The 72,089-nt window shown below is 36.3% G+C and overlaps 2 protein-coding genes across 6 annotated transcripts in view; one reads left to right on the top strand and one right to left on the bottom strand.

Annotated features, from left to right (window-relative positions):
- Window positions 1–25,335: 25,335 nt before the first annotated feature.
- On the top strand, window positions 25,336–58,233 carry IGFBP3 (insulin like growth factor binding protein 3). 5 transcript variants are annotated; one of them, XR_015745915.1, is made up of 5 exons: window positions 25,336–27,705; window positions 37,212–37,432; window positions 42,684–42,803; window positions 48,127–48,208; window positions 57,269–58,233. XR_015745915.1 is itself a non-coding variant. In XM_087946896.1 (5 exons), exons 1-5 carry the CDS (start codon window positions 27,294–27,296, stop codon window positions 57,316–57,318), a joined length of 867 nt encoding a protein of 288 aa, XP_087803022.1. In that variant the 5' UTR covers window positions 25,336–27,293; the 3' UTR covers window positions 57,319–58,233. The 5 variants fall into 5 exon arrangements, 2 of the variants coding, with proteins under 2 accessions (XP_087803022.1, XP_026537047.1); XR_015745914.1 differs by having other exon boundaries at window positions 48,120–48,208; XR_015745913.1 differs by having other exon boundaries at window positions 48,063–48,208.
- A 13,004-nt stretch (window positions 58,234–71,237) lies between these two features.
- Window positions 71,238–72,089, bottom strand: part of IGFBP1 (insulin like growth factor binding protein 1) — an 11,979-nt gene continuing 11,127 nt past the window's right edge. Inside the window, exon 4 of the mRNA XM_026681273.2 lies at window positions 71,238–72,089. This exon is cut by the window's right edge and continues 411 nt beyond it. The gene's annotated coding sequence lies outside the window, so the exon portion shown is untranslated.

The raw sequence follows: 72,089 nt of genomic DNA, 5'->3' as shown, positions 1-72,089 counted from the left end.
TCAAGGTTTTCTAGTTCTAGAATTTCAAGTCTGGTGGCATAAGGTATTCTACAACGAGTAGAGGAGTGGAGAACTCTTCTTGTGAAATATTTCTGGACTTTCTCAATTGTGCTAATATCAGATACGTAATGTGGGTTCCAGACTGATGAACTGTATTCGAGTATTGGTCTAGCAAATGTTTTGTATGCTCTGGTTAGTAGTGTGATATTACCAGAGAAAAAGCTACGTAGTATTAGGTTAACAACTCTTAATGCCTTTTTGGCTATGTAGTTGCAGTGGGCTCTAGCACTTAGATCATTAGAGGTGAGTATTCCAAGGTCCTTTACAGAGCTTGGGTCATCAACAAGATCTTGACTATTCAGCTTGTATTTTATTTTCTGACTTTTTTTTGCCAATATGTAAGACAGAGCATTTATTTGTTGAGATTTGAAGTTGCCATTTGTTTGACCATTCTGATACATAGTCAAGATCTTTTTGTAGGGTAGCAGTATTGTCTGTAGTATTGAACAGCTTTACATCATCAGCTTAAAAGAACGCAATTGCTCTTAATATGATCACAGAGGTCATTTATGTAGAGTATGAAGAGAGTTGGTCCTAGAACACTGCCTTGGGGGACACCACTATTGACAGGTACAGAATTTGATAGGACGCTCCCAATTTTGACCATTTGTTGTCTGTTTGCCAGGAATGCTTCTATCCAGTTATTCAGTTGTCCAGAGATACCATAGGATTTTATTTTTAGGAGTAGTTTGTCGTGTACCACTGAATCAAAGGCTTTACAGAAGTCTATGTAGATTGCGTCTATTGCTTTGCCCTGGTCGAGTTGTGTCGTCCATATGTTTTTGCAGTGTAAGAGTTGCAGATTACAGGATAGTTTTTTCTGAAACCAAATTGTTTATTGGAGAGTAGGTTGTTTGTCTCTAAGTGGAGGATGATGGATTGGTTAATAATTGATTCCATGATTTTAAAGGTGACGCAGCATAAGGAGATTGGTCTGTAATTTTCAACTAGGCTTGGGTCTTCCTTTTTGAAGATGGGGATGACTGTGGCTTGTGATCATAGGTTAGGCAAGGAGCTGGTCCTGAAAGATTTTTCAAAGATTATGCTTAGAGGTTTGGCTATGGCAGTGGATAGCTTTTTAAGAAGTAGGCACATATTCCATCCGGTCCAATAGATAGAGATGGTTTTAGATTGCGTAGTGCTTTTTCAACATTGTCTTCTGTAAAATCGATATGTATTAGATCATTGTTGTTATCTGTGGTACGGCTAGGAAATACTGGGCATGATCCATTGCTGTTTACAAATACTGAGCCGAAGAATGTGTTAAAGATGTTGGCTTTAATGGTGTCGTCGTTGCAGTTTTTACCATCAGGTCCGATCAAGGGTGGGATAGAACTTGAGTCTTTTAGTTTGTTGTTTACAAAATTGTAAAAAGCACGGGTGGAATTGGTGCTTAGAAGGTTTTCCTCTTGTTTAATGTGATAATTGATGCATTCGGTCTTTATCTGGTGGCATAAATTTTTGTATCGGCTTTTGAAATTGGCAACGTGACCAGATTTGTTTTTCCGCCAGAGTGATCTCTTTTTGAATTGAAGTTTCCTTATTGTTATGGGTAATCTGCTTTTTTGTTTTGTTTTGGGAGTTGTTGTTGGTACATATAGTTTGATGACTCTTTTGACTTCAAGTAAAAATATGTTGTAATGGTCTTCAACAGTATTGCATCCAGTGAATAGAGATTGCCAATCAAGGGATGAGAGATCGTTGTCTATAAGATCATAGTTGCCTTTTTTGAAGTTACAGTTGGGGATTACATCATTATGATGATTTTTGTGTGGGCGTATGTTGAGACAAAAGTCAATCATATTGTGGTCACTGCTGGAAAAGGGTTCTTTAGTTTGTATTCCGTAAATTAAATTCAAACTATTGCAGAAGATGAGATCGAGGCAGTTGTTTAGTCTAGTGTTGTTGGTTACTAGTTGTTCCAGTCCCAGATTTGTAATAGCATTGTAGAAGGTTGTGTGTATGATTTCAGTTGTACAATCATTTAGGGTCCAGTCAATATGAGGTAGATTGAAATCACCAAGAAAGATAAAAGGGTATGGGCAGGATGCAGCCCATGTTAGTAATGTATTTAGCTTGTTTACATGTTCGATGTCATAATCAGGTGCTCTGTAACATAGTAAGAATCGAATTGTGATATTTAAGGATAGTTCACAGATGATGGTCTCAGGAAGAGCAAGCTCCTGGGTAACTTGGATATTTTTTAGATGTAAGGACTTTTTATAGAAGATAGCAACACCACCTCCTCTACGAATTTCATGATCTGATCGGTAAACATGATAGTCTCTTACTGTGGTAATGGAGTCAGGGAGAGATGCATTGAGCCATGTTTCACAGACAAATATAATGTCGAATTTAGCCATATTTAGTAGGAGGAAAAATTCAGGTATTTTATTCACGAGGCTTCTTGCATTGAGTAGTTTGCATTTAAGGCCAGCAGTAGTTGGAATTGAGGTAGTTAGGGGCGTACATGCCTAGTCTTGGGTGATGGTGGATCGGTTGAGGTAGGGTTGTGGTTGAGGGTTAAAGCTGAGTTGCGGGTAGTGTGGCTTACTTTTGATACAGTCAGCATGGTAGTCAATGTACAGGTCCTTCTCTCCATTGTCTAGACGTTTTTGAGTTCAGTGCGGGAGTACACGGGAGCGGGCACGTTGCTGTATGGTTAGGTCAGGCGACAACGGAGGTTCTTATGGTTGGTGTTGGTTTTGGCGAGTGAATTTATAGTGTAAATGAATTTACGCTTGCTTGATTCATTTTTGCAAATGACCCTGCACAAGCATGGGGCCACAGAGCCGTCTCTGTTTTTGAGCTCTCGGCCAATGCGGGAAATGTCAAGTATTTCATCAGCGGAGATGGTTGATGCTTGATAATCACTGATGATGTTTCGACAGTTGTGATGTCATCATTGTCATTGATGTCCTCTAGACCAAATAAGATGGCGTTTGGACGTTTCCGTTCACGCTCAACAGCTTCTCTGATGAGGATTGGGATATCAATATTTGTCTGGGTTGTGTTTATTTGTGGATTGGGTTTGGATTGGGTTGTGGTTGTTGGGTAGAGATGTGGTTTGTAGCTATTGGATGTTCAGGTTTTTGCGTTGTGTCTTTTTTTTTCAAGGTTGGATATTCTTTCTTTTACGGCGTCCAGGATGCTACTATGGTGTTAAGGGATGTTTCAATGGTTTCAATGGTATCAACTCTTTCCAACAGATCCAGTTTGGGTTTGCATGATTTGCAGAGATATGGAAACTCATTGGATGATTCCAGGTATTGAATAAATTGCTTGGTTAATCCCAAGCAGTCATGATAAGCGTATTTTTTACACAGAGAACATTTGATGGAGTTTTCATTATCCTTTAGATTTTTGTAGCATTTAAGGCATGTGCAGGAGTCTTGTGGTTCATTGGTGGGGATTATCTTCTCTTTAGGTTTTGTGGTTTGGCATTGGATTTTCTTTTTGGCATGGTAGGTTTGTTAAGATAGTTAAGATAGCTTGTTCAGATAGATTTTCAGTGAATCCTATTATTTTCTCACTCTATATGATGCCATCTTTGAATTTGATTTTAATTTATGGCAACTCAAGTGAATATGATACATCATTGAGAGTAATGTTCTTTTAAGCCTAGAAATTTAAAATAAGTTTATTGTAAAGAATTTCTAAACATCCAGATTGCTGGGAAGTACATGAATCAAAGAAGACAACCTTTTGACTCTAAACTGGAAGTTTTCACAGTTTTCCTGATATTTTAATTCCACACATATTTCTTTGAAAAACAATCTGAATGGCCCTCTTCAAACGTGCCAGTAATATAAATGAAAATTCCATGACAATCAAAATTACTCTTTATATAAATCACAAATGGGCTTTACAAGTCCAGATAACCACTAGATTATCAGAAAGACAAAAAACAGAAATACAAAAAACTTCTAACAGTCTCCTTTCCAATTAGAGGCCTTGGGATTTTTATAACTCAGATATGGAACACTTACTTTCCCTTTCAACTCCATCTTCATCATTTTTAGTAACTTTATGGGAATTAATGTATTATTAAAAGATCCCATACATTCTTTACTTGAGTGGGGTATTTCCTCTTATTTGCTTCAGACTTTAGATAAAAATGAATATTGTTCACACATTACATTTAATTCTGGTTATTCATGAATAACCTATTATTCCATAATTTTATTTTTGACATTTTATTATCTGTGAAACTGGACATATTTGGGGAAAGGGTTGTCAATGGAATATTTTATCTTTGTGTTTAATGATATCTTCTGGCATCAGGCAAACATTTGATCTATTTTTAAAAAAATACCTCAATTTTCCAAGGTTATTATATAGAATATTTTGTAGTCATTTCAGTTCTAGGCCCTAGCCACATATTTGCAGCAAATATTTATAAGCCGCCCATAATCATCTTATCAATGAGACAGGCAGCATACAAATTCAATAAAGAAACATGCATACTCAATTTTGTTCTGTTCCAGAATCATAACTTATAATTAATAGGACCTTGATTTTACTAAATTTCAACTGTAGGATGTAGAAGAGGGATGAAAAACCTGACAAAATAAGGTTTGTACCATAATTTCTCTCCAATTAACAAGCTCGAGAGATGTAACATAGAGATTTTTACAGAAAAGGATTTCTTTTTACCAAGGCTTAAACATTATTTGGCTAAGACATGTGCAATGATCTGTCAGCACCTTATTTTTCATTATTATAATTATGATTAATATTCAATTCAATTCAGTCTTGGACTGATAAAAATTTAACACTTGAAGTCATAACCAAGGACCTAACAGCTGTTAAGGTAGTGTCTGAGCATATAGGCAGTTCCGAATAAGGTGGTTGTTTTTTTTTGCAAAGCCTGGATATTCCGGTCTAATAAGTTCAGAATTTCCATGCATCTAGGCAGCTCTTTGGATATTACTCCAAGAGCTCCTATTACTATTAGTACAACCATAGATTTCTTTCTCCACAATCACCCAATTTCAGTTTACAAATCATGATATTTCGTTATTTTCTCTAGCTGTTTATCTTCAATTCATGCATCACTTGGTATTACAATATCAATGAAGCAGACTCTTTTTCTTTTCCATAATAGTGATGTCAGACGTATTTTGAGCCAGATGTCTGTCTGTTTGAATCTGAAAGTTTCAGAGGATTTTGATCTGTTCATTTTCAAGAATTTTGTCAATTTGGTATTAGTAGTAATTTTTACTACTTTCAAACTCAAATTTCTGGCAAAGCTTCTAATGTATGATTTTGGCAACTTGATCATAACATTGTAGATAACCAGTCTGTGGAATTTTGCTGCAGACACTGATTAGGTGATTCACTTCTGATTGCATAAGTGCCATTTGCTGTTGTTACTGACATGTTGACTTTTTGTTTTCATGAAATTGTTCTTGGGCAGTCAAAATGAAGTCTTCATTTTCTTCCTTCAGCACCCCTGATCTCAACCAACTGCATGTTAGTTTTGTATCTGCCTTTTCTTCAATGTCCTTCAGGTATTGGCTGCACATAGGCTTTCTTTTCCAGTTAGAAACTCAATGCTCAATTGTTGCCTTTCAATATTCTGTTTTCAGTCTTGTTGTTTTCAAGAGGTTTCCCTTATTCACTTCCTTCAAGTGAGGCTCTTTTGCTTTTTTATGTAGTCCTTTAAACCGTGTTTTCCTCTTCCATAGTTTGTTTCACCTGTAAGAGTGCTCTGCCACCCTCAAATCTGGACAAGTACAATAGATTGATATCATTTTTTGCATAGCATGATGCATTGTCAGTTTTCTGTCTTTTGATCCAAGTTATCGAATTCTAGCTGAGTCCAATTAATTATTCCAGCTGAGTACCATATTATAGGCATGGCCAGGTGTTAATTGCCTTTATGATATTTTCTCCACTCAGTTTTGATCTCAAGATTTTCTGGACTTGTTTTATATATTGTGTTTAACTAATTTTCTTGACTTGGCTGTGCAACAAATCAGAAGCTTCCAAAACTCCTAAGTACTTCTACCCTTCTTCTGGTATTACTACTTTTATCACCTCTTCATTTTCAAGGTCCAATCCATCATCTTCAATATTTTTTCCTGCCTTAATAGCAATTGTTGCATATTTGTCAATGCCAAATTGCATTTTAATGTCTCTGCTAAATTCCTCAGTACTTTTTAGCAGTGAGCTCAATTCAGCTTTTGTTTTTCCAAACAATTTTAAATCATACAAGTAGAGCAAATTCATAGCCATAATTTGTTTAAAATGCCATCAATAATACAAATCACAGAGGTGACAATGAATCACCTTGGAAGATTCCTCATTTGATTTCAATTTCACCAAGTTCTTCTCTACAAGCCATCAACTTACGCTTGCCATAGCTTCATGGAAATCTTCAGGAATTTCTGGATGTTGTTGCTATTTCCAAAAATGTTGAAGCATTTCTTAATCCAGCTATGTGGAACAGAATCAAATACTTTCTTATGATCAATCCAGGCCATGAACAAATTAGTTCATCTTTTCTTTGAATTCTTAAAAACCAATTTATCAATCATCAGTTGGTTTTTAGTTCTTCTTGAATTTTTCCAGCACCATTTCTGTTGTCAGCATTCCAACCAAACTCTCCATCTCAATTCAGCACTCAGAGACAAAGTCCATCCAAGTAAGAATTTATTAGAGAAGTCATATTGGCATGTCTGGGAAAACCCGAATCTGAAATTCTGTGTTTTCCCCTGCTAAATTAAACTCCTATCCAACCCCCTTACTGATGAACCTCAAGTCACACTTTCCAGTCCTCCATTCTGAACTCCTGCCAAGTCCAGTCACTCTCCCCTAAATTCCAGCAACTCAACTTTGAGCTATAGTGAAAGAATGTTGTTGTGGCTATCCTCCCTTCTCATTTTACTTTCATTCCCAAAGTTACCCATCCTCCCTTGTGGCAGCCCCAAATCTGATTCAAGATGGATGGGGGTTGACATCTGTTCTACATACAACAAATCCTTGTTTTCTACAAATACATAAATTTGGTTTGCATTAATGACTGTAAGTAATTTGTATGTTGTTAGCAAGCAAGTGATTGGCCTGTAAATTTCAGGCTTATTTCCCTTTTCTTTATCTTTCTGAATCAAAGAAAGTTCTTCCAGTTGTTAGCCAATTTTTCACTTTCTGTTGTTTTCTGCATTTGATTCATCTACTTTGCTAAACTTGCATGCAAACGTGTTAATGATTTCAACCAGAATTCATGCAGCTCATTCTAAACCTGGGACACACTTGTTCTTGACCTTATTTCCTTTTTTTTTTTTTTTTTTTGCACCATTTCTTTTGTTATGTGAACATCTTCCATTCTAGTCACTTTTACTGTGGTTTCAACCTGCTTGATGCACTTTGCATTCTCATTGTGCTTCTTGTTTTCCCACAAATTCTTCCAAAATTTAAGGGTATTTTCTTTCTTAGATTTGTCCACTTTTAAGGATCTTTACAGAAATGATGCTGGTTTGTTCAAAATTATGAATGTCATTGAAACTGCATTATTTGGTTATCATATTGCTTTATTTTCTCTGCAACAGCTACAATTCTTTGTTTTACTTCTTCAATCATCATTGTTACTATCTTCTTCTTTTTCTTCTTCTTCTTCAATTCAAGTCAAATCAGGGAGCATACTTTGAAGTAATTTCAGTTTTTACTGGCCCACATCCACTTCATTATGGTATTATAAGCATTGACTTGGTGCTTCTACTGCTCCATTTAAGTTTGATAAACAGGGGAAAAGAGTTGGGTGTCACCTATATTCATAATGATACACACCCTAAATCCTTGGATGGCAATTATTCAACTATTAAGACAATTATGCAACTATAGATCATTGGTTGTTGTCATTGTGGTAAAAATCCAGAAATAGAAATAAATATAAACTATTTTATCCCTTCCTTTGCCAACAAGATGTCTGAAAATGAAGGGGAAAGGCAAGGACATTGACAGGATACAAAGGCCAGTTTGTGGGGCCCAGCCTGCTACATAACTTTAGCAATATGCGTTTCAAGAAATGTTTGTGAAATTAGTATAGGATCAGCCATACTAGACTTAATTCCTACTAAGGATGAAATGGTTGAGGGAATAAAAGTCATAGGAAATTTGGGCAGGGTTATGTCATACTGGAATTCATCAAAATGCAACTATAGATAACTGAACGTATTCAAACTAGTGTTTTAGACTTTTTGATTTCAGCAAACTAAATGAAAGACTAGGAAGGATTCCATGTATAGAAATCTTAAAAGAAAAGCAGTTCAAAACATTTGAGAAATCCTGGAAAATGAGATAGTAAAGGGCTAAACAAAAATGAAGAAACACAGAATGCTCCAGATTAAATTCAAGGAAATAGTTGGACCTCTAATGACAGAAGATGGCGAGAATGTGATGGGCAGTAGGGAGACAGCAGAACTGCTTAATTCTTTTACCTTTATGTATCTATGTTTATGCAAAAAGAAAAAAAACCAACGTATCAAAACCTTAGCACCATGGGATACAGAGTAGGAATGCAAGTCAAAATAATCAAGGAATTAGTAAGAAAACACCTATGTACTTTGGACTAACTGAAATCTTTGGGACCAGATGGTTTACATCCCAAGATCCTGAAAGAGTTGGCAAATCTCAGAACCACTGAATGAAACCTTTCAGAGCTGCTGGAGCACAGGGGACCTGTCAGAGGGCTGGAAAAGAGGTGATCCAGGAAACTACAGACCAATCAGCTTGACATTAATACCTGAGAAAATCCTAGAAAAGATAATCAAGGAGCAGATTTGTAATCATCTAGAAATGAACAAGGTCATTACTAGAAATACCTATACTGGTTTTCAAAGAAAGTCTGTGCTTTATATTGAGTTCTGATACTGAAAATTACATAGTTTACATAATAATTTACATATTAATACATGTTTTAAAAAGAATACATAACACTGGGACAATAGATTAGTTTAGGGTTAGGGAAAACATAGGAAAATTACTATATATGCATCTTAGTTTTTTAATTGAAGTCTATGAAAATGTAAGACTCTCCAGCAATACAAAAATATTTTTCAAATACAGACAATAGATTTTATTTAATAGTTAATAAAATAAGATATATGGATAGAAAATGTTGAGAACAGTGAAGTCTAACAATACTTGACAAAATAAAGATATATATTCTGTTTTCTTGCAATCAAATGACAATAACAATTCAAAAGATGAGATAACAAATCAAAAGGGAATCTGGAACATCTTTTCCAACTAAAGGAAGCATTTGGTAAATTCACCATATACTGACATTCCTAAATTGATGAAGTAATCTTTTTAAAAGAACATCTCCCATATAATCTCATTAACATAGCAATGTAACTGGTGAAACCTAGATTATAATTTTATCTTTCCAGCAAGAATTTTTTACAAATTATAGTGTTAGATACCGTGTTTTGTTGGCTAGCATTTGTTCTATTAATTTGAACATGATAAATAAGTATGAAAAGGATTTGGAAATATCTGTAAAGTATAGAAAAGGCTGCCAAACTAGAACACAGTGTAGAGATTTTGGAGATATATCACAGATATCTGTGGCATCTATATTTTACAAAAAATAAAATGAACATGTTGTGCAGCTTACAATTCTATTCTGATATTTATTTTTGCTATCCTTCTGTTCCATTTTTTTTCATATTTTCAGTTGTTATTTTGAAGACAAAACTGTAGAAAATAGATGAAACCTTGACATCATATTTTATTTCAGTTTTGAGGTTTTGCTAATAATATATTACTATTCTATTAGCTTGGAACAAGCTAAAAATTTAAATTCACCGATATTCTAGTTAATAGAATGGCCTAGAAAGAACAATTCTATTTCAAATATTTTTCATTAACTGCTTACTCTTCCTAGTTTCCTTTCTCATTCTTACCCTGTGTATATTATAAGAAATTAGGATCAGGGTATTTATAAACTTCTATCAATACAAGGTCCTTAGGAATATGGTTTTTAATTTTTCTTGAATTACATTAAGTTTCATGGTTTTCAGAATCAGTATGCAGTGAGTACATATTACAAAGAAAAAAAAGGAGCAGAAAGGAGATCATCATTTTTATTTTATTCCTTATACTTCTTGGATAATCACAGCCTATCAAGATAATAGAAGAGCTGTAAAGGAATGGAATGTCCTCTCATACCCCACCTCCCCAGTGAGAGTTTTCGAAGTATTCCAGAAGTCTAAAAAGTGAAAAAGGTGTATCTCTTTAATATGAATAGCATAATTCGAATGATAATGTTAACTATGCAATGACTGAGAAATATGATATGACTTTTAAATTTGTAAAATAGATTTATAAGAAAGTACTTTGAGGACTCAAAAGAAAGTTTTTTTTTAATACACATGATTAAAATTTCAATGTTCTATTAAATCTTGGAGAACAAGGTCATGCTCAAAGGAACTTTCAGTGGTACATTGCAAATGAGGTATTTTCTGGTCTTGTTTCTATAGCTGAATAGTGAAATATTAACCTTTAATAAGAAAGATTTACAAAATAAGAGGGTGGAACTGGCGTTGCGACGATACGGCATGCGATCTCAGAGGTCTGAGATCGCTGCCGATATCTTTGCTCCTGGATGGAACTAAACTGACCCGAAGAGATGGTGAATGTAAAGAGCACATCCTGTCGATCCCAGGGATATCGCAAAGTCCCTGGTAGATCCCCCTCCTTACTAGTTTACCTCTTGTAATAGCTATTTGGATTTTTGGCCTTTTTGGAACTTGTTTTTGTCTTTCTTTTTGTTTTTGAAGTCTAATTTTTACATTTGCATTTTATTTTAAAGGAAAAGTTTTAGTATTAATGTTTTCCTTCTTTCTTTTCTATTAAGGGAATAGTCTCTCTTTTTTTTCTCTCTCCCTCCCCTGTTTTTTTTTAAAATTTACCTTCCATATTGGTTTTTTTTTTCTCTTTGTGGCTTCCTTTTTTTTTGTGGACATCTTTTTATACCTGAGACTTTTTAATTGGATTAAGGTGTTGAAGAACCTGAAGAACTTCTTTTTTCTTCTTTAGTTTTTTATTTTCTATTTTTCCGCCTCCTTCAGGATTTAACAATTTTTTCTGTTTATGGTCTTTTCTTCCATTTTTGAGTTTTTACTGCTATCTAACCAATCGATTGGATTAAGATATACAAGAACCTGAAGAAACTTTTTTTTTAAATCATTACTATTATTTGGCTTCTTTTTTGCCCAATATTTTTACTTGGAATTACAATTGGTTATTTCACCAGTGGATTAAGGTCTAGAAGAACCTGAAGATTTTGAATTGTCTGAAATGAGTAGGAAACTAACAGTGGCTGGCCCTTCAACTTCTACTTCTTCCTCTTCGCCATCTGGAGGACAACACTCAATACAGATGATGTTACAGCAAGAAAAAGAACAGGAAAAGGTGACGCTGCAGATGATTATGCAAGGAATTCAAAATATACAAATAAGAAAAGAGAATATTGAAAATAGAACAGAGAACATTGAACAAGAACAGGAAAAACTGATGAAAAGGTGGAGAACATTCAACAAATGATGATGAAGTATGATGAGAGATTCCAAAAAAAATGAAGAAGATAAACAAAGAGATAAGAAGATTGGAAATATTGATAGCAGATTAACTGTGGTTGAACAAGATAAAAGTGGGATGCTGAGATGGGAGATGGACATATCAGAATTTTATCTCAGATTCCAAAACATAGAGGAAGAAAAGGGACAAAACCTAGCTGAGATAATGATAGAAATTTTGGCTGAAGCTTTGGAAATAACCAAAGAGAAGATGATGTAACAGATGAGGTTTACCGAGTCTTCACAAGATATGCAATGAGAAATAGCTTACCAAGAGAAGTTCACATCAGATTTATAAAGAAAGCCATTAAAATGCAAATATTGCAAGTGGCAAGAGAGAAAACGTTGAAATATAAAGACAAGGAGATTATGGTCCTGAAACAAGTACCCAGAAGAGTGAGAGAGATGAGAAGAGAATACCAATTTCTGACTAAAATTCTACTTAAAAAAGAGGTGAATTATAGATGGCTGATTTCAGAAGGTTTAATGTTCACATGGCAAGAACAGAGACATAGAATTAATTCAATTGAGAAAGCTGAATTATTTTATACAGAATATTTTGGAGGGAAAGAGGAGGAGACAGAAAAAGAAATGTCACTAATTGAATTCCAAGAGGACTGCCAAATAGTGACTGAAAAAGAAGAAGGTGCAATAGGTGGAAAGGTGGAAGTTAAAGAACAACGTGAACCAAGATCTACGAGAGCTGCTAAACCTACCTATAAAATATAATCATGGAAGAGAAAAAACTGATTACAATTAACATAAACGGACTTAACTCAGCTGTTAAAAGAAGGAAAACTTTCCATAAATTAGAGAAATTAAAATTTGACATAATCTGCCTACAAGAAGTACATATTAAAAAGCAACATGAACAACTGTTGATACAGCCAAAATTAGGGAAAATATTTACTTCTTTGACACAATGCAAGAAAAGAGGCATGGTTTTATATATTAAAGATATTATCCCAGCGAAATTGATTTATACCAATGACGATGGAAGATTATTAATGGTGGAAATAATGGACAATAATATGAAAACACTCCTGATTGCAATCTATGCCCTGAATGACAATCAAGAAGAATTTTATAGCAAATTACATATGAAAATAATCGAACTGGACTATGCTAATATAGTTATGATGGGAGACTTTAATGGAATTGTAGATAATAAATTGGACTATACAGCAGTGGTCCCCAACCTTTTTGTACCAGGGACCAGTTTCAAGCACAAACACTTTTTCAAGGACCGGGGACGGGGGGGAATCCGAGTTTGGTGGTTTTGCTTGCAGACGTTTCATTACCTGACTAGGTAACATCTGATGTTGTTACCTAGTCGGGTAATAAACGTCTGCCAAAACTCACCAAGTTCAAGGAGCGCCTCGGCCCTGCCTCCCTCAGCCCCATCCCTCAGGTGTCTCCCTCCCTCCCTCAGGTGTCTACCTCCCTCCCTCAGGTGTCTGCCTCGTTCCTCTCTCAGTCGCTCTCTCGCTGCTCCACCAGCCCAGGAAGAAACTGCTTCAAAGAAGCTGGGGGTGGCTTTTCCTGTCGCCGCAGCTCCTCCGAGCGCCCGTTTACCCCCCACCCCGCCCGCCCGCGTGTGGTTCAATCCACAGTGCTCCGTTCTGCCTGCCTGCCTGCCTTCTTCGTTTCGGAGCAGCTTGACGCTTATAAAAAGAGGCGAATAGTTATTATTCTCAGCCGAAGCTGCTCCGAAACGAAGAAGGCAGGCAGGCAGGCAGAACGGGGCACTGAATTGAACCACGTGTGGGCGGGCAGGGTGGGGGTAAACGGGCACTTCGGAGGAGCTGCAGCAACAGGAAAAGCCACACACACACACACACCCGGCTTCTTTGAAGCAGTTTCTTCCTGGGCTGGTGGAGCAGCGAGAGAGCGACTGAGAGAGGAACGAGGCGGGAGGAAACCGAAGCCGCTGAGCCAGAGAGCAGGACAGGCTTCAGTTGCTTCCTCCCTCCCCTTCTTTCATTTGTGTCCTTGATCCCCGATCCCAGCAGCATTCACCGAAGGCGAAAAAAGCCGCCATTTTTTTTTCTTTGCGGCCCGGTACAGAGTGCTCCACAGACCGGTACCGGTCCGTGGCCCGGTGGTTGAGGACCCCTGCTATACAGCACAGAAAAAAACAAAGCAAAACAGAAAAACTCTCCCTAAATCTTTTTTTAAAATGATAGATGAAATCAATTTAAAACATACATGGAGAGAAAGAAATGCTAAGACTAAACAATACACCCTCTATTCAAACAGACATTTATCATGGTCCAGAATAGACATAATATGGATGTCAACAGAATTGTTAGCTAATATCCAAGAAATAAATATTGAAACAAGTACTTGGGCAGATCACAATCCAATGACGATTAAATGGAAAGGACAAAGAAGAAGATCTAGATGGACATTAAATAACACTATACTAAAAGAAAAAGACTTCATACAGAGGATGGAGAAAGAACTGGCTTTTTTCTTTAGAGAAAATAAAAAAGGAGACACATCAATGCAGAATGTATGGGATACAATGAAGGCATATGCCAGAGGCTTGATAATAGATTATACAAGGAAAAGAAATACCACGAAAAGACTAGCCTCTAAGACATTAGAGGATAAGTATAAAGGACTTGAAAAAGAGTTACAGAAAATGCCACAGAAAAAGGACATTAAGTTAAAATGGATATAATTAAACATAAAATGGGACTAATGGAAAAAGAAGAACTAGCACAGAAAATCAGAGGTGCAAAACAGAACTATGTTGAAGATGCAAACAAATCAGGTAGATGGTTGGCATATAAACTGAGAAAGGAGAAGAATCAAGGAAAATATTGCAATTAATAAATAATCAAGGCCAAGTTTGTTATGGAAGTAAAGAAAAAAGGAAATTATACGAGACTACTATGGGAAACTATACACACAAGAGAATATTGATGAGGAAAGTGTTAAACAGTACTTACAGAATGCTAACCTACCCCAGATACCTAAAGAGATTGAAATAATGTTAGAAAGTAACGATGATGGAGTTAACTGAAGCACTTAAGAAGCCAAACAATGGAAAGGCACCAAGCCCAGATGGACTTCCGGCAGAATTCTACAAAACACTACAAGAATCGTTGAACTTTCCATTGCTAGAAGTTATGAATGAAGTTATGTTAAAGAAGAAGATTCCTAAATCATGGGTAGAAGCTTATATTACACTTGTCCCAAAAGAGGAGGCCGACCCATTACAAATCAAGAACTATAGACCTATTTCCTTACTAAACGCAGATTACAAAATTTTTGCTTCAATATTGGCAGAAAGACTTAAAAAATACCTAAATAATTTTATCCACCCTGATCAAAATGGATTTCTGACAAAGAGACAAATCAAAGACAATATGAGAGTAATCTTGGACACTTTGGAATACTATGAGGCACACCCTGAAAAACAAATGGCTTTGATATTTTTAGATGCACAGAAGGCATTTGATAATGTGAATTGGTGATTCATGTTATTACAGATGGGCTTTGGTAAAAAAATTATCCAAGTAATACAAGCTATATATCATAACCAAACGGCAAAGGTAATGATAGAGGGAGAACTGACAGACTCTATTGATATAAGAAAAGGAACAAGACAAGGGTGCCCACTATCACCTTTGTTGTTTGCGTTAACCTTGGAAGTGTTAAACAGAAATATTAGAGAAGAAAAGGATATAAAAGGGATGAAAATTAAAAAGGAAGAATTTAAGTTGCAAGCATTCGCAGATGATCTGGTTTTCATTTTAGAAGACCCACTAGAAACAGCATTAAAATTGATAGAAAATAGATCCCAAATTTTATAAAATTGTTTATCATCTTGTTCTCTGATTTCAAATGTCAATCTACTCATTTCAGCACATTCCAATATTTTCTTAAAAATTTCCTCCTGCGATGGTATTTTCTAATTTTTCCAGTTTTTGGCAAATACAATCCTAGCTGCTGTTAATACATTTACAATCAGATATTTCAATTCTTTACTATATATTTCAGGTAACATTCCCAATAAAAATGGTTTCAAGTCTATATGCTTTTTTGTCATTTTTTCCAACCATATGTGGATTTTAGTCCAATATTTTTTGGCATTGGCACAAGTCCACCACATATGGTAATATGAGCCAGGTACATTTCCAACATTTTTCAGATTTGTTCTTGAACATTCTTGCTACTCTTGTTGGGGGAAAATGCCACCTGTAAAACATCTTATACAAATTTTCTTTATAAGCTGTTGACATTGTCATTTTATAATTTTGAGACCACAATTTTTGCCATTTCTCTAGATCAATCCCATATCCAAAATTCTTCTCCCAAGGAATCATTGTTTCTTTAACTTGTTCTTCTTCTAGTTTAATTTCTAATAAATATCCATACAATTTTTTAATCACCTTTTCATCAGTACCTGTCAAAATCTTATCTAAATCAGTCAGTTTATCATAGAAACCTTCTGTTTTAGAATCTTTATCATACCTTGAATGTATTTGCGCATATGAAAACCAATTCATCTTTATACCTTGTTCCTCTAATTTTTGCATAGATTTAAGTTTACCCTTTTCATTCAATATTTCACCATATCTAACTGTTTGTTCCTTTTTATATATTATAGGATAGGAAAATGCTTCAATAGTCTATAGCCAGACTGGGATTTTCAAATAGCATTGCCTTTTAGTCTTCTCCCAGTTTAACCACAGAGACTCCCGTATATAATGTCTTCTAAAATATCCCTGTGTTTTAGTTCCTTTATACCATAAAAAAGCATGCCACCCCAACAACAGATCATGTCCTTCTAATGTCAACCATCTAGCATTTCTTAATGTTATCCATTCCTTAACCCACATCAAATTTGTAGCTTGGTAATACAACTCCCAATCAGGCAAACCAAATCCTCCTCTTATTCTAGCATCTTGCAAAAGTTTTAATTTTATTCTCGCTTTCTTACTTTGCCATATATATTTCAACACAATTTTATTTAAATCTTCAAAATAATCTTTTCCAAGCCTAACTGGAATTGTTTGGAACAAATATAAAATTCTGGGTAATATATTCATCTTGATTGTTGATATTCTCCCTATTAATGACAGTTGTAAATTTTCCCATTTTGCCAAATCTAGCGCTATCTGCTGCTTAAGTTTAATATAGATATTCCCTTTTAGTGTACTACATCTTGCTGTCAAATGTATCCCCAAGTACTTGATCTTATTCGTGACCTGGATTTTCAATACATCCGCCAGTTCTTCCTTTTGTCTTAATAACATGTTCTTTGTCAAAATCTTTGTTTTGTCTTTATTTATTTTCAAACCAAGCACCTTCCCATATACCTCTATCTTCTATCAATGGTTAGACAATAAAACATAGTAATGAAATATGTAGATTTTTAGAAAATAATGGATATATAAAGATGTATTTTTTATTATATTTATAAAATGATTGTAGGATAGATTTGAGATGATAATATGAACTGTCATAAAACAAATTAAGTAAAATATGGATTATCTCATAAAACATGAATGAATAATAGTATAGTCAAGTGATTAACAATGATATTAATGTACTTAATATTTGATTGACAATATGAGAATATATACAATGTAATTGTAATTGAAGACTACAAAGTGGAAGCACAAAACAATTTGTAAACCAACCGACACACTGCATGTATATATATGGAAGATGGCTTGATCTTTTTATGTTTTGTTTGTCTATGTTTGTCTTAAAAAACAATAAAATTTACATATATAAAAAAAGAAAGATTTACAAAATACTTCTGTAAAAATGCAACTGTTCCTTCTAAAGGGGGCAGGTGACGTAACAAGCTTATATAAAATTGTTTTAATTTGGGTTAGTTTCTTTAATTTTTCAGAACTAAGAATCTGGTATGATTTCTCTAGCCTCTAACTATAATAATAAATAAATAAATGATCTGCAAAAACTGTAACTTAATGTGACAAGAATATAAATGAAAGACCAAACTAATTGATAATACCAATAATTAATTTAATTATTGCAATATGCAATATGAGACTGTCCTTGAAAAGTATCTAGAAACTTCAGTCAGATTCAAAATGCAGCAGCCCACATGATTCTGTGCAGCTCCAGAGTTGGCCATGTGTCACCTCTCTTGCAGAAACTGCATTGGCTGCGCATTTGCTTTCAAATTGAGATGATGGTTGCCATATTTAAAACTCTCTATCCAATCTAGGTTGGTCACCAGAACCAGAAGTTTTGTCTTCTGAGCTTTTGGACTTGGCTAGAGAGAAGTTCCCTGAAGACTCCAGCATGAGTCCAAAAGCTCAGAAGACAAAATCTCTAGTCCCGATGACTGATCCAGACTGGATCCTGTAACATTATTCTGGGACACGTTATCTTTGTCTTCCTCTTCCTATACTCAATTCAGTGGTCTCCCACATCCCAGCATATTGCAATAATTAAATTAATTATTGGTATTATCAATTAGTTTGGTCTTTCATTTATATTCTTGTCACATTAAGTTACAGTTTTTGCAGATCATTTAGGCAGATCTGTGGGCATGGCTTGGTAGGCGTGACAGGGGAAGGATATTATAAAATCTCCAGTCAGAGTGGTATTTGCTGGTTTTCTGAACTACTCAAAATTTCCACTACTGGTTCTCTAGAAATGGTCAGAACCTGCTGAATACCATCTCTGATCAAATTGTGTCCGAATGTCTATCAAGAGCTTACACCGGCCCAATGTCTGATTTTTTTCAACATTGACCACCCTGTCTTTGAATGGCTGGGTGGACTGGACATTAACATTTGAAGTACTATAAGTTCATGTATTTGCCGATAGATAGATAGATAGATAGATAGATAGATAGATAGATAGATGATAGATAGATAGATGATAGATAGATAGATAGATAGATAGATAGATAGATAGATAGATAGTCCTCAAAACAACTGAAAGTTGCTCAAATAAAATAACTCTACCAGACAAACTTAAATCCACACACAAGAGAATTCACGAAGCAAGAAAAGTCCAGAGTCTCCAAGGTACAAATCAATTCCAAACACGGTGTCAATCCAGAGTGAAGCACAAAATACCACAACCAAAAATACACAGCTGGAAAACAAACACATTCCCAGCAACACCTCCATCTGTCTGCTGTGTTATATTGCCAGCTTTCCAGTGCAACTTCCTCTTTTCGAGGCTGACCTCCACTGCTCCTGCCCTATATGTTCTCAGACTAGGTGCAGAAGGCAGTTCCTCCACTTCTTTGTTGGCCAGCTGCCACTGCAAATTTTCCCCAGCTGAAGCCTCCTCCAAGGAGGCAGCCATTCAGAGCCATCAATCAACTGAGTTCCTGATGTGCCAGGAATGGACTCATCATCTCCTGAGCTGACATCTGAAGAGGAATCTGGGGAATCATCCAAGGGAATCATCACAGGGGGTACAGTCTTGGCTCCCTCAGGCTTCTCCACACTGAAAGCTTTTGCACATGGGTGGAAGGTCTGAAGCAGTGCAAGATCACTGCCCATCTGTTTGCAAAAGCTTTCAGCACAGAGAAGATAAGACTTTGGGAGCCCGGTTTCAGCTCCTTCAGATTCACCAAGACTGCCCAGCACTCCAAAAGCAGATTGTCAGTAAAGCTGAGCAGGTTGCGCTCATCCTCCTCTGCCTCTGCACTCACTGCTCTGCTTTTGAACCACCAGGAGCAAGCAAAGAAACTGCACTGCCATGCAAACCCCATGGCAGAGAGGCTGGAGAGAAGATGTAGACTTGAGGAAAGACAGCCGATCGGACACTGGGAGCAAAATAGTCCTGCTCTCCTATCCCTCAAATGCAAAGAAACTGCGGCAGAAAGGAGACAGATCTTTGCAAGGTAAGTCAGTCTAGCATAGCAGAATAGAAGGGGGAAGCAGTTTTCGGGAGCAGAATGGGGTAATAGGGTGAACATTTCAGTGTTTTTGCAATTGTTCATAAGGGCGAACAACTGCAATGGTGCTGCAACGTTCGTAATTTTGGGACTTTGTCATAAAAAATTGATGGGTGTAATCACATAATTTCAAACATTCACTCAGTGAACTGTCATAACTCGAGGATTACCAGTACATAAAATAAAAGAGTACATAAGTAAGACTGAATACCAACAAATAGCCTGAACTTCCAAAGATGAAATCAGGAAAGCTAAGGCTTAGAATGAACAAAGATTTGCAACAAATGTCAAACATAATAGGGGGAAAGTTTCTTTCAACTTATAAATAGCAAAAAAGTTAAGGAAATAATTGGCTCACTAATAGGAGAAAATGATTAGACAGTAACAGGTAGAGAGAAAGCATTATTTGCTCAATTCATTATTTTCATCTGTCTACACGCAAAAAGGAAATACAGACCAACATACCAATAATATAACTATAAAAGACAGACTAGGAATGCAAATTAAAATAGCCAAGGAAAAAGTAAAGAACACCTGTCAGCAACAAAAGAGTTCAAACCACCAGCACCTGACTTTGAGTACATCTCAAAGTACTGAAGGAACTGGCAGAAGAGATATTGGAACCGCTAGTCCATATTTTTCAAAGATCCTGATGAATTGAAGAACTACCGGAATACTGGAAAAGAGCCAATGTGGTTCCCCTCTTTAAGAAAGGATATGTGTGTGTGTGTGTGTGTGTGTGTGTGTGTGTGTGTGTGATGAGATTCTGCCGAAACGTTGCTACAACTTTAAAAGCATAACTATAATGACGTGGGAAAATACCCGAACCAAGCTGAATACCATACATGTAAGTACCTGCAAAAATTTAATGGTATTCGGCTTGGTTCGGGTATTTTCCCACGTCATTGTAGTTCTTTAAAGTTGTAGCAACGTTTCAGCAGAATCTCATCTGCCATCATCAGGCTTCTGTATTGTGTCCGTCTGTGGGTCAGACTTTTACAGTGGTTTCAGATTTAAATTTGGGGCAGCCTATTGCTGTGCCAGAATGGTTTTTTCTTCATCCTGATTGGTTGGGAGTCTTGGTCTGTGTTTATTGGTCTCGGAGTTTGCTGTGTTTATTGGTCTCGGAGTTTGCTGTTTGCTGCAAACTCCGAGACCAATAAACACAGACCAAGACTCCCAACCAATCAGGATGAAGAAAAAAACCATTCTGGCACAGCAATAGGCTGCCCCAAATTTAAATCTGAAACCACTGTAAAAGTCTGACCCACAGACGGACACAGTACAGAAGTTGATGATGGCAGATGAGATTCTGCTGAAACGTTGCTACAACTTTAAAAGAACTACAATGACGTGGGAAAATACCCGAACCAAGCCGAATACCATACATGTAAGTACCAGAAAACTTAAGAAAACATTATATATATATATATATATATATATATATATATATATATATATATATATATATATATATATATATATATATATATATGTGTGTGTGTGTGTGTGTGTGTGTGTGTGTATGTGTATGTATATGTATATGTATATGGTATTCAGCTTTGTTCGGGTAATTTCCCACGTCATTATAGTTGTGCTTTTAAAGTTGTAGCAACGTTTCGGCAGAATCTCATCTGCCATCATCAGGCTTCTGTCTCCTGTCATTTCATATCTCCTCCAAGTCAGAGGAAACCTCTTCCTCTTTTGCCAGGTGTGGCTGCCTGGAGTTGGGGGAGGGAAGGCGGGCTGGGCTGGAAGCCTCCCCCACCCCGGGTCTTTAACATCTGGCTTGCTTCTCCACTATTGCCTCCTCCTCCTCCTCCTCCAGCACCTCCTTCTCTGGGTAGGGCGATTATGAACTAACCAAGTGGCTACACTGAAACCCTAGCTGCTCTCTTTCCTATGGTAAGACTTGGCGTGTGGAGAAAGGAGCTAGTAGTTGCTACTCGGTGGTCCCGCGGGCGAGGCAAAGTCATCATGGTCCCAGTTAAGACATACCAGTCACAAACCCAGAGTCCAAGCTGAGGGGGGTCACTTTCCCTGCCGGGAAGAGTGGCTGGCGTAAGCACAGGCATGCACGGTTCAGCACAGTGAGCAACCTCCACTCTGGGCTGACGAGCCACATGCTGAAGACCAGATGGCTGTGAGGAAGATGGGGCAACAGGGGTGATACTGGCAGCAGACGGACTCATACGCACGGGAGATCATGGCATAGGCCTGGCCTGCGAGGGGGTGGGGGTGAGGGGAAAGGATTCTCTGAATTGATGTCACCTCCTGTCTCTTGCTTCTGCGCATTGAGGAGGTTGAGCAGCTGCCAGCGATGCCCTCAAGGAAAGATGTTGCAAGGGGGAGGCTCGCCCACCCCAAAAGCTTCCCTTCCTCCTCTACAGAAACACTCATGTGCAAAGCATTCACTTCCCCTCTGGCCCCTGACAAACCCCTTCCTTCCACTGAGCATGTGAGCGCTTCTGTTGAGGAGGAAGAGAAGCTCCTGAGGGCAGGGGCGTGGGAGATCATGACATCCGTCTCCTTGGGCGGGGTTTGGACTAAAATATGTAAAGTTCTTCCAAAGTAATTTTAAAAAATCTTCAAATTATGAAGATGATACATGTTGCATCTCACCCTTTAATATAGCTGTATCTTTTCCCTACATTTATATGGTTATGACATTGTTCTGAAAACATAGAGGTTATGCTTGTGCCTATGAACTCCAAAGTGCTCTTTTTTTTTTTTTTGAATGAATTTGAAACACCTCATAATTCAATTTTTACCATATAAAACAGCTTTGTTGGGTGAAATTATGAAGAAACAATGGAGGAAAAAGGAAAATGTCATTCACTGGCACATAGTAGATAGCTATTATTTTACTCAGTCCTCTTTTCTAATGGGCCCCCTATTTGTTCCACTGCTCTTAGCTTAAAATATACCAACATGATAATTTAGTTATGTCTAGCAGAAGAAGATATTTGGGATAAATTAGTGTCCAGGATCAATTTTGTATTTGATAGTATGATCAAAACTTCAGCAAATTAGTAGTAGCAATTACTTCATTATGTACTCATAATCCCAAAATATATTGTATGTGAAAAATACATAAACTTCCTATTTTAGTCCACTAAAAAATTAAATAAATATCTATTCTAGTCTGCATAATGTATTTTGTGTATTTTATGAGGCCCTGCCAAAATAAAAAATGAATTCATAACATAAAATAAAAATTTCTATAAACATTTGCATTTTATGACAGCGCTTCTAGAATATGGAAAATAACTCCAGCAGGCATACATGAAAAAAACATAATTATTTTAATATATATGTGTGTGTTTGTGTGTGTGTGTGTGTGTGTGTGTGTGTATTTATATGTATGGTATTCAGCTTTGTTCGGGTATTTTCCCATGTCATTATAGTTGTGCTTTTAAAGTTATAACGACGTTTCGGCAGAATCTCATCTGCCATCATCAGGCTTGTGTATTGTGTTCATCTGTGTGTCAGGCTTTTGCAGCCGTTTCTGTTTTAAATTTGGTGCGAGCCTCGTGCTTTGTTAGAATGTTTTTTTCTTCATCCTGATTGGTTGGGAGTCTTGGTCTGTGTTTATTGGTCTTGGAGTTTGCTGTGTTCTGCTTGATTGGTGTTTCTAATATCTTCTGTCTGTTTTGTAGCATTTTTTTTTTTGCCTGTCACACAGACAAACCCAATACACAAGCCTGATGATGGCAGATGAGATTCTGCCAAAACATCGCTACAACTTTAAAAGCACAACTATAATGATGTGGGAAAATACCCAAACAAAGCTGAATACCATACATATAAATACCTGCAAAAACTTAAGAAAACACACACACACACACACACACTAATCAGAAGCAACTGTTGTGGTTAGCCGGCAGCAGGTGTGGACAGCTGAGGAGTACGAGGACTCAGATGAGGGGCCAGGACCATTAGAGAGTAGCCTTCAGAGATTGTGGGGGCTGGCAGCAGCTATGAGGAGGTTCCCAAGGAGCCTGTGCCAAGTGCAAGTGCATGCAGGATTTGCCACAGGAAAGAGCAGCTGCAACAGCATGGGCAACTCAGGAGTAAGGCTGCAAAGTAATGGCCCCTCCTTCAAGAAGATAAAAGCCAGCTCTGAAGCGTTCTTTGCAGGAAGAATGTTTTGAAATTCAGCCTCATGAACCATACAGTATTTTAAGTTGATATCTAAAGACTTGTTGTGAAATATTTCTTATCTGTGATTCTTGGCAATCTTGTACAGTTTTGGCAAGGTTTGTGCTTATCAAAGTTAATTAGTTTGCAGCAGCCTTTTAACCAGGGATTCGTAAGACTCATTAAAAGGTTTCTGTTCCCTTTGTTATTGTTTGTCTTATTGGAAAAGGGTTTGGGTCAGAACAGCAACAGGAAAATCTGAAATGCATACTTTGCCACTTCAGCTAAATAAGAATGAAACATTCCATGCTTTAGAACATTTACATATCATATGAAATGTCAGAGAGGGTGATTTAGTTGGGGATCATTGATTCATATAAACCCTGCAATCTTATTTTTTACATTTCTTTTATATTTGGTTCAAATACAATGTAATTGTATCTGCCATTCAGACACTACATTATTTATATGCATTAAATTTTATACTCTGGTTTCCCTTTACATCATATAAATGTTCACATTAAATAATATCAAAGGGATCTTGGAGTCCTAATGGACAATCACTTAAATATGAACCAAAAATGTGTGACAGCAGTCAAAAAAGCCAATCCAGTCCTAAGCTGCATTAATAGAGAGACAGAATCAAGATCACATGAAGTTCTAATACTGCTTTACAAAGCCTTAATAAGGACGCATTTGGAATACCGCATCCAGTTCTGGTCACCACAATATAAAAAAGATGTTGAGACTGGAAAGAATCTAGAGAAGAGCAACAAAAATGATCAGGGGGCCAGAGGCTAAAACGTATAGAATTTGGGTACGTCTAGTCTAATAAAAAGGACTAGAGGAGACAGGATAGCAGTAGCAGTATTCCAATGTTTGAGAGGCTTCTACAAAGACAAGGGGGTCAAATTATTTTCCAAAGCACCAAAAGGCAAGACAAGAAACAATGGATGGAAACTAAGGAGAGAAGCCACCTAGAACTAAGGAGAAATGTCCTAATGGTGAGAGCAATCAATCAATGGAATAACTGGATAATCATTTATCTGAAATGGTATAGGGTATCCTGCTCAAGCAGGGGATTGAATTAGAAGACCTCTAAGGTCCCTATAAGTCTACCAGTATACTATGGATTTTGCCAACTTCTAAACAAGATATAGCATACCAAAAATGACTCATGTGCTCTCCCAGTTACCTATCCTTTTCAGCATAACTATATGTTATTAGCATAAGAAAGGTATATTTAACAATAATCATGGGCATTGTTCTAGAAATATAATTGAACATATAAAGCATTCTAGCTCTTGTGGTCTGTTATGCTGGAATTGCCTTAAGTATTACACACTAGATGTTATATATCTAGTACTATATTTTCCACATTTCACAGTATAATTCTTTCCAGAAATCATTTTATATTCCTTTTTTGGTTTTATGCTACAAGGATTAAAATTTGAATCTTTATTATAGAAACATAAAATGTGCAGTTTTACCACTTCAATATCTGAAATTGCTGCTTATTTCATTCATTACAGAACCTCTGCTGGTATTTAGAAGACAGAAAAGTAGACTTTCTTTTGGTCAGGATTCATGAACCATCTTTGTTATTTTTGCTTTTTTTTAAACAGATGCCAACATGAAGCACAAATACTTTTTATTTATAACTAAAATTGCACTTAACTCTCCATTAGATGGTGACCATAACCTATAACAGAATCCCAAAGCTATTCAAAGTTTTTTTTAAAAATCAGAACGCTATCCTGCAGTTGTATACTAGTAAGAAGGAAGTGATCAATAGCATCTTTGTAAATCAGTTCAATCACATTTGGTCCCTCAGCTCTGGACTAAGCAATTAGCGACCTCTGTTGGCAAGTTCTCAGAATAGAAACAAAGAAAGTATTCCCTGAATAATTCTGGAGCACTTGGAATTCATTTATTTCTTCATCATACTTTAAAAGACAATTTCTAACATAAGCAATAATAGTATAAGCCAATTTGATTTCCTTTTCCTTCATAGAATGGAATGGAAAGGTAGTTCAAACACACATTTTTAGAAGGACTACTGTCATTCACTGAAAAACTAACTTCTAAAATGGTCTGCATAAAATTGCCATTTAAAAATTAGGCTTTTATTTAAACAAAGGATTAGCAGAGATGCTACATCAAAATATTGTTCTTTTTTTCACCTTCCGTTAAAATGATTGATAAAAATGATTTCAAACTGTTAATTCTGCAGAGAGAGAGCACAACTAATTGATCTGGTCTGGAGATAAAAACCATTTCATTCAATAACTGCTTATACTATTGATTTTTCAAACGTTAAATGTTACTTATAGCAAACCAGTTCATTATCTATGTAGAAAGAAATGATTATCCTTTTTATAAAGGAGATAGATCTTTTCCTAAAATTAAGAATATCATGCAGAACAACCACGATCAGTGTTTTCTTAATTTAAGATAGAAATTGGTGCTTAGTTGATTTAATGTTTGATTGTCTCCCATAGCTGTCAAGAAGAAAGGCAGACTGACAGAAACATGTATAAAATCTCGCATATATTTCAGTTTCTCAAGGAACTGAAGGTGATATCCTAAACACTGGCTGCCATTAAAAAAGCCCCTTGGGTTTAATCTGTTCTTTTAGTCAGTTCCATTGGAGACAAGAATTGAAAAAAGATTTTCCGATTTGGAGCTCCTTTTCTCGAGTCAAGGGAGCGGAGGGGCATTTTCCTTGAAACAAAGGCAAATGGAAAGGATTTTTTTGGGGGGGGGAATCGCGAGTCTCCTCTCCATGATATACAAAAGTATCTACTAAGAAGTAACCTTATCATTATGAATCATTCACCGATCCTCCCGCCTTCTTTACTTTCTTGACCGAAAGTCTTCCCCTCCTTTTTTTTTGCTGCCAATGACATTCATTATTCATAGTCCGGGGCGTGTCTTAAGGAGGGGATCTATATAGGCACCAACTGCGGCTGAACGAGAGATCAGAGGGAGCAAAGTTAGGAGAGCGAGTTGCAGGCAACGAGGAGATTTAAACGACAAAAAGGATAATTTTCTTTAAATTACTATTATTTTGCATCACCTTTTCTTTCCTGCCTTTCTTCTCTCTTCTCCCCTTAGGACATCTTATTTTATCGTTTTTGGGGAGGGACTCTTAAGAAATTGTGTGGCGAATTGGGCGGGGGGGGCGTAATTTCCAAAATAAGCTATTTTTGTAGCTTTGAAAAGGAAGGAGCTTTGGAAACAGAGAAAGTCTTCTCCAGGCTTTGGAGTTAGAAGGTTCATATCTCTAACCTCCTGCCACCTTTTTTAAACTTTAGGGGGCTCCCGCAGAAGCTGTAAGGAGCTACGCTTCTTGCCCTCTCTCTTCCCAGGCAAGCTGGGCGGCGCTTGTGCTCTGCCTTCAACCTACAGAAACGTGTGTCCAAGAGCGAGTGAAGTTGTGCGTCTCTGTTTCTGTTAGTCTTGCTTGTTCTTGCCCTGGGCACGAGGGGTACCCGGGTCGATCAGTGCACACTGCTCGAGGTTGTTTGCAGACCCTCTTTACTCTCTGCCTGCCACACTTAATCCTTTTTTCGTCCCTCCTCCCTGTCGCTGTTGCTATGGTGTCTGGGCTCTACATGCTACTCTGGGCAGTGGTGACGGCAACGGCGCTGCTGAGCCGGCTGGCGGTGGCGGTGGGGCCGGTGGTGCGATGCGATCCGTGTGACACGCGGGCTCTGGAGCAGTGCAAGCCCATGGTGCCGGAATGCCCGGAGCTGGTACGCGAACCGGGCTGCGGGTGTTGCTTCACCTGCGCTTTGCCAGAAGGACAGCCGTGCGGCGTCTATACCGAGCGCTGCGGCTCCGGGCTCAGCTGCCGGCCTCGAAGCGACGAGCCGAAACCTCTGCAGGCGCTGCTCGACGGCAAGGGGCTCTGCATGAACGTGAGCGGCGACGCGGCGAGCGGCAGCAGCAGTTCCTCCGCCGGCAACAGGGTCCGTGACTTCCTCCTGCGCGGGACCCATGGACCAGGTAAGAAAACAAAGAGCGGGTCGCGTATGATTCTCCCTAGTCTGAGATCCCCGGCGGCGGCAGCAATAGTTCGGCCTGCCTGCTTATAAGGTCGTAGTGCGCGTGCGCAGCTCGTAAGGCAGGTGTGGTGGTTTGTGCGAAAGGAACAGCGCCAGCACTCCGCGGCTGGTTTGTACTGCCAGTCTCGCTTCTCTTAGAAGATCCCGTCCGATTTTTCCCCTCGGCTACGACCCGCCATTAAGATAGAACTGAGAGAGAAAACTCTTCAAGGTTTCGCAATAGTGATCTGTTCTTAGCTGAGAGTTCTTCCTCCTCACGGGCGAGTTCAAGACTTTAATCCATGCACGGCACTGTGTAGCTGGAGGCGGGACAGTAAGGTTGGTAGAATTTGTTGCTTTCATTAATTTGTATATGTACGTGCATGTGAAGTTCAACCATTGTGGTAAAAATTATATTGCCTTTAGATGATAAGTGCATAGCGTGAGTGGATGAATACAAGTGCGATAATATTAATATTCCTTATTATTAGCCCCTATTAGAAATAACTGTTGATACTTTGTAAAGTCCAATGCTTTTGAGTTAAGTACGCTAAGTATACACGAGTCCGTGTTTCATATAGTTTGAAATCCGTGTGAGTTCACTAATAGATGTCTTTCTGTTTCAGCGTGATTAACTTAGTTCTACATGCAAAGGCAATTCCATATAGCAAGCCAGCTGTGTGTCTTGATGGTGCCTGATTCCTATGATATCTATATGCAAATTTCTCTGGGCAGTCTTGGTGATGAAGTGATATGAATATATAATGTCATATGCAATTTCAATCTGTATTGATCAGGAACATTTAAGGTTTACTTGACTATACATTGGCCAATGTATAGCAACGGTTAATAGTCATTAGCCAGTATATTCTACTGCCAATCTTTTCATTTCTATTCCTATCTGAAGTAAGCTATTCTTGTTAGAAAACAACTTCGCATAAAAAGTGCATTCTTATATCAGTTTTATTTATTAGTTATTGAAGTGAAGTAACAGTGACAGTTTCTTTTTGTAACACACAAAGTATTTACATTGAGACCCATGAATTATGCCATTTTATATTAAAGTGTTATTAAATTAAACAATTACTACCAACCTCCCTTCCATCGAGGGAGGACTGCATGAGTCAAAAAGAGGGTTTTGAAAATATTTACAGACCCCTCACATCCTGGACACGCTATAGGGCGCTGCACACCAGAACAACTAGACACAAGAATAGTTTTTTCCAAACACCATTACCCTCACCATTACCCAAACAATTCCCTCAACACTGTCCAACTATTTACAAAATTTGCACTACTATTACTATTAACCTTCTCATCACTCCTTATCACCCATTGCCTCCCACTTGTGACTGTATGATTGTAACTTTGTTGCTTGTATCCTTATGATCTATATTGACTGTTTCCTAGTATGATTGCTTATTGTACCCTATGACTATTATTAAGTGTTGTACGATTATATATTGTATGTATGATTCTTGACTCTTGATGACTGTATCTTTTCTTTTATGTATACTGAAAGCATTTGCACCAAGACAAATTCCTTGTGTGTGCAATCACACTTGGCCAATAAAGAATTCAATTCTATTCTATTCTAAATGCATTTATGGGTGCACGTGTAATAGACTGTGTAAGTTACATGTACAAATACATCCATCCTTAATGCTTCAGAACAATTCTTCCTAAATTAATAGTTCTGCAAAATGATATTCCTTTGCCTCTTTGATTTTCTAAAAAGTGGAAGAGAAGGAGAGGGAGTTGCTGTTCTGTGTTCTGTAATCAGCAGACTGAACAACGCAATAAAATTAGCTTATCTGATTTCAGAAATGAGAAACAAAGAGAAACTTAAAATGGATGGACTTCAGACTGCCCCTCTCCATTGTAGAAGCAGTGCAGTTTTTCACTGATCCATATGGTTAACTTCTGCATACATAATACTTTTCCAGAACACAAAAGTTAGGATTTATTGTTGAGATATATTAAAATAAATTCCACAGGAAAGCATTTGTAAGGAACCACTTCCCATCTTTATCTCCCTTTTCCTCCTCCTCCTCACATTCAGTTTCTGTACTTGCTTAATGTCCATCTTCTTGTCAACCTTTTCATCTCAGAATTTGGCTACAAATCAACTTTTAAATTGTTTCTCAGAATTAACTCATAATTTTGATAAATACATATTTTTGATTCCCAACCCTTTCGGCATCAGTTCCATGACCTTGGGACGCTGCAAAGGCTGTCCAGTTGCCAGTTGCTCAAAATGCAATTCCATAAGTGGGAGGGGGCGATCATTGGAAGTTCAAATCGGTGTTAGAAGCACTCATATGGGGAACTGGCATAATTTAAAACAGTTGTTAAGTGACTCGATGTAAGTTAAGGAGTATTTATTTGTTCAGAATAAAAGATAAAATTCATGGACTATCAGTGACCAGGATTGAAAGGAATTATGAAGGGATTCACTGAAAAACCTCTTTGTCAATATGATTTAATTAAAATGGCTCATTTAATGGGCATAGACCAATGGGGTGTCAAACTCAAGGCCTGGGGCCAGATTTGGCCCATGGGGTGCTTAGATCTGCGGTGCCGTCTTGTAAATAGCAAAGGACCAGTCCATGATGCCTGAGAACAGAGTTCAGGAGGACTGCACGTGGCCCTTGAGGACTCCATTTTTGCTGGCAGAGGGTTGCAAGATGCCATTGCAAACTAAAATGGAGCTCGGAAACCAGTTTTCACTGGCAAAGCACTTGGGCCACCTCAGGCACCCCCAACACAATTGACATCAAGCTGACCATGCCCACTCTGCCCACATCAGCCCCCAAGGTCAAACACAACCCTGATGTGGTCCTCAATGGAATCAAGTTTGACACCCCTGACATAGAGGATGAATCTGGCTATATATCTGTATCGTAGTGGGGCTTTTTCACTAGAAATAAAACTTTTTTAAAAAAGAAGACTGATCTGGTATACTTGGAGCATTTAAAAAGACACCTGTAGAGGTGACCCTTATTTTACCTATCCCATAGTATAGTCTGCATTGTTGTATATGATAGGCAGTTAGGATTCAAGGTGTGCCCTCTGTATTTTGAGATAGATCCAGGATTTCCTTAGTGAGAAGAAATGACTGATAAGATATCCTGGATGACAGAGTACCATGAGTACTGTATATACTCGAGTATAAGCCTAGTTTTTCAGCCCATTTTTGTGCTGAAAAAATCCCTCGGCTTATACTCGAGTCAGATTCCCTCTGAAAAAAAAAATGGTGTGAGTCGCGGCCTCCGGCGGCAGCGACTCCCAACAGCCCAGCCGGGAAGGAAAGGCAAAAAGCGCTTTGCCTTTCCCTTCCCGAGGCGGCGGACTGGGGCCGCTCCGGCGGCAGCAACTCCCAACAGCCCCAGCCGGGAAGGGAAAGGCAAAAAGCGCTTTGCCTTTCCCCTTCCCGAGGTGGTGGGACTGGGGCTGCGCCGGCGTAGTGACTCCTGACTCAGGGGGCCTCCGAGGAGGGGAAGAGAGTGACTCCTGCCTCCCGCTGTCATCATCATCTCTTCTTTTGGGTTAGTGAATCAATTAAACCTTTCATGATAGTGAGATCGTTTCCCAAATTAATTATTTTTATTTTTGAAATTTACCAGTAGCTGCTGCATTTCCCACCCTCGGCTTATACTCGAGTCAATAAGTTTTCCCAGTTTTTTTGTGTAAAATTAGGTGCCTCGGCTTGTATTCGGGTCGACTTATACTCGAGTATATACGGTAATATTCTCCTGTTCAGTTTCCCCATGCAGCAGCATTCACTATGTTTAGGATTCTCTTCTGACAAGATCAGGAGGGTATTCCCCAACCCAAATCCTAGCAGGCAGGCATAAACCATGCATGTACTATAAAATATGTCATAAGAATCTGTGCAATGTACTGAAATATTCCAAGTTTCTTGATAGATCTTTCAATGAAGGTAGAAAGTTGTCAAACAATTGTACTAGATGCTGTTGTTTACAGATGAATGTAAACAAATATGAAGGTCATTACTGAGCAGCATATGACACATTATAAAGAGGGATTAGTAACAGGCTTCTTTCTGAGGTGTGCTATAGAACAACGTAGACCTTAATATTTATTAATTTATGAAGCTCCTAAAATGGAAAAATGGTTAGTGATTAGCCTTATTCATAAGGTGGCTTTCTAATAAAAATCCAGGTCTGAATTTCTGAAATAATATATAATTTGTTCTTTTTTAAAAGGGTAATGTCTGGCAACACCAATCAATTATACACTAGAAGATTTGGGAGTATATTTTTGGCAAAACAATATTATTGTTTTTTTCCACGAATGTATCTGTTCCAGCAGATGCTCATTTTACTTTTGGCAGTCCTAATTTGTGGTGTTCAGGTACTTTAAGATACCCCCTAAATGTATCCATGAAGAATAAGCAATGCAAGAAACAAACCCATTTGGAAATTGTTTTGTTTCTATTTAAGAATAATTTAGAAAAAAATAGTTTGTCAATAATTAGTATAGCTGGCTACTATAGGACAGTCGCGGCTAACTTTTTGGGGCTCCTGTGCCAAAAATTGCACGTGCACAAGCATGCACACACTCGCATGCCAGCACCCAGAAGGCAATGCAGCCCCCCCCATGCCCCCTGCACATGCACGTGCAATCCCGCCCCCTTACCTTCACTGTGCTTCACAGCTGATTTTTCAGCTGGTTTGAAGCCTTTTTCGGCCTCCCAAAGGCTTGAAAAAAGCCTCTGCAAGGCTTTTCAGGTTGAATAATAGTCCCTTTAGTCACTTCTAAAGTATTACAGGAAGTGATAAAACTGGCCTATTATTCGTCCTGAAAAGTCTTGCAGAGGCTTTTTTCAAGCCTCTGGGAGGCCGATCAAGGCCTCAAACCAGCTGAAAAATCAGCCGTGAGGCATGCGCAGTGAGGTAAGTTTGCCTGTGGTTCGCATGGCGGCACAAATGGCTCTGTGTGCCACTTGTGGCATGCGTGCCATAGGTTCACCATCACGGCTATAGGGATAGACTTCCCAGGACATTGGAAACTCAGGTTCTGAGAAGGGGCTACTGGATTTGGATGTTCAAATCCAAATCCAGTAGTTTGATATTCTTTACTGCCACCTTATGCCTGTCTATATAACATAGTCTTTCTATAGGGATTACTGTATTATTTAAAGTCATTTTTTCCCCTCAAAAAGTCAAAAGAAAATATTTTTAATATGAAGAGTGGGTCAGATTTTATCATTGGTATCTTAAATAGTTCAATGAGAAATTATACAAATCAATTTTATCATATTTTAATAATAGACATTAAATTTTATGTACATGTATGTGCATGTTGGAAAGGGATTTACAGAGCTGAAAAATATGTTTAAAAATGGAGCTGTACTTATATGATAAAACAATTAATAATAAAAAAAGAAAATGCCATTAAAATTACATATAATACTTAAAAGGTTAAATGTTGATGAAGCACAGAAGTAATTATACAAAACAAATAATTTTGCTTCCTTCACCATTTGTTGGAAATGTATTCTCCTCCACTGCTTTTGCCACTTGTTGTTTAGTGGCAGTGGAAAGATATTAATAGCAAGTACCTAGTTTTGACCCCACTCCTTTGTCTTTTGGCAACATATCATAGGCCTCTTCTGAGTGGGCTTTTATTTTCTGTAACACGAATAGCATTTTTCCCAAAGTAGAACTTTTTATAGTACTGTATCATTTATATTATTTTTATAACTGAATATAAAGTTGGTATGTTTCTGGGTCCATTTCTTTATAGGTGAATATATTCCCTGTTAATAGTTGTGCCTTTTAGGAGCTATTGCCACAGGTGCTTTTTGGCTGAAATATAAACATGCAATGAGCTTGGGAAATATTAACTTCAATAAAATACACAGAGGAAGTAAAACCAGGTCCAGCTGGAGAAAAATTCAGTGTATACACATACTTCTTAACGATATAGGAGCTTTCTGTCTGCCACATATTTAAAACATTTCCTTTATGAAAGTGACATTTTTTAAGTCTCAGGAAAAATCAAGTATGCATATTTGTTTTTAGAACCATAGCACTGCAATATTCACAGCACTGAAAGGAATTATCATTTCCTTCAAAATAGCAGAAAATATGAAGTAATAATTCAATAGTGTCAGGTGGCAGTGGGAAAGGGGATGGTTTCGTGTACACAACCTAATCCTTAGATGAGTAAATGGAGCTTTGTGCGTTTGCCTGCTACTTGCGTGGCTCGGTTCCCAGTGGGCTGTCGACTGGTATCAGGCCATGGACCGGGAGTTGGGGACCCCTGTTTTAAGATTTTTTTAAAATTACTAATAATTAGTAATTACTATTTAATAATTCAATTTTACCATTACAGATTATACCATGTCTGCCTTCATTTAGGAAAAACCTTCATGGCAAACTCAAAAATAGATATGCTTACAATAAATCTTATAAAGAATAAATAGGCAACTATTTCAATCCTTTAAAAGTCAAGTTAACATCCCAATAGATTCTTGATTTAGGTCCAGATTTAGAAGCAATTCAATCCTGGTACAATTCTGCCCTCTTCTGGTGAGAGTTAAAGCTTATTTAAATACAGAGAAGGCAGTTTTCTAGCTGTACATGTAGTCCTCAGCTTACAAACACAACTGAGCCCAAAATTTATGTTGCTAAGTAAGAAATTTGTGAGTTTCCCCCCGTTTTATGACTTTTCTTGCCACAGTTGTTAATTGAATCATTGCAGTTGTTAAATTAGTAACACCGTTGTTAAGTGAATCTGGTTTCCCCATTGTCTTTGGTTGTCAGAAGATTGCAAAAGGTGATAATATGACCCTGGGACACTGCGACTGTCATAAATATGAGTCAGCATGGCTACACAAAGATCTCTTTGGCAAATTGAAAGAAAAAAAGGACAAGTACAAAAAATGGAAAGAAGGACATACAACTAAGGCAGAATATCAGAAACTGCAAAGACGAAGCCAGGATAGCAAAGGCTCAGAACGAACAAAGACTTGCAACAAAAGTCAAAGAAAATAAAAAAAGTTTCTTCCAACATATAAATAACAAGAAAAAAATCAAGGAAACAGTCGGTCCACTAAAGAGAGAAGATGGCAAGGAAGAAACAGGCAACAGAGAGAAAACAGAACTGCTTAACTCATTCTTTGTATCCGTCTTCACCCAAAAAGAAACTATAGCTCAACCCACCAAAAACATCACTGTAAAAGACAGACCAGAAATAAAAGTTAAAATAAGCAAAAAAAAATAGTACGAGAACACCTGTCTGATCTTGATGAAAACAAATCACCGGGGCCTTATGGATTATATCCCAGAGTTTTAAAGGAGCTGGCAGAGGTCATCTCAGAACCACTGCACCATATCTTTCAAAAATCCTGGAGCACCGGAGAACTACCAGAGGACTGAAAAAGAGCTGATGTGGTTCCCATCTTCAAAAAAAAGGGGAAAAAAACAGACCCAGGAAACTATAGACCAATCAGCCTAACATCAATACCGGAAAATACTGGAAAAGATAATAAAAAACAGATCTTCCAACATCTAGAAACAAGTAAAGTAATAACTAGCAGTCAGCACGGGTTTGTTAAAAACAGATCATGCCAAACTAATCTTATTTCATTCTTCAACACAGTGACTAAATTAGTAGACCAGCAAAATACTGTGGACATAATATATTTAGATTTCAGCAAGGCATTCGGCAAAGTAGACCACAACCTACTTCTTAGTAAGCTAGAAAAAAAAAAGTGGAATAGATAGCACCACCACTAGATGGATTAGCAACTGGCTGGCAAACCGTACTAAGCAGTAGTCCTTAATGGGTCTAAGTCTACATGGAGGAAGTAAGCAGTGGGTGCCACAAGGGTCCGTCTTAGGCCCAATATCTTCATTAACGACTTAGATGAGGGAATAGAAGCGGAAGTTACCAAATTTGCAGATGATACTAAGCTGGCAGAATAGCTAACACCCAAGAAGATAGGCTCAAGATCCAGATGGATCTTGACAGACTAGAACACTGGGCCATATCTAATAAAATGAAATTCAATACAGAGAAAGTAAAGTCCTACACTTAGGCAGGAAAAACCAAAAGTACACATATGAACTGGGTGAAACCAGGCTCAATAGCAGCCAACTGTGAGAGGGATCTTGGAGTCTTACTGGACAACCAGCTAGAATATGAGCCAGCACTGTGCAGCAGTCAGCTAAAAAGCTAATGCAATCCTAAATTGCATTAACAGAGGATACAGTCAAGATCAAGGAGGTACTAATACCACTCTATAAAGCCTTAGTAAGACCACACCTAGAGTACTGCATTTTTGGTCACAACATTATAAAAAAGATATTGAGACTCTAGAAAAAGTACAGAGAAGACAACCAGGATGATTAGGGGACTGAGGCTAAAACATACAACAAACGGTTGCAGGAATTGGGCTTGGCTAGTCTAGTAAAGAGAAGGACCAGGGGACACATGATAGCAGTCTTCCAATATTTGAGGGGCTGCCACAGGGAGGGAAGAGTCAAGCTATTTTCTAAAGCTCCTGTAGGCCAGACAAGGAATAATGGATGGAAACTGAATAAGGAGACATTTAACCTGGAAATAAGGAGAAACTTTCTGACAGAACAATCAACCAGTGGAACAGCTTGCCCTCGGAAGTTGTGGGAGCGCCATCAGTTGAGACTTTCAAGAAGAGATTGGACTGCCATTTGTCAGAAACGGTGTAGGGTCTCCCGCTTGGGTGGGGGGTTGGACTAGATGACCTACAAGGTCCCCTCCAACTCTGATTATCTGTATCTGTATCAGTTGTCAAACATCTGAATTTTGATTACGTGACCATGAGGATGCTGCAATGTGTTAAGTGTGAAAAATGGTCATGTCACTTTTTTCAGTGTTCTTGTAACTTAGAATGGTCACTAAGCAATCTCTTGTAAGAACTACCGGTATAGGGTTCAAAAGTATAATTAGGAAAACAAATCAATGTAGAGTATATAGGCCACTTTTCAAACATTTAAATATAAATGAAAGATGCACAAGCCTTGCAACCCAATAATTATGTTGAAATTATAGGTTGAAAAGTTACTAGGTTCCTTCAGTCATGGGAACACTGAACTCTAAACAGGTGCTATTACCTATATGATCCCTAAGGCTGCCATCTTAAAACCATGTGCTTTGAACTATGTATTGCATTCAGGACACAATAAATATGTATTTTAAGTATTATGGCATCAGTAGCAGATCATTTTCTATATGTAATCCTCAATCTAAATATATGCACAATATTTATTTAGATTTCTACTTTGTTATGCTTCCTCAGAATTAAACTGACCTGATTTATTGTTTGCTTGCTATTCAGTAATGTTCTATGTAAATGATGACAAAATATAAATAATATTCAATATTTAAAAGCACTTCGTAAGTTATTTATTAAACTGACATTGGCTAACAGCTTGTTAAACTTGTTTTTATTTGAAGGGAATTCCAGTGATTCAGATGAAGACCAGAATATTAGTAGTACAGAAAATCAGTCTGTTCCCAGCACCAACAGGATGTTAGATTCCAAGTCACATGTCCATCAGACCAAAATAGATGTCATAAGGAAAGAATATGCCAAAAATACCCAGCGCTACAAGTATGATTCACAAAGCACAGACACACAGAATTTCTCTTCTGAATCTAAACAGGAGACTGAATATGTAAGTATTTCAGTTTGTTACATACTTACTTGCTTACAAATATGTAAGCATTTGTTTAACACTATTATGCGGATAAAATACTGTTTAACAATGTTATATACATCCATGTCTTCATTACATTATTTTAAATGGATAAATTTTACAGATTTATTAATTTACTTATTTATTTAATTTGTATAGCCACCAATCTCACAAAGTGAGTCTGGGCAATGAACAAAGTTTAAAAAAATAAAAGCATAAAAATAATAATAAAATAATAAATAATAAAAATTAAATAATAAAAATTAATTAAAACAATAAAAAAGTTAAAATACACAGCCTGAGTTTTTGCTGCCATCAAAATTATTAGAGTACTGATTTAATGGAATTGGAAGTTTTTTTTATAAATTTTACTCTGTTATTCCATGATTATTCTATAGGTGATTTAAATATTTACTCTTATGGAATTACCCACCATTTATAGCTAAAGATTTTATTTCATTTCATTTATTTATTTTTACTCAACCTTCATTGTTTTTATAAATAACTCTAGGTGGCAAACATAGCTAATATATCTTCCTTCTTTTATTTTCCCTATAACAACAGCCATGTGGATTTGCTAAGAGGGTGATTAACCCATAATTACCCAGTTTTCATGCCCAAAGCAGACTAGAACTCATAGTCTCCTGTTGTTGTTTTTTATCTTGGTGACTTAACAATATACCACATTAACTTTAGTTTGAAGATGTCACCAAACAGCATCTTCAATAACATTTTAGTAAATATAAAAGTTTTTGTTTGGGGAAAACATTGCAGTTTTTTTTAAGAGAAGATGGAAAGAAAGAATTTTTTTGATTTACTTCCTTAAAAAATATTTTATTTATTCATTATCTATTGTTTGAGTTACATCCTGCCTTTTGTTTGGAAACTCCAAGAAGCATATGCAGTGTTTCCTCCTTCCCTGTTTTTCCCATAACAACTCCTATGAGTTAAATTGGGTTAGCTAAAAGAGAACTGGCCCAAAGTCAATCAGTGGCTTTTTGTGGTTGAAGCTAGGCTTCACCAAAGGAGATCCACCATAAATACCCAAGCTGGTGCCATTATGCTCCTTTACCTTTTAAAAGTACATATTTTCTTCTTGAGTTTGTGAATAATGTCTCTATAAAATAATCAGACCAGTAAACAGTTAGATAAACAAATGTTGTGATTCCTGTTCCAGAAAATGTCTAGTAATTTCACAAGATGTAAACCTTTTAATAAAGTAATCATTTAGAAATTAAAAAATTTAAAGAAGAATGTGTACATTCATCCATGCCTATGCTTTGATTAAACTGGTTGTTTTTCTGGGGGTAATGGATTGATTCACTTTTATTCCTCCCAATAGACAAGACAAATTATTAATAAATATAAAATTTCTTACTTATACTCTGTGAGCTTGCATCCCAAGCAGCAAATTCCAATGAGTATAGTGAATGTAAGATTCTGAATCAACTTTTGGCTGTCTGTCAAAAGGTGTCTACTGCTCCCAAAGTCATGTCTAGCTTCGTTAGTGATTGCTCTGCCGTACTGAAATGCCTTTGGGCAAAATAACACATGGGGATGAAGTGGCTACTGTTTCTTGTTCCTTATGTGCAGTGTGCGAACAAAGTTTGCAGGCCAGCCGAGTTGTAGGAAATGTGAGCATAGAATACTGTGGTTCATGTACTGTTCTTGGCAGGAAATCTGCTTATCCCCCATGTCTATGCCAACAGGCACACAAAACATTGCTGGGTATTTCTTGGCTTTGCATCAAAACATTCATAGCTGATCTAGACACAGTGTTGTGTTGTTGAAAAGAAAAAAAAAATTGCAGGAGAGACTACTCCAAAAGCCTACAGAAATAAAAATGTTTGGAGTCTCCAAAAATGCAAAAAGTGTCTGTCCTGATAATTCTGTCATAAAAAGTCTCTCATTTTTCAGAGGCAGTCCATGGATTTTGGCTTTCAGAGTGTGAACAGAAATAAAATAGATATAATAATTGTATTTCAGTGCAGTCACTTTTTAGCTGATGAAAGTACTCAAATTCTAAAATCAGAAGAACTCCGTTTCATTGGTAGTGATGTACCTTTATAAGTTTCCCTATATAAACTGCAGCCATATTTAGGATAAGGGAGAGAGAAGAAGATGACAGAGAATTAGACAAAGGATGACTGTAGGCTCTCAAAGACTTGGTTACTGGAAATAATCATGCATCATGATTTGGAAAGAAATATTTATTTTTTTATGCCAGATTCACCCAAACTATTCAAATTGTTTTATCTAAAATTGCTATGGATTCTGTTTTCATGAAGTTCAGTGCATCTGGCTTTTGAGAAGATAAGAACAGGAATTGACTAAATATTTTATATTTCTAGGCTTAAGAAATTTCAAAGTTATCCCAGATTTTAAGTCAGAAAATGGTTTATAAATTTGCAAAAGATAGTAAACATTTCATTTCCAACTTTTTTCTTCAACCACGGAAGCTACAAATGTAGTTTTACAAATAAAATTGTAATATTTTTGAAAAATCCAGTCCTCTCATGTTCGTTTCTACTAGGGATTTACATATACTGTATGGAGAAAATGTGTTTTGTTTTCAAGTTTCAGAAAATAATACTTCAAATGCTTTGGTGAAATGCTTCCACTTGTTCTTACAATGTTTTAGTGTTTCCAGTTAAAAAAATAAAATATTTCCTAAATAATATAATTATTATTTTATTATAATTTATAAATATTTCTAAAATATTTTTGTCCTTGGCCACTTCTTCTGCAGGTTGGGTGGAAATAAGACCCTTCCTTCCTTCCTCACAGTTGGGCTAAAAAGGAATACAAAAGTTAGCTTTTGTTCGATTTGAATGCCCTATTTTTGTGACAGGATTGGCTAATGGCTTCTGGGGAAAAAAGCAATAAAATATTTCCTTCAAGTTGAGTTCAAATCTATCTTCCACAGCCTCAATTGCCCAATCTAGCCCATAGGCCTAACAGCTTCTGGCTTTCTTCCATCTAAATACTGCTACTTAATTCTCAGGTAAATGTCATTAACAATGTTCAGAGCAATAAATTTACTACTATTCTATTTGCAATTTTCAGATTGCATAAATTAGTAAATTTGCTTTTAAAAGCATTGTGAAATAGCAACAAAATATAAGAGCTTGAAATGAGTGCAGATACAAGTTGTCAACATATTACCATAGTTTGGGCCCAAAATCCAGTTGTAATATTGCAGTCATAAGTCAAGCTACCCAAGTGATCGGACCTTTTTTTTTTTTTTTCTCAACATTTTTGTGATGTTTGTTAAGTGAATCACACAGTTGTTAAATAACCCCCCCCCAAATGGGCACTATTTACCAGAACCAGCCAAAAAGAGACCAAAAATGTCACATGATTGCAGGATTTGCAACCAGTCACAAAGGCTAGTAATTTGCCAAGTAGCTGAAATACAGTCATCCGGGAACATGACATGACAGATGAATGTACTTTATGCGCCATAAAGTATACCCATTCTGAGGCCATCATAACTGAACAGTCATAAGATAACCAGTAAGCAATTTACTTACAGATGCATATGAAAATCAAAAGTCTGGACCCTCTAGAGGAAATATTGGTAAGCCGAGGTAATATTGCTAGCATCCTTTATTTCCAGCTGTGGTAGTTGGGTTTGATAGGACTTGTGATTCAACAGCATCCAAAGAGCTATACATTATAAATACACGCAGGACTTCCCTTCCGTAAGTACCATTACAAGCTTGATTTTTTATTGCTTTTTAAATTCACAGAACTGTCTTTAGATTTACAAGATATGAAAACTTCTTTAAACAAAAGGGTTTTATTAATATTGGAATTGTGTAGTAATATCAACAGGCTGTGTTCTTGGTTGTCTTCTTTAGAAGAAGAAGTAGATGAGATAATTCATCAGTTCCCACAGCATAGACACAATATCAAATATGTTTCCAAATAACTTCAGGCAAAATCATCAGACACAATTGGTTTATTATTCTCATCCAAGACATACCAAAATGTAAGAACTGTACAATGACTAAGAACACATAAAGGGATGGAGAAGGAAAAAAAAACCTTTCATGTATGCAAAAAATGAGAAGATCCGGGAAGACTAAGGAATTATTCTAAACAAGATTTTTGACATGAAGTTAATTTAAGGACAATCGTGAATGTTCCTATGTTCTCCCAGGTTGCACTATCTCATACAATTCCAGAGCCTCATTCCCAACTCACATTTTTACAAAAAATCACATGTAGTTGTAGTAGAAGCTTTTGGAAATTAGTTTTAAAAATCTTAGGTTGGCCACCTGCAAGAGTGTCTTCTACTCAATCTCTGTGCTTCTTTGAGTATTTTTGCATTGTTTGCTGCAAAGAGCTGATTGCTCCCATCCAGAAAAAAAGGAGCAAAGAATCAAATTTTTCTTTTCTTTTTCCTTGATTTCCAGTAGGAGGAGGTTAAAACATCAGTCTAGAAACCAGGAGACAGAGTTTAGTCCCAGCATGAAACTCAGTTAGGTGACATCTCCTTTTAATTTCAGACTCAGTATTTTCATCAGGAGAACTGAATTTAAAGGGAGGAGCCCAGAAGATGGATATTTTTCAAACTACGGCAATCAGCTACAGCACAGAAAACAATGGGTGGTTTTAAAAAATAAAGCAGCCAGATTCTTAATGTATCTGTGTGACAGTGATACGTTCAAAAAATTTTTTTTAATTTTCCTTGAGTGATTCTTGTTATTTTATATAAATATACAAACAGCAAATGTTTTATATAAATTTGCATCTTATATAATAGTATAATTAATTGTAATTATATAACAGATACAAACTCAATGTTAAGCGCTCCAAACTTAATTTCAGAAAGTACAACTTCAGCAACAGAGTGGTCAATGCCTGGAATGCACTACCTAACTCTGTTGTTACATCCTCAAACCCCCACTCCTTTAACCTCAAACTATCCACTATTGACCTCACCCCATTCCTAAGAGGTCTGTATAAGTGCAACATCGTGCCTCCCATGCCTGTCCTATTGTCCCCATTTATTCGTACCTATTTCCTGTATTCTTATGTTTATACTTATACCTATTATCTTGTAAGTGCTTGACAAATCAAATAAATAAATAAAATAAAATAGTATAACATGGATCAGTTGAAACTAGAAGACCTCCAAGGTCCCTTCTATGTCTATTATTCTATGTTCTAACATACAAGAAATTGTTAATTTATAAAAATATATTGAAATTGCAATTGACAGGGTCCTTGTCGAAGAGAGATGGAAGATACATTAAACAATCTGAAGATTCTGAATGTTTTAAGTCCAAGAGGATTGCATATTCCAAACTGTGACAAGAAGGGATTTTATAAGAAAAAACAGGTGAGATGAACTATTTACTACTGTATTTCCATTTCTTCTTGCAGATGCAAATCCGTTACTGTGTAATCATCAGTAAGCAACAACAAAGAAGAATTCATGTTCATTTCTTGCTGTTTTAAATTTAAAATAAATTAGCAATAGTTTAGCGCACTTTTTCCTTAGATCTAAAATGACATGTCAAGTCTGGTTGTTTTTGTTTGCTACTTTTTAATGACAGAATAAACTTCCAACATAAGTCACAAATCAGCTGAACCAGTGCCCTTCAATTTTAAAAAGGCAACAGCTCTGAAGAAAAAAAAGCAAAAGAAAGAGAGTGAATATTGTCATCACCATATGACTGTACAAGATCAATGCTTTGAATTATAAATAGCTGCTTGAGAGTGGCTAGAAAAATTGGGTTAGGTTATGTTACAGATGGCAACTTCAGCAACTCCACGTGTCATTCCCTTTTATTCTGTAGAAGATCACTTCTAAAATCTAGTTCATGAAAATGACATGCAAGGAACATTTATTTCATAGTAATACTGGCATTTCATCTGGATCAGCCCTTGAAGCTGTGGCCTTTCTGACAAATGTGAATTATTACAGCTATCTCTGCCATTGTTACACTAAGAGTGGTCAGTGTAGCTGATTCAAAAATGCTGATAAAGGACCTTCAGTTAAACAATGCATTTTGCCACTCGATTCATTTTCATTTGATTTTATAAATTATATATAACATAATGTTTAGAAAAATTATGCATGTATTCAAATATTAATTAAATTAGAGATGTTGAATTTCCATGTCTTTAATTCAATATGTATCATTTTGAATAGCAGAAATTTTCTTTGAATTGACTGTCATATTAAGTTGAAAAATTATATATAAAAAAACTTTTATATGCAGATATAAACAAGGTAATGAATATCCAGTAGCACAAAGTGAATAGAAAAATGTTCAGGTCAAAAAGTTCTATGATCTGATACGTGTATATTTAGAAAAACTGCTGAAAGATCTTACTGGTAACAGAAGGATACCCTGAAAAGCAAATATTTTTAATTGATGCAAATCAAAATAAAGTAAAAACTGCCATGACTAATCCTGGTTCAGGGCTAAACTAGAGTTCTTTGATGACAATCCTTCACTGGCATTTTTTAGTGATTCCATTACTTAGTGCAATGTAGCAAATTCTTCTCTGCATATTCTTCCATTAAGGAGAAGAATTTATATCTTACAGGCCAAATTCTCTTTGAAGTTGAAAACCAGCAGATAGGTTATACTACTTAGTTTGCAGGCTCATATGATCAAATGTTCTTCCATATACATAAAACTCTTTAACCATAACTTTTTAGAGAATTAAATATCCCTGATGACTAATTTTGTGGTGTGGAGCTTTCTTGTTTGTTTTATGTATTTTTCTTTCTGAGGATGAGAGATTATGGTGGAGGATTTCTTTCATCTGATCACCAGATCAAAGTACTACAGATTAGAGTGGAATATAGAGAATATTTTTAAAAACTCTGATTAATTTATAATAAATTAATAGAAATACTGACTTCTAATTGTCTAGAAACAACAGAAATACAGCTAGAGTAAAAAAAAAGTTTTCAGATGGGTGAAACAAGTGTAAATGTTTATATTGAAGAAATGTGTATTGCTGGTCCCCAGAAGAAGTTCCTAGATTGAGAATTTTGAATTTATCTCTTACCTTTTGGTGAATCTTCAAGGTTTAAGTCTGTTCAATCTATAATCTAATACAAGCTTCCCTAATACACATATCTATATTTATGCTGAGATTCTAGGAATCATGAGTAGTTTCAGTATATCTTGAAAGGTTGGCCTAGCCCATAAACATTCATATATGAGCAAGAATATAATATCAAATATTATATAAATAAATTGGATTTATGTATTAATTAATGTTACCAAACATTAATTTAGATGGAACTTCCTTTCAGGTTCTAGATCAAACCTCCCAGAGGTGTAGTAATTATTGAAGTTATATTTATTTTTGATGGATTATTATATTGACAAACTTGGCAGTCATCCATTTGAAATTTTTGGGAGGGATGTCTGAATCAGAAGTTGCAGATAGCTCATAGGTATGACTACAAAGTTGTTTTTTTAAATCAAACAAATGGACCTGTACATCACAACCTCTTCTTCCTCCTTCCTCCTCTCTCCTCCTCCTCTTCCCCACAGCATAGATTGTACCTTTAAAAGATTTGGTCAGCAGACAATCTATCTTCTTATGATTGATTTCCCAGGAAACAGTTCTAGGTGCCATTTTACAAACATGCCATTTTGATTCCACTGCTTTTATTAGAGAATATTATTGGTAAGGCATTCAGTATTTTTAGATGGGGTTTTATGTGCTTGGAGAATTGAAAAAGAGGAAAGTCATCATCAAGTTATAAGCCAACCTCCAGAGAATTTGGAAAAATCCAGAGGCTTTCTTTTTTTAAAAAAAAAAATCTGCTCTTTCATTGCTTATATTACTTGATGTTATATATAATATAACATCTTTATATAATAGTTTGGAAGCAGCTATACTATTATGGCATCATGTTTACCATTGTCTCCTGTTGCAGTCGTTTTTATGTTTTCCTGTGTACTATTTAGACCAGGAGCGTCAAACTCTATTTCCCTGAGGGCCGCATCAGAGTTGTGGTTGATCTCGGGAGGCCAGGAGGGACATGGCCAGCTTTCCTACCTTCCTATTTCTCATTCCCATCTCCTTCCTTCACCCCTCCTTCCTTCCCTCCCTCCCTCTTCCTCATTTCTGTCTCCTTCCTTCTTCCCTCTCCCCTTTCCTGGGGGAGAAGGCAACTCCTCCCCCACATCCACACCCGTTTTTAAATATGGCCCTTATAAAGAGCTGGGGATACTCACTCAGATACCAGCTGCTTGTTTTTCCCCAAAAGAAAAAGAGAAATCGCTGGCCCATGGTCGGTCTTGTAACTTTTTAAGGATTTCAAAAGCTGTACTTTTAATTTTGGGGTCTTGCTTTTGGGGACAATCCCAACCCCCCTCCCTGCACCTCCTTTGTTTCTAAGAAAAAAAAGAAATCAGAGAAAGGGAGAAGAAACCACCCTCCCCCCACGGGAGACAAATCCAAGTCAGAGAAGGAACCCTTACAAGTCACTACCTCTTCCACTCCCACTGCTTTTTCTCCCGAAGAAAAAATCCTCCAGCCCAGAAATGACACTCCCAGAGCCGGAGAGCCTCACTGCAAAGTGAGGAAAAAGATGAAGAAAAATTTTGCAACTTTAAAAACCCAGGGAGAACTCCCCCCAACCTCCTCCTTCCCCATGTGGCTGCTTCTAGAGAGACTGGTTGGCTTGGCACTGATCATTGCTGGAGCCCCACCAGAGGTTTGGAACTAAAGGAGGTGAGCAATTGAGTAGGGAAGCCAGAGTGGGAGAGATCAACTACCAGCTGGAGCAATGTCAGCTCAGTGATTTAGTTTTCAGCTCCCCTTTTTATTCCTTTCTTTGGTTTCTGGGGATTGAGGTTTACTTTCTGTCTTTGCCTGCTTCCTAACCAAGGATTGCTGCTTCTTTTGCTGCCTCCCCTCCAGAAAAACTTTGCTTTCTTTCTCCTTCCTTCCTTCTTTCCTCCCTCCCTCCCTCCCTCTCATTCCCATCTTGTTCCCTCTGCACTCAGGAAGGGACAAGGAGCAGGGAGACATTGGCAGTGCTGCCGGTGACTGTGCTTACCACAGCTATGGCTTTCCCACATGGGGCAGGATGGGGGTTGTTGCAGTGAAAGAAAAGCCACAGGGGCTGCAAGGCTGGGCCAGAGAGCAGGACATGGAGGCAGTGATGGGCACAGCTTTATAACTCGATGGCAGCCATCCAACCTGAAACACAGTGATCATTAGATCGTGCAGGACAGTCCTGGAGCCAGCTACGGGCTGCTCCCGCCACCTCAGCCTCACTCTCCAGGCGTCTGCACAAGAAGCTGTGAGAGCCCAGGGAGTGGAGCTGAGGTGGCGGGGCTGTTCCTTGCTGGCTCCAGGGGCTGTTCCTTGTGGAACAGCCCTATGGCTGACCACATTCCACCCGGATGGTGGCCATCAAGTTATAGATTAGCGCCTGGTCAGGCTGGGTCGGAACTTAGGTGCTGGGTGCCGGTCCTTAGCTGTCTCAAGGGCAGCCCCGTAGGCTGGATCCAGCCACATTGTGGGCTGGATGCAGCCCACAGGCTTGAGACACCCCTGATTTAGACAATTGAGGATTTTCTTCAATTCATATCTAAAGTTGCTATTCTAGCATTATAGTCATTTTTAATATTTTATAGAAGAGTTTTCTGACTTACAAAATTTCATCTTAAATTCCAGCTCTTAACAAAGACAATTTTATTGACAATATATTTTTTTCTGTTTTCCAAACTTGAAAATTAATAATTCTTTGATCAGTCTGTAGAGAGAGAGGGAGAGGGAGAGGGAGAGGGTGGGAGAGACACTAAACTTAGGCTAGAAATCAGGAGATCATGAATTCTAGTTCCACCTGGTTAATTTTCATTAGTAAGTTTCTCTTAGTCCTGAAGAAGATGGCGAACCATTTCTGAACAATCTTGCCAAGAAAATTTCAGAGACTTGTTCAGGCACTTCAGGCCAGTTGGAGAGAAGAAGGGAGGGAGAAGGATGTTTGGTAATGTGTGATCCTTCAAATATTACTGAATAAAAACTTCCATTAAGGTTGATCAATCTTCAATAGAGTGGGAGTTGTAATTCCACAGAACATAGATAATTAGAACATAGTTATGCATACCTCTTTCCTGAATAATAATATTCCAATTGATATTCACTGAGATCTTTATTAATCACCCTTTGTATGTAGAACAGATAATATTTTCTCTGCTCTTTGAAGTGCAAGTGCAAGTTAACTTCCCAAGAATTGTGATTCCATTCAGCAGGAGGGTGGAATATTAGCAGTTAGTATTAATTGTGTCTTCCAATGAAATGTAGAAAGTTGCTCAAAAATATCCCAGATTCCATGGCCAAAAAGCTGACAAAGATAATTGGATAATTAGTCATATCTTTTTGATACTTTTTACAGAATTTGGGAAGCTACTTCAATGTGTAAAATACAGAAATAAGTATGCTAATTTATGAAAAATGAGCGGGATGGTAGCAATTGAGAGACAGAGAAACAGACTAGCTTTTCAAAACTTTCATTTGGGATTTAAAAAGTTTTAAGTTGAGCATTCCTTGTTTTTATGCTTATAGTGAATGGTTTCTGATTATTACAATGAAAGGCTTTTGCTTTTTTTAGAATCCAAATATTGAGACTTTGAATACTGTGTGCCAGTTATTCTATTTCTCATTGGAGTCCATAGGTATGAAGCTTACCAATTTTGAATTTTAATGACATTTATATTCTTTCAATCATGGAGGCTGACAGCTTGCCACAAAACTCAGGTAATAAAGAGGGAAAGTTATGTGATTTTCATTGGAGTTATGTGTTAAATATTAGTAACAGTTTTTTGAATCCTTACATTGTAAAACTGAATCATCGTTTGCTGAAAACTCTTTCTGATCCTTTAATCAGAAACCTTCAGAAGAGACTACTCCTAATCATATTGTCAGATTGTTACCATAGTAAAGACACAATGAATTATATGTAATAAATGTAATTTCTACCACTTGGAACTGTTCCCTGGTACAGTTCCCTGGAACAATAGTAAAATGTTTCTTGAAATCATTGCTGCCATAGCTATCATTTGCAGTAACTTCAGATGGAGACATCATGTAGCAGCTGTTGCTGCACTCCATATTGGTGTAAGCATCAAATACATTCCACAAAAAGAGGGATATTGAAATCCCCACAGCTGTGCTCCAAAACAACTGAGTGTTTAAATGGTTACACTGAATAGTTCATAAGAATTGTCGACACTCTTGAGTCCCTGGAGGTCTGTCTTCGTCAGATGAAGAACAATGTTGTACAGTCTTCCATACTCTTTGCTTAGCCAGTCCCCCAGATATGCATCTTCTCTTCTTCTATGTTATGCATGATTATGTGGCCCTGACAGGCATTTCTTTCAAACAGGGATTGGGATCCATGCTTCTCCAGATAAGTGGAGAAGCATAGCACTATGCCTAGTGCTGTGTGAAGCATTTGGCAGAAATTTGCAAAGGGTATGACACAAGCAGAGCTGTTATACCCTTCAGAAAGCTCAGTAAAATTGTTCAGCTTACTAGTTCCTTTTTGTGTGTCTCTGAATACTCCACTCCTTTCCTTTGATGGCTATCTTAGCAAAAATACAGCTAGTCTTCAACTTAAAACTACAATTGAGACTGGATTTTTTGTTACATTGGTGGTGGTTATAAAGGGAGTCACCATGAGACCAGACCTAATTTTATGACCATTTTTACTATAGTAGTTAAGCAATTCATGCAGTCATTAAGCAAATTCAGCTATCAGAAACCAGCTGGAAAGGTCACCAATTGTGATAACCTGATTCAGGATGTTGGGGCTAATTGTAAATACAACCTGGTTGCCAAACATCTGAATTGTAATCATGTGACTGCAGGGGTGGTGTAACAGTCATAAGTGCCAGAACAGGTGGTAAATTACTTGTTTTTTAGGGTATCATAACTTTGAAAAATTATTAAATGAATTAAATAAATTGAGGACTATCTGTATAGATAGTTGCCTTTGATGCAGGGATATCAAACTTTCTGGGAAATGGGACTGCTTTAATATGTTGAGAAAGATATTTCACTTATGCATTGTGATCTGCAATATTCGTATTTATACTTGATCTACAGTTTTCTGACAATGGAATATTCTCGAAAGAAGCCAGTAAGGAAAGGACTGTCTTTCCCTGCTGTTTCCCCAATTTCTGTGCATCTTTGACCCAGTGTCCCATCTTGGTGCATTTCAGACTTAGTCGATTTTTGTTCTTTATGCACTTACGTTTAGCATAGATATTTCCTCTGCCTTATGGATTCATTTAATTAAAAATTTGATATGTTCATAATTGAAATAGAAATATAATTCTTTCTAGACTACAGGGTTTTAAAGTACAACAAGAGCTTAGATGCTAGACTGTGAACCATAATAAAAATTTGGTTTGCTAAGAGCTCAGATCCCGTACTATTCTTTGAGTCCCCACTCACTCCTCTGGTCCTTCCAGGCTAGATTGGAATTTATACATTGTTTTTCTTTACATAGTTTTTCTTTACTATCTGCCTACTCGTACCATTTATCCCAGATCCGATAATATTCCATATCATCTTTCTCTTTTAATTTAAATGTAAGCCTTTCCATTTTGGCGCACAATATATAAAATAAAAAGAAATAAGGATTTTAAGAAATATACTACCATATATAGGTTAAAGGATAGGAAATCATAGAGTACAAGCTTTTATTCCTCTCTCGTTTTGATTAAGCTAAATATATGATTTATTTATAAAATTATATAGTTGTAATCCAGGAGTAAGAATAGATTAATATGTAATATATATTATTAACATAGGTATTTTACAAGGGATAGAAATTAAATGTCACTTAATAATCTAGATGGAATATTTAAATCACTATCAAACTGTAGTAAAGGGAAACATGATTGGTTGCACTATAGAATTTGTCGTGATGTTTATTTGTACATTTTTGTATTTTTTAACCTTTGTATTTGTATATTTTAATTTTTTGTATTTAATAAAGTTTTTTTAAAAAAATTAAAAAGGAATTTATAAATTATAAAGTTATTTTATACATTAGATCATGTGAGCCCTGTTTCAGTTGACAGTTTGTAGCTAAAACGCACAAACTAGAAAAGTAGATTAATAGCACCTAGGACTAGGAATTTATATTGAATCCAGGAAATAATGGTATAATAAGTGACTGCATTAAAATGAGTTTCAAATTTATACAAATCCAAATCCAACATTTAGAAAAGATTGAAAGTAACAGAAGAAAGTTTGATGGGGAAAAAAACTTTGAATAATTGAATACCAATAATTGACTTGTGAGAATTGAGAATGATAAACTAGTCAGCATTAGTAACCATTGACCCAGTGTACATTTAGATTTTTGGGATAAACGTGAAAAAGATAAATTTGTATCTTAGTTGAGCTCAAATCCTGATGGCTACATTGACCTTTATAGGTTTCTTGGCAATAGCAAGGAAATGGGAAAGAAGGAGCTGTGTAAATCAAGTATTTTTCTCTTAGCTTTTTACTGTTTTTTACTGTTTCTTTCCTATTGAAGCTTCACTTGCCATTTCATTTCTTTTGGCATTGATTTTTTCAAAAAGACAGAGGAAAATAATTTCCTTTTTTCTCTATATACATCTATATGGATATGTTTCCTAAATGGGGCAAAAGATTTTGAGTAAGATTAAGATTTGAAAACTAAAGTACCATATATTTCCTAGAAAGAAAAAGAGTTGAAGAGAAGTTGAAATTATAACAAAAAACATGGGATTGATGAATATATTTGAGAAATTAATATGGAAAAATATTAGTTTGAGGAAATTGAAGATACAAGGCTTGAGTCAGATGAAAGATTTATAAAATCTGAACTAAAGGTCGTAAGTGGATAGTTTATAATATATTAAAGGAGCAGGAAGTTTGATCTACACAAAGCTGTACCTTAGATAAGATATTAAGTAAATAGCTGAGGCTGAAGTTCTGAATGGATGATACTGACTTGCCCTTAGGAGGTAACCACAAGGGGGAATTGAGACTTTGGGCTGAAAAAAAGATCCCTTGCTTCTGGACTGGATTGTTTATTTATTTTTGCAAGTATGTTGAAAAATCCTGCTAAAAAGAAGGCATTTTAGAACTGGTTTAACAGTTTAACAGATTTAACAGAAGTAATACAGTTTTTTAAATAAGTTGTTAGTATGATTATCATATTTGTAATTATTTTGAATCAATCTAAGCAAAGACCTTAGGGATTGGTTGGTAATTTGACATTTGTTCTCAACATTTTTTTCTTGAATTGAGTTGTTTCATATATTTGCCTTAATGGGAATTTTCTGTTTTCTACATATTCCAGCTGACTTTTCCTGCTTATTTTATTCTTTGTTTATGAAATGCCATACAGTAATATGAATAAAGTTAACAGATCTTTTGAAGATTGCTGTGTGCAAGGCATTGTTTTAGGATAGATTGTGCTTTGTTATCTTTAGTTTTCTCTAAATCTTTCATTTTGATTTCTCTAAAAAGATCTCATTCAGAATCCATTAATTTGTGTGTTCTCAATCTCCCTGCCCTTCATTTACAGTAGGAAAAATTGTCCATATATTTTCCTATTTAACTATGCATTTGTTTTTGTTATAGGGCAATTGCTGTGTAGGATGACAACCTTACCAGTAAGGTAAAATCTTTCTGCAATTTTACTGTTAAGTTACCATTACCCTATCATTAAGGTAAGATAACCTAGCAGTGAGATTGCAGATATATTTTAAGAAAAAATAGCTAATTTGAAACATTCATTGCTATTTCAACAGCAACATTTCCTATAGCAGTCCAAAACATTGGGAATGTGTACCTGTCACAGTGATAGATATTATGACAACATTTCTTGCATTGCCCTCCTTTGTTCCATAATCTGTTGTTTTAATAAAAATGTGACATAAAGTCATTACAGCAACATTTTAACATTTTTATTCTATTTTTTTAAAATTTCACATCCTTACCCCTGAGGAAACTATTTTAAATTTTGCAACCAAATTTATGGTTCTAGAAAAGATCTCCTCTTCATATTTCATCATCAATTTTAGTTTTGTTTAGAGGTTTCTTCAGCAAGTTTATTGAATTTCTATTTTTAAAAACTGACTGTTTTCAGCCACAGTAGACATATATTAGAAATGAGGTAAAGAAAGACTTTCACCTTTATTTTTGGGGAGAGAAGAAATGGTCTCCATATTAATTTCTAATAGACATTCAAGTTCCCTAAGTGAATTGTATCCTAATTAGAAGAAGAATCAGAATAGTATTCCTATCTATTTTCTTCCTGTCAACTGATCTAGCAGTAGTAAGTTGTTACATGACAGCAAAAATTATTTCTATTTTATCTGCTAGTATTAATAATAGCCAAGTTGATCCATTATCAGTGAAGAATGGGACATCAAAAAGCTCACTATGGTATGTTGGAGAATCTTTAATCTTTTTTAATTTTAACATTATTTTACAATGTCACTTATAAATATATTCTGGTATTCTGGATAATTTTGATTCTATAAGAGTATGTATGCATGATAGTTATGTATGGGTTTTTGAATCAGTATCAATGCTTTCCAATACAGCAGATATTTATTGTAGACTTACTCTTTTACAATTATTAAACTTCGCTTTTATGTAATTCTTTTTAAAATAATCTCCTTTTCAAGGAGAGATTTTTCAAGCCAACTTTCTGATTTTTTTAAGAGTTTCTCCAGTACATAATTAGATGAAAATTGTGAATTAAGATGACTTTGCCAAAATCTCAATAGTTTATACTGAGCGTTGTATAACTAAGCCTATCTATAGTTAAAACATCATTGGTGAGCTGTGTTAATTAGATGGTTAATTTGGAATATAACTTGAGAGTCTGTTGAACAGACAGATTTTTATTTCTGTAGAGAAAGATATAGGTAATCTTAATTTGTAATATTTAACATGAATAAGATAATTTTTAAAATGCCATTGCCATTTATTGTTTTTTTCTGAGTCATAACCATTGCATAAATTATATTAAAGGAATTTGATTTCACTGAATATCATCTATTGACAACTGCATGCAGCAGGCTTATACAGATTTCTAGTATACCTAGCAGTTGTTCAAGTGATAACTCTGTTGCAAGAGATTATATATCTATTATATAAATGTCAACTACAAGTCTGAAATTCCTGTGACAAACAGATGCAAGTGGAGTTGTCAGTGTAACCAAAGATGCTTGCGCAGGCATGTGTTCTCTTTAAGGCCTATCAAGAGGCAACTTCCTTTCTTTCCCAAATAATTGCATGATTTCTATGAGATTCCCATGTATCCATTAAAAGGGTGATGAGGCTCTATAATGGTAAGACAGCTGTGGTGTGTAGTGTTACTTCACATGATTTAGAATTTTGGGGGGTGAATAAGAATAGTTTTCTTTAAAAAAAACTTTATTAAATTTTAAAAAGTAACAAGAAAAAGGGGAAAGGTTTGTTTTTAAACTAAGAGATTATTTTTTATAATTTTTGTGAATGATGAATAATTATTTTTGAACCATTTTGAAAAGGGCAAAAGGTTAAAAAATGAAAAGGAGGTGAAAGAAGGCAAGAGATAAGCAAAAAAAAAAGACTTTTGACTTTTCTCAGTACAGATAAAAATGAATAATCAGGCATTCTGTTTCTCTAAATTAAACATAACATAGTCAGTTTCTAACTCTAATAACGATATTTAATAATATACAATATTTCTGCAATCTTAAATGAATGTGGTCATTTAAACATTGGTACAAAAATAATTATTCATCATTTATAAAAAATTATAAAAATAATCTCTTAGTTTAAAAATAAACCTAAGCAAAATGCTAAAATAATCAAAATATTTTAACATCTCCATTAATTCATTTTTCCAAATCTTTTGTCACTAATTTTTCATTAATTACATTAATGACTAATGATTAATATAATCATGAAAAAAAGAAAATCTCCACATCTCCTCCATCATATTCATCCATTATAACAAGTTTCCTAATCTCAATTATACATTAATCTGTACTCATTGTTTTGTATTGAAATTGTTTTTAAAATGCCTTAGTCCTTAAACTCACATTTCCCAATAATCAAAGTTAGTACCATGCCCCATTCTAATTTGATTAATTTTGACAAACTATCAATTCAAATATACCTACATCTTAACTATAAAATAACTGTTACTAATACATATAATCAAAATCATTTATTCAGCATAATCCAATTGAAAAAAATTTGGGCACCATCTTATTGTATCCCAGAGGTGTATTCAGCAGGTTCTGACCAGTTCTGGAGAACCAGTAGCAGAAATTTTGAGTAGTTTGGAGAACCGGTAGTGGAAATTTTGAGTAGTTTGGAATACCACCTCTGACTGGCCCCACCCTCTTCTCTGCCTCTCAAGTCCCTCAAGGCCTTTTTTGTTGCCCTGCACAGGAGAACGGGGCTGGAAAGCAGGTTATTGGGGTGGGGAGGGAGGATTTTGCAGTAATCTTCTCCCTGGAGTGGGGAGGGAATGGGTTTTTTTCAGTATTCTTCCTCTGCCACACCCACCAAGCCACACCCACCAAGCCACACCCACAGAACCAGTAGTAAAAATATTTGAATCCCACCACTGTTGTACCCAATCTTCAGAACAGCACATCCAAAAAAAATTCAATTATTAAAATCTTCATATAACATAAATAGTTAAATAGGCATGCCACTTCAATAGGCATGCCACTTCAATTGTATATCTTCTCTTTCCAATATGTCTCCTACTTTTCTATTTCCTCCTGGCCTTCATTCACAGTCTCCAGGTTGTTGCTCGTCATGTAGTCCCTATTGTTAAGGTTCTATTAAACCTTGATCAAAATCTTGTACATTTGTGGTATAGAAGTCAATTCCTTTGAATGAGATATAGTGCAAACTTCAACCTCTGAAAGTTCAAAGTCACATCTTCTCATTTGATCTAGTGAAAACACTGCTTAATGTACATCTAGTAAAAACAAAATGTTCTTTTCTTTTTCTGAAATTTCATATAGAGATTTATTTCAAGGTAGTTAGGTTTTCAGCTTTTAATCTTAAATCAAAATGATTACAAAAAACTTGTTCCTGTATTTTTCTTTCAATAGACCAGAAAATCACTTAATATTTATTGATTGTCCTTCCTCATTTTTAATTTTCATTTTATTATTTGTTTGTGTTTATTTAATTTATACACCACCCATTGTGGAGCGACTGGGTGGTTTACATCATAAAACAGTATAAAATAATTAGTATGTTAAAAACATAAGGATTAAAAATTAAAAGATGAAAATTAACAAAAAAAACACCCACCAGATTAAAAGGACCAATATGTAAATAGGGTAGAGTTAGGATGTATCTTCCACACAGATGATATCCAATTTATTATCCAAGAATTTTTCAGTTTTCTCAAACTTGACTTCTAAGGTTTGTAATGATTTTTTAAAATAAAAGTTCCATCTCTGAGAATATACTCTAGTTCTTTTCTTTCATCATGTTGAATAACACACTCTAGTGGCAGATAATTATAATTATGATTTATTAGTAAAAGAAAGAGGAGCCATCAGAAAGAGCTCTTCCAATTACATTCATTGATCTAAACCAATTGACATAGAACTAAGTAAAAACAAAGCAATGTACCAATGGGAGGCTAAAAGGAAAAAAACAGCTTGAAATATCATAGACATAGGTTCTTCAAAATACAAGTTTTAATCCCTTATTTAAAACAAAACAAAACATGGAGCTGTTGAACCCCTGCTTCCCAGCTCCAAATCTTCGTTTTGCAACTATCTTGCAAGCACCAGCTATCTGAAGAACCTGTTACTTGATTTCTTGGATTCTCCTTGCAGCCAGAGAATTCTTTAGGATCCAGGAAACCTACTTGGGTCCCAAAAATAGCTTACTGTGGACTGACACTTCAGAGAAGCTCTTCAATCTGCCACTAAGAATAGTTATTTTGTTTTGATAACTAGAACCTTAATAGCAATTTGGATAGGTAATGTTTTTTTCTCAAATTTTTTGAGAAGGTCATCAAAATACCATTTATTCTCATGACAAGATAAATGTTTGCTCTAATTCTTTGAAAATATGATAAAAATAACACTTCTCAAAATTGGTAAATTTTGTATTGGATTCATTGGATCCAGTACATGAGTTTAAACATACTGCTTATCATCAGCAGCACTAGGAAGTTCTAATGTTAAATAAGACAAGTTTAGCCAGTTCATCAATATAATCTTACTTAAATTTTCTTCATATATATTAATATGCACTATATTATCTGGAAGGTATTTTAAAGTACCAGATTTTGGTTTTTGGTTTTGTGTTGTTTTGAGAAAATTTGTGTTAAGACCCCAATGATCCAGTAGATTGCACAACTAGTTTTTCAAATAAATTTTGCTAGAAATTTTTAAGAATGAACAGATTATTTTAAAAATAATGTAATTATAACATCAGGCACATAAATATTTTTCTGATACCAGCAGGTGTGGGTAGGCTTTGCAATTTTTCTTGTGGTTCTAGTTCAGTTTGAACTAGAAAAAGCTGATATTTGTCAGATAAATTTTGGGTAATTCATTTTACCCAAATCACTAAGAAACATATCCTTCTTTCTTCAAGTGCTTGGGATAGTTTTAATATTAATTTGAAATGTTTAATAAAATTAATTAATATCTGCTGTGATTTCCCTTAAGGAAAATACCACTATCTTTAGTTAGGGCCTAGCCTAAAAGTATTAAGCATATTTAGATTTTGTTTTGTTTTGTTTTATATCAATAAAATGTAACTCTTTTCCTCTCTGTTTTATAGTGTCGTCCATCCAGAGGCCGGAAGAGAGGCTATTGCTGGTGTGTGGATAAATATGGGCAGCCACTCCCTGGATATGATGGGAAAGGAAAAGGGGAAGTCCATTGTTACAATTTAGAAAACAAATAAGAAGAGGCCACCAACTTCCATGGAGTCTATATATGGCATCTTTACCAGCCAGAGGCCTTGGAGTGACTGGGCTACAGCGTGGAATGCGTTGGACTTGGGATTCTGAGTTTGGGCCCCTGTCTATATTGGGGAGAGTCAATAACTCTGGATTCTGCAGCTGCATCCTGCCACTGATTCACTTTCTGCTTTCCATAGATTTATATTGGGAGCTCTGAAATCCCAGATAAATCTGCACTATTGATCCCCAGAATGAATAAGAAAAGAGGAAAAAAAAGGCACTTCAGGATGGATTCAGGGAGCATCCACTCACTTTGTTTTTTGTTTTTTAAATAATGGCCTGTGACCAATTTGATCCCGAAAGATAATTATGTTTTTATTTTGAAGAATTTGTAGACTTAATTATTGTGAAGATACATGTATGACACAACCCAAGCTAAGCACTTTTGCTTATATGTTTAAACATCTTCCCTTTAAATAAAAGAAACTTAAGTTTCAATCTTTAAGCTTAAGAAAGAGCCCCATTAAATTCATTGGGAACTTATAGTTGATAAATGTGTAGGATTTTACTATTAAAAGTGCTTATCTTGGGCTGAATCAAACTCAAGGGTTTAAACTAAGCTGTTTTGTTTTTATACAGGTCTTACAAAAATTTTATTTCACGGGTAAAACATGTTTTATTAAAAGAAAAAGCTCAAAGAACTTTTAAAAGACACATGTTTCTATTTGGTTATTTTTCCTGTTAAATATACTGTATTATGACTATTCTGTTAGTCTGTATTTAATATAATTTTTTAATAAACTATTTAAATGTAACATCAACATCAAATGTTACCCAATCATTATAGTGTATGCTTCTAAATTATCTTTCCCAGAGACTTACCAAGGTCAATGCATGTTAAACAGACAATTTAAAAGTGGATCATCCACTGTTTGTGATTCAATCAATATTTTTAAAATTCTAGATACAGAAAAAAGCAATACTTTTCAGTAGTTAAAAGTGCAATGCTCATTAAATTTTAATTAGCATTACTCATGAATCGTTGTCCAATACTGAATAACAAAATAACAGACTAACAGAGTTGGAAGAGACCTTGAGGGTCTTCTAGTCCAACCCACCTGCTCAAGCAGAAAACCCTACCAGGGGTATCAAACTTGCAGCCATAGGCCGAAAGTATCACATGCTGGCCACGCCCAACCTCATTTTAGTGAAGGGGGGAAAGTTGCAATATGTCATGTGACAACATGTCATCACGTGTTTGACACCCCTGCCGCAAACCATTCCAGATAAATGGCTGTCCAGTTTCCTCTTAAAAGCCTCCAGTGATGGAACACCCACAACTTCTGAATGCAAGCATTCCACTAGTTAATTGTTCCCACTATTACAAAATATCTCCATAGTTCTAGGTTGTTTCTCACCTTGATTTCTTTCCTTCCATTGTTTCTTGTCTTGCCTTCTGGTGCTTTGGAAAGTAGGTTGACCCCCTCTTCTTTTGTGGCAGCTCCTGAGATATTGGGAAACTGCTATCTCAAAATTACATTTCTTGAGACTAGTCTGAATCGGTTTCCAAATATTGATTAAATCAATTGAGTAACCATCAGGTAAAATTAGAAATAGTAGATAAGGAGACAAGGATTTGATTATAACAAATACATACCAAGTACGTTACTAGATCCTTAAATAGAGTTTAGTCATAGAATTATTGGACATGAAAATGCCTTTCAAAGTGACATCTGATCTACAAAAGTTTATGGTATAATAAATTTGTCAATTTTTAAGGTGGCATAATATTCTGTTGTCTTTGTTTAAGCAGATATCTGAACAGCCTTTTTAAAGGTTTTCATATTTGTTCCTTGTTTCAGGTATGCATATTAAATGGATCCAAAATTCTTGATATCCTATCCTAAGTAAATGGATGAAAATAAAGACAATTTCGTGTAAGATACTGAAAATTTACCTGGGAAAGGATTATGTGTTTATCTGTATTTATTAGTCTTTAGTTAGTTTTTAAAAGAAATACTAAGCAAACACTGTCAAAGCTCTCTCTTAAAATTCATAGAAACTATAAAATCTTGTGACGATATTTCTGGTTTTGACTTGTACATTAATGAGATTACTGTATGAGACAGCAGTTAATCCATTTAGCAATAAAAATAATCAGGAATTGAATTGTTTAATTTTCAATTTACTTTGAATTACAGTTAAATTAAATTGGACTATTTATCTAATTACATGCAAATATCCAATTAAATTAAATTGAAATATTTTGGAACTTATTCCAAATTCTTTAACAATATAACCGGGGTTAGACTCACATTCTATCAAAAATGTAAGTTCTAGTTGCTAGACATAATTAGCATGGGGGACAATTCAGTAAAATATGTGGAATCAACTATTTTTGGCATGCAGAAAACTGAGTATTATATAAAAAATTTACTGTTGTTTTTCTGGACTTCATTGGTGCTCTTAGTGAAGAAGGAATTAATGTTTTAGAACAGGAGTGTCAAACTGGCAGCACCGGGCTGGATGCGTCACGCACAGGCCACACCCACCCCAGCTCTGCAAAAGCAAAAAATCATCACAATACATCATGTGATGCAATCGAATTTGATACCTGTGTTTTAGAATGTAATTCTGAAATTTCCCATGAAAGCACAAAATATTCAAAATTGTATCCAATTACTGATAATCATTTTAGATAATTCTGGAAAATATATAAATAGCAAATACCACAAATTTGCTTAATGTTCCATATTAGAAATGCATGAATCCTTTCAAAGTTCCACATCATTTAACATGGAGCAGAGTGAAATAGGAATTAGGTAATGAAAACGTAAGATGTAGTACCTTATGATGAAGTAGGAAACACTGTTTTAATATTCCAAGCAAGCAACAAAACAGTTTATTGATTTGCTGATGTGGCTGCTGTTCAAATGTAGGAGAGGAAGGAAAGGGAATTTTTGGTGAATGTAAGCTGTATAAATCTGCTAAGTAATTCAAAATAGGAATTCAACATATAAGCCTGATCTGTTTGGAATTTATATTGAGGAGAGCAATAAATACATAGCTATATAAATTACTACTTCTAATACTGTCAATAGATGGATCTATTATATCTCAGTTCCTCAAGAAAAGTACTTTTTTCATTCACATACAATGCAAGTCTCTGGAGCTCGCCTTCCATTTCTCTGGTATGCACAGCTAGAACACATATTAGCTATTTGTGCACAAGGAGAAGGAAAGTTCAATGCATGGTTAAACCACAGAATTAATTAGTTTTAGTACAGTCTGAATTTATGACTAAATTCTATATAAACAGCACAACGTAATCTTTCATTAAGTAATGGTTTTATAAATCTTTTGGGAAATCATGTTTGGTATCTCTGCTTGCATTAAAAAAATTGATAACTCCATACAGATTTCTGCATTAACTATTTAAATTATATTTAAAGAATGATATGTGCTGAGCAATATAGCAGAAGCTTTTTTATTGAAAAATAATTTATATGGAGAACTGTTTTGAAAATGGAGCATTTGAAAGTTATCTTGGCTGTTGAAAGTTATCTTGATAAAAAAACTGGACTTAATTAATCATTCAGAATGCCTAGAGCAAATATCCTAATGAGTCTTGGACAGAATTCTATGAAAGGAGGTAGAAAATGTAACCTTCCTGTGCTAAACCATTACTGATCTTGTTTTATCCCATCACTTGCTGCTAGAAAGAATTGTGTAAATTTTCATTCTCTGAGCTTGTGGACTGATTTCTGAATGTTTCATTACCAGGCTAGGTAACATATTTAGCGGAGATTAGGAGACGTTACTAGCCTGATAACAAAACACTCAGAAACCAGCCTAAAAGCTTGGAGAACGGACCTTCATCCTACATCCAAATTACAAATATTCGCTACTGTTGCAAATTGTGTAAATCTTCTAGCACATCTGAACTCCAATTAAGGTTTGAAGGCAGCAAAAAAAGTTGGATCAAAGTTGTATGCATCAACCTAAATGTTTGAAGTAACATTCTTTTCCAGGAGGACACTATAACAGAAAATATTTGGATGGTAACAGAACTCAGGTTGCTTTTGTACCTTTTTAAAAAATAATAATTTTTATTAAACAATTTTTCTTATACACAACATCATTTCCATTCATTACAACACTTTCATGATGGTATACATACTTTTACATAAATCTCAACTATTTATACAGTATATATACTTTTACATAAATCTTAACTATCTATACACTTGTCTATATTGCTTAATCTATCTTTATTCACTAGAACTTTTAGTTTATTATCTTATTGTCTTCTCTATTCAACATTATTTATATTATTTAGCCAATCATACAGTATATTCCATGTCAAATAATAATCCATTTCCTCTCTTTCCTTCATCTACATGGTCAACTTATCCATCTCAGCACACTCTCGTATTTTTCTTATCACATTTTCCTCTGGTGGCATATTATCATTTTTCCAATTTTTAAGTTATTCTTGCTGCCGTTAATAAATGTAGCATTAAATACTCTGTTTTCTTATCATATTTTCCCGTTATTATACCTAATATAAAAAGTCTCCGGTCTTAATTCAATTTGCTGTTTAATTATTTCTTCTATCCATTCCTTCTATCCAATATTTTCTCACCACAGGGCATGTCCACCACACATGGTAATATGTTCCTTGCTTTTGTTTGCATTTCCAACATTCAGATAATCTGTTTTGGGAACATTTTTGCTAATCTAGCAGGTGGTAAGTGCCACCTGTAGAACATTTTGTACAAATTTTCTCTATATGATGCAGACATCATCAATTTATAATTATTTTTCCCCATTTCTCCAATTCTATCATACAGCCAATTTTTTTTTTGCCCAAACAATCATAATTTATTTAACCCTCTACTCTTCCATTTTATAATCCAACAAATAATTATATAATTTTTTAATCAATTTCTCCTCTGGACCTTGTAGAATCTTATCTAATTGCAATAGTTCTCTATATATTCCATGACTTTCTGTATCTTTCTTGAATCTTGCTTGTATTTGTATATACATCCACCACTCTACATCAATTCCTTGCTCTTTTAATCCTTGTTTCATTTTTAATATCCCTTGCTCATTTTGAGATGTCCTTATACCTTACTATCTTATCCGGATTTAACACATTTGGCTATATTGATGCTTTCATAGTTGATAACCAGATCGGAATTTTGTAATTATTTCTTTTAATCTTTTCCCAAATTAATAGCAATGCATTTCTTATTTGATGTCTTTGGAAATAACTGTCTTTTTTCCATCCCATAAAAATGTGTGCCACCCTAATTGTAAGTCATGTCCTTCAATTGTCAATATTCTTTTATTTTTCAACATTACCCAATCTTTGATCCCTGTAAGGGTTGCTACGGTATAATATAGTTCCCAATCTGGCAGAACAAAACCCTCTCTTTCTGCTCTCCTCTAACAATTTTAACTTTATTCACAGTTTTTTCCCAGCCAAATAAACTTTGATATTAATTTGTTTAACTCTTCAAAAAATTTATTTGCTAACTTTATCAGTGTCACTTGGAACAGAAACCAAATGTTTGGCAATACGTTCATTTTTATTGTGGCAATTTGTCCTATAAGTGAGAGTTGTAAATTCTTCTAATTATCCAAATCTGTCTTAATTTTTGTTAACAATTTTGTATAATTATCTTCTTTAATAGATATACTTTTCACTGTAAGCGAAATTCCTAAATATTTAACTTTTTTAACAATTTGCATTTCTATTTTTTCATCCAATTCTTTGTTCTGTTTCTTAATAAGATTTTTTTGTTATGATCTTTGTCTTATTTTTATTTATTTTAAGACCTGCCACTTTTACAAATTCTTCTATTTTCCTAATTAATTTGGGTCCCAATTCTAATGGTCCTCAAGCACAAATACGAAATCATCCGCAAAAGCTTGGACTTTATATTCCTTTTTTTTTTTTTTTTTTTTGACCTTTTATTTCTTGTTCCTCTCTAATCTGTCCAAATAATACTTCTAAACTCAGGATAAACAACAATGGTGATAGCGGACATCCTTGCCTTACTCCCTTTGATATTTGAAATTGTTCAGTTAACTCCACATTTATTATTACTTTTGCCATTTGTGTGGAATATATTGCTTATACCATTCTTATAAATTTCCCACCAAAATTCATAATTTCTCATTGTTTTGAAATAAACTACCAATTCAAATTATTGAAAGTCTTTTGTGCATCTAGAAACATCAATGCTAATTGTCTTCCAGAACGTACTTCATAATATTCCAGTATGTTTATAATCATTCTCAAATTATTTTTCCTCTGTCTCTTTGGCAGAAATCTATTTTGATCTGGATGTATCAACTCATTTAACCCCTTTTTTAGCCTTTCCGCCATTATGGATGCAAATATTTTATAATCAGTATTCAATAAAAAATAGGCCTATAATTCTTTATTGGTGATGGTCTGTCTCTTCTTTTGGGATTAATGCTACGTAGGCTTCCGACCAAGTTTTGGATAATTTCGCTTCTGCCAGTGCTCTATCATAATTGTCTCTAATGCTTTTGTATATTTTTATAAAGTTCTACAGGTATTCCATCTGGGCCAGGGGTTTTATTGTTCTTTTGTTTGTTTTACCCCCTCTGCCATTTTCATCATCATTTTTTTCATTTAAACATCATTCTTTTTATCTCTTCAATTTTGCTTAATTTTTTTCTTATCCAAATATTCTTTAACATTCTTTTCCGTTATATTTTCCTGACTGTATAAGTTCCTAAAATACTCCTGAATAATTTTCTTTTTCTCTTCTGTTCTATGATATATATTCCCTTTGTCATCTTTCAATTGGTGCATTATTCTCTTCTCCTTTTCTTTTCTTAATTTATTTCCTAGCCATCTTTCCAGCTTATTTGCACACTCAAAAAATTTCTGTTTCACCCTTTTAACTTTTTGTGCCATTTCTTCCTGTACTATCAAATTCAGTCTGTCTTATAAGTTCCATTTTCTTTTTAACTTTACCCTTTTGAGGATCGTTCTGTAGTTCTAATTCCCATTCCTCAAGTTCCTCCTGTAGGGTTTCTTGTTGATATTTTTTCTTGCCATATATGCCATTGTCAATTCTTGGATGTACACCTTTGCTATGTCCCACAACCTTTGTGTTGTTGTTCCTTCTTTCCTATTTTCTTTGAACTCCCTCTCCATCATTCATACATATTCTTTGTCTTTCATTATTGCTTGATTCACTGTCCATCTTCCTCTTCTGACCTCTCCATATCAATTTTATTGGATTATGATCACCCCAAGTGTTGGTTGTTATTTATATTTACTCTATATCATTTCTCAATCCCAATGTCATCCACGCATATCAATTCTTGACCATGAACAATGTGCATTTGAGTAAAAGGTATACTGCCTACTTTTTCATTTTGTTCCCTCCATATGTCTTGTAAGTTTAATTCTTTTGTCATCTCAAAAAATGTGCTTGGAAGTAGTCTCCTCTTAATTTTATTATTTTTACTACTTTTATAGTCCTTTTTAACTTCCACCATTGCATTGAAATCACCTATTAAGCACACATTTTCATATTCGGTCTCAATTATTTTTTCATGTTTCTTTTTAAAAAAATTCTGATTATTGTTTGGTGCATATATTACAGTAAGCAAGATTTGTTTTAAATTTATTACTATTTCCATCATTAATACTCTTCTGTCTACATCTATATATATTTGTTTCGCATTTATCCTTTCCTTAATATACTCAGTGATTCCCCTCTTCTTCTGTTGTGCTAAGAATGTGCAGAGGTTCCTCATTTTTGGATTTTCCAGTATTTTAGCATGATGTTTCTTAACGTGTACTTCCTGAAGAAATATATCTAGGTTCAATTTCTTTATCTTAGTCAACATTTGTTTTCTTTTTGCTGGGGAATTTAGCCCGTTGATGTTAATTGAGAGCATTTTTTATTTCTTCCCCCATCTTGTTATTTGTATATGGGCATTGCCTTTTTAGTTGTCCTTATTTCTCTGTGTATTTTGCTTCGTGTATCCTGTCTTGCTGCTCATTTTTTTCCTGCCTTACTCTTTCTTCCTTCTCTTCTATTAGTTCTTCCTCTTGGCTTTTACTTTCACTCTCTTCTCTACTCTCTTGTTCCTCCTCTGTTGTAAAATACTGGTCAAAAAGTTCATGTGCTTTGTCAGGTGTACCGATCCTAAATTTTTTATCTTGCCATGTAATCAAGATACCTTCCAGGAGCAGCCATCTGAACATCACATTATATTTATTTAGTTGGGTAGATCTCTGACCTTTCTGGGTATCTGTCTTAATGTATGAATCTCTCTTCCTTTATATGTCATAGGCTCCTCCCTTGTTCTCTGGTACACTTCCTCTCTTATTGTCTTTCTTGCAAATCTTATGTGTACCTCTCTCGGCAATCTATGTTTCCTTGCACAATTTGTGTGTATCCTGTACACTTCATCTAAGTCCCCTTGCATTGTACTCTGTAACTTATCTGCTAACAGTTCTATCACGATTTTGGGTAGATCTTCCTCCTTTTCTTCAATTATATTCTGGAATCTTAGAAAAATGTATCCTTTTCCATTTCTAGAAAGACAATTGATTCTCCCAGCTCCTTATTAGCTTGGGTGAGCTTTTGTTCCATTGTCTCCATTTTCTTCTCCATCTGTTCCACTTTTGCCTCTGCCAATTGTATTCTCTGTTCACTCTTGGCAATTGCTTCTTGAATATTTCCTATTTTATCATCCATTCTTCTAATATCTCCTTTCATTTCACTCATCTTATTTTTAACCTCCTCGTGATTTCTTGCCATTGATTCTTGTGTTTTTGTCATGGCCTCCTTTGCTGATTTGATGCTTTCCTAAATAAAAGAATTTGCTTTGGAAGATGGACTTTGTTCTTTTCTTTTTAAATGGATTTCATCACTTGGAAACCTGACATACTCACTCTTCTGGTTTTTTTAAAAAATCCACTCTTGCCATCAAATATTTCTGGATTCTAAATTTTCTCACTGTCTAAGCATTGTCTTCTATTTTCTCTTCCTGCTGTCTCTCTGGCTGTCACGGCTCCAGATCCACCAATGCTGGCTGATTTCTTTCCTGCTGGAATTCAGAGGTTTCTTCTAGTCCATCAGGGAGATCACCTTCCCCCTGCCTTCTCCGAAGCTTCCCCTTTCTCTTGCCACTCCCTCCAGGATTCAAGCTGCTCTTTAAGAGCCTCCTCACAGGAAAATTTGGGCCATCAGAACAGAGCCCTGTTCCTTTGAGCCAGTTCACAATGACATCATCGGAAGGAAGAGGTTGCCTTTGTCCTTAATGAGTCTAAAATGCTGGGGAATGATGAAAACTTGCAAACTTAAAATAATAAATGGGGAGGACTGTTTGCCAAATTGCTTTTTCTGCAGACTCCACACCAATTAAGAGGAAAGTCTTTCAATAATTAAGAGAAAAGTCTTTGGGAAAAGACATTACACAGAAATTACCTTTACTGGAACAAACCTTAATGTTGTATAAAGTCAGTTATACTGGCTATCAATCCATGGGATGATGATGTTTGAATAAAGTCCAACATATGAGAAGGAAGTCAAAGTTCTGCAGTTCATATAATTTGTTGATGCTGATGCACACATGTCCCTCCCGAGCTCCATTTTCACTGGCAGGCCAGTCCTTTGCTGTTTCCAGGGCAGCCTCATGGCCAGATCTAAGCACCCATGGACCAGATTGGGCCTGCAGGGCTTGAGTTTGACATCCTTGATTTAGAAGGAAAAAACAAGGAGGCATGATAGATATATAAAATCTTTTTCCAAGACATCCTACAAAAAGTCTTTTGGAATAGACAGTATCACCACCAGCTGGATTCATAACTTACTGACCAACTGTACTCTACATGTAGTCCTTAATGGAATTTAGATGGAGGAAATCATGCATAGAGTGCCACAAAGTTCTATCTTGGGGGTCAGTGCTCTTCAACATTTTCATAAATGATGTAGATGAATCAGTAGAAGGGGAACTCATCAAATTTATAGATGACATCAAACTAAAGGGAATAACCAACAGTTTAGAAGACAGACTCAAGATACAGAAGGATCTTAATAGACTTGAACACTGGGCCGTATCCAGTAATGGGATTCAAAAAAATTTACTACCAGTTCTGTGGGTGTAGCTTGGTGGGCATCATGTGGCTTGGGGGACATGGCTCGGTGGGCGTGGCAAGGGAAGGATATTATAAAATTTCCATTTCCTCCCCACCCCACCAACCTGCTTTCCAGCTTTATTCTCCTCCTTTATTGCAGGGCTGGGCCAGTCAAAGGTGGTATTTGCTGGTTCCCCGAACTACTCTAAATTTCCATTGCCAATTCTCCAGAACTCGTCAGAACCTGCTGAATATCATCTCTGGCCTTATCCAAGAAAATGCAATTTAGTGGTGAGAAAAATAAGGTCCTACATTTAGACAAGAACAACCAAATGCACAAATATAAAATATGTGGTACCTGGTTCAGCAGCAGTTATTGTGAAAGGAATTTAGATGCCATAGTGGATCACCTCTTAAGTATGAGCCAGCAGTGTACTGCAGCTGCCAAAAAAAAGCCAATGCAGTCCTAGACTGCATCCATCTGTCTACAATGGAGTAGGGTATTCTGCTTGACCAGTAGGTTGGACTAGAATAGTGGTTCCCAAAGTGGGCGGTACCACACCCTGGGGGGGCGGTGGGATGCCTTAGGGAGGCACTAAGAGGCAAAGGGACTGGCAGGGGGGCGCTAAGAGGCAGCAGGGGGGCATTCGAGGTGCCGGCCTTGCAGGTTCACTCATTGACTGTAGCACTGCTCGGGAGCCGGCTCCTCCAATGCGGAAGGGGTAGCATGTTATGTGCTGCTGCAGTGGTGATCGATGCGCCGCCCCCCTGCCGCCTCTTAGTGGCCCTCTGCCGGCCCCCTTGGGGATGCTAAGAGGTGGCAGGGGGGCGTTCGAGGCACCAGCCGGCCCTGCAGGTTCACCCATTGACTAGCTCAGCTCTGGAGCCAGCACCTCCAATGCAGAAGTGGTGGCACATTATGTTCCACCGCAGCCGTGTTCGATGCGCTGCCCCAACCACCTCTTAGCGTCCCCAAGGGAGCCGGCAGAGGGATGCTAAAAGGTGGCAGGGGGGCGTTCGAGGTGCCCACCAGCCTGCAGGTTCACCCATTGAGGCACTGGCTCCGGAGCGGTGTTACAGTCAATGGGTGAACCTGCAAGGCCGGCGCCTAAAATGCCCCCCTGTCACCTCTTAGCATCCCAAGGGGGCCGGCAGAGGGGCACTAAGATGCAGCAGGGGGGCGGCACGTTGAACATGGCCATGGCAGCACATAACGTGCCACCGCTTCTGCATTGGAGGTGCCGGCTCCGGAACGGTGCTAGTCAATGGGTGAAAGTGCAGGGCTGGCCAGCGCCTCAAACACCCCCCTGCTGCCCCTTAGCGCTCCTCTGCCAGCCCCCTTGGGGATACTAAGAAGTGGCAGGGGGGCATTCAAGGCGCCAGTCCTGCAGGCTCACCCCATTGACTGTTGTACCGCACCAGAAACAGTGCCTCGAATGTGGCAGCACGTTGGGAAAAGCCACCGCCACCGCTTTCCCAAAGTGCCACCGCTGTCGCATTCTGTCCATCCATCTGTCCATCCATCCATCCATCCATCCATCCATCCATCCATCCATCCATCCATCCATCCATCCATCCAAAAGGTCTGTTTGCCTGCCTACCTACCTTTCTGTCTTTCTGTCTACCTACCTACCTACCTACCTATCTACTTATTCATACATCCATCTAAAAGGTATGTCTGTCTTCCTGTCTACCTACCTACCTGTCTGTCTTTCTGTCTACCTACCTATCTACCTACCTACCAATATAGTTATATCTATCTACCTACCTACCTATCCATCCATCCATCCAAAAGGTATGTCTGTCTTCCTGCCTGCTTGCCTGCCTCCCTGCTTGCCTTCCTACCTTCCTATCTATCTATCTATCTATCTATCTATCTATCTATCTATCTATCTATCTATCTATCTATCTATCTATCTATCTATCTATTTGCCTGCCTGCCTGCCTGCCTGCCTGCCTGCCTGCCTATCTCTCTCTCCATCCATCCATGTTCGAAGCGCCAGCCCCGCAGGCAAATTGAAGTCGAGCAAAGCCAGTCTGGGAGGGAGGGAGGGGGAGAGAGAGAGAGAGAGAGAGAGAGAGAGAGACCTGATGCATCAGACTGAATGAGGCCTAGTTTAGACTGAGGCCCTTTTCCACATTGAAACATCTCTGCCAGCACATTGAAACCTGGCTTCAATGGCTTCTATTAAAAGTTTTGTAGACGAAACATGGACAAGACTATCAGGAAGCTCTCACATTTTGTTGAGGCTTTAAACAGGATCCATTGGACCAGATCTTCACCCTAAAAATTATTTTTCCCGAATGTATTACAGTGCCACTTCTGAAGAAGGCAAAACCAAAATGTACTGGTAAATTACAAGGAGAATACACACACACACACACACACACACACACACACTACCTTCTAACACTACTGGAGCAGGTGATTGGACTAGAATAGATATCATTATCTTTCTCTTCCCTCCCTCCCTCCTTTATTTCTTTTTCTTTCTGTCCCTTCCTTCCATCCCCCCTTCTTTGTCCCTTTTTCTTTCTTTCCCTTTTCTCTTTCTTCTTCTTTTTCTCTCTCTCTTTCTTTTCTCTCTCTCTTTCCCCCTCTCAGGCTCACCCCTTTAGATTGGGGTCGCCAAACTTTTGGACCTCAGGGACCACCAAACTCATAATTTTAAATCCCGGAGACCACTAATATGAATTTTGACTGATGGTGGCTTTCTGGCATTGGTGGGAAAGAGAGAGAAAGAGATCTGATCCAACCTCTCACACACAGACAGGGGTGGGATTTAGACCCCTGATCTAAAGCTGTTAAAACTACAAAAACAGGTCAAGTAGCTCTGGGGAGGCCAATCATAAATTAGAACACTTGCTAAACAACGGGCCATTAAGTGAAGACCACTTGTATTTGGTTTGCCAGTCACCTGGCCATGCCCACCCAGTCACATGACCAGCAAGCCATGCCCACCCAATCACATGACCAGCCACACCCTCAAATTAGGCCACACCCACAGAAATTTGAATCCCACCCCTAGGTGGGGGGCACCGAGGATGAGTTTGTAGCACCAAGGGAGCGGTGGACTTAAAAAGTTTGGGAACCACTGGACTAGAAGGTCCTTTCCAACCATATTATTCTATGTTTTTAACTGTCCAGGTGTTTATGTTATTTGCACCCTTCTGCCAAGTGGATCAAAATCTCCTATTGTTATCAGGCTAGTCTCACTGTAGCAGACCAAGGATACATCTTGTTTGCCACTCCATTTCTACTTGTGTGCAACCAGAAGTTTCTGGGATATAAATGAAGAACACTTATTCCTGCACTGGGAATCAAGAGAATGTCATCAGTGCTGCTGAATTCATTCCATTTGCATAAGCTTTGGAAGCAACAACCATGAAGTGCATAGTCAAGTAAGGGACTGGAGCATTTTCATTTCAATTATACTATATTAGAGTTGGGAGAAAGTAGCATACAGTTGCAAGTTTTCTTCTGTCTGTTGCTCTAAAAATGCAAGATGAAGGCATTTTCTAGCAGAGATATAAGGAAATTTGGCATAGGCACCCTTGCCAGAGACACTAACCCCATGCATCTTAAAATGTGCAGGTGACCAAATTTTTCTAGCTACTTCTTTGAAAATAATAATTTATAACAAAAAGTTCTGAAGGACAAACTTTCAATCAGGATCAACCAAGAAACAACAAAAAACGGATAGGGTTCAAAGGAAAATGTTTAATAAATGTTTAAATAACATGATAAAACTGATTTGTGAATGCTTACATCATCAAACATATATTACAATTTCTTAATTTTAGTTCGTTTAAACTTGTTTATAAAGGAACTGGATTTATTAAAATCACAGAAACAACTTCCTTTTAAGGTGCCTTTGATATTTCTGAAGAACATTTTCTTAATAACATTATTCGGAGTGAGAACTCCTTGATGATGAAATGAGAAGCAATATTGAAATAAAGCAACAACATAATACATATACACACATTCTTTTAAATAAATGCTTGAACTGTGTCATCCTTATACATTATATTTGCAAATGATGTTCATATTATATTGTATTCTTTAAAAACAGAAAACTGCCTATTCTTGGAGAAAATATTAAAATGTTTTCATACAAGGTTTGAAATGTTGAAGTATACAGATGCATAAATTAATATACAAATAAAATAAAAATACATGTTGAATAAATAATTTAATAATCTTTTGAACTTCATATTATGTAGTCCATAATCTCTTCCTCTTTATTATCTTAACGGTACTTCTACTGCTTAACTTTCAGGAATACAATAGTATACAATGTTAGAATCCCCACCCCACCAGTAATGCTGACCACAGTGCTATAATATCTTGAGACCACTATTCTGTCCACTCACAAAAAGACTAGCAATTTACCAAAACTATGCCGGATGCAGAACGCCCTATTTTTATAAAAAAAATAAACATACTTCCAGCCCTTCACATATCTTAAAGATGCCAAAATTGAGAAACACTGATCTATATTAAATGTTGGTTTCTTATCTGAAAGCCCCCTTTCTTGCTAAAATTCTTC

Source organism: Notechis scutatus, chromosome Z, assembly GCF_049901735.1.
Source record: "Notechis scutatus isolate UNSWTSFEM ecotype Mainland chromosome Z, rNotScu1.2, whole genome shotgun sequence".
Lineage (NCBI taxonomy): Eukaryota > Metazoa > Chordata > Lepidosauria > Squamata > Elapidae > Notechis > Notechis scutatus.
The sequence above is the reverse complement of the archived record's forward strand: the minus strand, read 5'-3'. Positions and strand labels throughout refer to the sequence as shown.

Coding starts and splice junctions, on each gene's coding strand:
- IGFBP3 (XM_026681262.2), top strand. CDS start 27,294: ATGGTGTCTGGGCTCTACATGCTACTCTGGGCAGTGGTGACGGCAACG. Junction 27,706..37,211: donor GCGCGGGACCCATGGACCAG/GTAAGAAAACAA, acceptor TTTTATTTGAAG/GGAATTCCAGTGATTCAGAT. Junction 37,433..42,683: donor CTAAACAGGAGACTGAATAT/GTAAGTATTTCA, acceptor TGCAATTGACAG/GGTCCTTGTCGAAGAGAGAT.